Source organism: Phocoena phocoena, chromosome 10 (assembly GCF_963924675.1).
Source record: "Phocoena phocoena chromosome 10, mPhoPho1.1, whole genome shotgun sequence".
In the NCBI taxonomy this organism is placed as follows: Eukaryota; Metazoa; Chordata; class Mammalia; order Artiodactyla; family Phocoenidae; genus Phocoena; species Phocoena phocoena.
Window position 1 is genome coordinate 18,969,501 of NC_089228.1, and position 72,089 is coordinate 19,041,589.

A 72,089-nucleotide genomic window follows, 5' to 3' on the forward strand; every position below is an offset into this window, starting at 1 on the left:
TGAAATGTTTTCCACAGTGACTGTACCATTTTGCGTTCCCACCATCAATGCATGAGAGTTCCAGTTGCTCCATGTTCTTGCCAGCAGTTGGTACTGACAGTTTTTTCCCCATTCTAACAGGTGTGTAGTGATATCTCATTCTGGTTTTAATTTGCATTTCTCTAATTGCCAGTGATGTTGGGCATCTATTCATGGTCTTACTTTTGCCATCCAAACATCTTCTTTGTGAAGTATCTGTTCAAACTTTTTGCTCACTTTAAGATTGCATTTTAAAATTTAAAATTCGTGTTCCTTCTGTTGATTTTTCAGAGACGTTATATATTTTGTCTACTCGTCTTTCATTGGCTATATGGTTTCCAAATATTTTTTCCCAGGTAGTAGCTTTACTTTTCATGTATCTTGCGTAGCAGAAGTTTTAAATTTTGATCAAGGACGATTTCTCAATTTTTCTTATATGGCTTGGGTTTTTGGTGTCATAGCTAAGAATGCTACCTAACACAAGGCCTCAAAGATTCTCTCCTCTGTTTTTCTAAATTTATAATTTTACATTTAGACTCATGATCCACTTAGAATTAATTTTTGTATAAGGTGTGAGGTTTGAGTTTTTTTTTTCTTTTTCCACATACATACATCTGTTTCTTCCAACATCAGTTGTTGAAAAGACTATCTTTTCTCCAGTGAATTACCTTTGTACCTTTTCAAAAATGAATTGGAAAAACATGAACTGACTATGTCTATTTCTGGATTATATTCTCTTCTACTGATCAGTGTCTGTATCCCCCTGCCAATACAAAACTGTCTCAAATGTTGTAGTATTGTAATAAGTCTTGAAATTAGTAGTGAGTCTTCCAACTTTATTCTATTTTTCAAAATTGCTTTTGCTATTTAAGTCTTTTGCCTTTTTATATAAATTTTAGAATCACCTGTCTGTAAAAAAAAATCCTGCTGGGATTTTGATTGGAATTGTATTACATTTATAGATCAATTTGTGGAGAATTGACATATTGACAATATTTAGTATTCCAATTCATCAACATGGTATGTCTCTTTACTTACAGTTTCTATGATTTCTTTGATCAGAATTTTGGGGTTATCACATATATATGCTATACATGTTTTACTAGATTTACAACTGAGTATTTTTGAGTAATTGTAAAATGGGATTAAAATTTTTGGATTCCAATTGTTCATTAATAGTTTATAGAAATACAATTGATTTTTGTACATTGACCTTGAATCCTATGATCATACCAAACTCACTTATTCTAAGAGGGTTTTTGTTGTTAATTTCTTGGGATTTTCTTTGATCATATCATCTGTGAATATGCACAGCTTTATTTCTTACCTTCTGATCTGGAGGTCTTTTATTTCTACTTCTTGCTTTATTTCAGTATTTAGCACTTCTAGTATGGTGTTGAACAGGAGTGGTAAAACATCTTCACCTTGTTCCCATTCTTAGGGGGAAAATATTCAGTCTGTTACCAGACTAAATATATCCTTTATCAGGTTGATGAAGTTCCATTCTATTACTAATTTGTTGTCGTTGTTGTTTTATCATGAATAAATACTGAATTCTATCAAATATTCCTGCATCAATTATATAATCATGTAGGTTTCTTCTGTAGACCTTTGTTATGCTAAATTACATTGATTGTTGTTTGACTCTTAAACAGGCTTATATTCTTGGGATAAACCCATTTGGTTGCAATATAGAATTCTTATTATGCATTGCTGAATTTGATTTGTGAATATTTTGTTGAGAATTTTGCAGCTATATTCCTGAGAGATATTGGTCTGTAATTTTCTTATGTGTACTGTCTTTTTTTGGTTTTGGTATTAGAGTAATGATGGACTCATATAACCAGTTGGGAAGTATTTTTGGAAAAGATGCTCTTCTGTTTTTTGGAAAAGATTGTTTAGAATTAGTTTCATTTCATCTGTAAATGTTTGGTAGAATTTGTTATTGAAACAATCTGACTGGAAGAGATTTTTGTCTGTTTGCTTGTTTGTTTTTTTTCAGGGAAGAGAGATTTTTAATCATGAATTCAATTTCTAAAAGTAAATAAGATTACTCAGTTTATTTCTACCTTCTTGGGTAAATTTTGATAGTTTGTTGCTTTTAAGAAATTGGTCCACTACTTCTAAGTTTTTGAATTTATGTGCATACAGTCGTTCATAATTTTCCTTATTATCATTTAAATAGCTGTGGGGTCTGTAGTGACATCTCTTCCATTCTTGATGTTGGTAATTTGTGTCTTTTTTTCTGATTTTTTTTTTTTTTAAATCAGTCTGGCCAGTGGTTTATCAATTTTACTGATCTTTTCAAAGAACGTGCTTTTTGTTTCATCGATTTTTTTCTATTACTTTTGTTTTTATTAATTATTGCATTTATTTCTTCTGCTTGATTTGGGATTATTTGCTCTTATTTTTGTTGTTTCTTAAATTGGAGGCTTCAATTATTGATTTGAGGCCTTTCTTTCCAAAAAGCATTTCATGCTGTAAATTTCCATCTAAAGCACTGCTTTAGCTGTATCCTACACGTTGTGATGTGCTGCACTTTATTTTTATTCGATTCAAAATATTTTCTAATTGCCCTTGGGACACAGTTACAATAACTTTTAATGTCTTTGCCTGATGATCCCAACATTATCAGTTGTTGTATCAGTTCTGGGTTGGTTTTGATTGACTTTTCTCCTCATTATGGATCATATTTTCCTACTTCTTTACATACCTGGTAATTTCTGATAGGATACCAGACATTTTGAATTTTATTTTTTTGTTTTCTCGCGGTATGCGGGCCTCTCACTGTTGTGGCCTCTCCCGCTGCGGAGCCCAGGCTCCAGACACGCAGGCTCAGCGGCCATGGCTCACGGGCGCAGCCGCTCCGCGGCATGTGGGATCTTCCCGGACCGGGGCACGAACCGGTGTCCCCCGCATCGGCAGGCGGACTCTCAACCACTACGCCACCAGGGAAACCCGACATTTTGAATTTTACCTTGTTGGGTGCTGGATATTTTTGTATTCCTATAAACATTCTTGCACTTTGTTCTGAAACAGGTATAACTTAATTGGAAACAGTTTATCCTTTATGGGTCTTACGTTTAATCTTTGTTGGGTGGGAACAGATCAGCATTTAGTTAGGGCTACTTGTTCCCCCATTCTTGAGGAAAGACTCTTCTGAGTAGTCCACTTGATGCCCTGTGAATTATGAGGTTTTCCACTCTGGCTAACAGGAATCCCCCATTATTTCTGCTGGATTGTGAGCTCTAGGAATTGTTCCTTCTAATCCTTTTGAGTGGTTCTCTCCCCCAGGTTTTGGGTAATTTCTTCATATGCCTGTAAGATCAGTTCTCAGCTGAATAATCCTTCTCTAGAGTATGCTCTCCACGTAGCTCTCTCCTCTAGTACCTTAACTACCTTCACCTTCCTGGACTTCCACCTCTGTGCCCTCAACTCAGGGAGTCTGCCAGGCTCTGCCTCAGTTCCCCCTTCCTCCATCAGTGGCCTGGTATAGTTCTGCAGAGATTAAGCTGGGGTGATCATAGGGCTTATCATTATTCTCTGGGTGATGATAACATACAGGTTATTGCCCTGTAGGTGTTTGAAGAAGTGTTGGAAGAGGTCATTTGTGTACAGGAGAACAAGGATCTGCTAGGTTAGCTCACCAGTAGGGGATCTGCAGCTTCAGAGCATGATGACAGCACATGAGTGGATGAAAACTGTGCATCACATTCCAAGAACCTCAGTGAAACCGGGAGGGTAATATCATCATTGTCATCATCTTTACCACTACTACCTTATAGAGCTCTTTCTCTGAGATGCAGATGAGAGCTTCCTATGCGTTATTGCATTTAAGCCTGGTGGTGGCCATGAAGAAGCTTCTCTCAGATCCCCAGCCTAGGGAAGCGTAATTGAATAACCGTCTCACCTCCTGCCCTCTGGTCCACTGTACGTGCTGCGCTTCCCACAGACTTTTCCCAACCAGTGACCCAGTGCAGCAGGAACACTGATACAGGCCCGTTGCTATGAGACACAAATGACTTTGGCTCCAGGGCTTTTCATTGACATTGCTGAAACTTCCTTAGAACTGTACCATCATCTAAGACTTTCCCTACTCCAGGTCCCTTCTTTCCCTTTTGCCCCCCACAGTGTCAGTCAGACCTGCCTTCTAGTCTGACAGCTCTTTTGGTCTCCTTTAGCCCCTCAGTTTCCCTCACACGTCGTTTCCCCAGTCAGTCACTGGTACCATCTTGGCCTCTGCTTCTCAGGGGATCCGAACTAGCACATTCCTTAAATAACTCTAGGAGGCAAGGATACTCTTGGTTATAGACTAAATTGTGTGCCCCTAAAATTCCTATACTGAAGTCCTAATCCCCAATTTGACTGTATTTGAAGATATGGCCCTTTCAGGAGGTAATTAAGGTAAAATGAGGTCATAAGGGTGGGGCCCTAGTCTTATAGGGCTGGTGTCCTTATACGAAGAGGAAGAGAAAGCAGAGATCCTCCTCTCACCGCATGTAGAGGAAAGACCATGTGAGGATACAGTGGGAAGGTGGCCATCTGCAAGTCAGAAAGAGAGTGTCACCAGAAACCACCCCTGCTGGCACCTTGATCTTGGACTTCTGGCCTCCAAAACTGTGAGAAAACAAATGTCTTTTGTTTCAGCCACCCAGTATGTGGTATTACCCTAAGCAGCCTAATGTACTATCGTTGCATCCAGTCTACAGATGTGGAAACTAAAGATTGGGGAGGGAGGAAGTAACCTCCCTGAGGTCACACAAGTCATCATTGGCTGACCCAGTATTAGATCCCAGGGCAGTGTGACTATGAATGCAGCCTGTCATAACCAAGCTGTCCTGTCACTCCCTGGGCCTGGGAGGATGGGAGATGGCTTCCTTGTGGGTGGAGACTCCAAGCAAGGATGAATTATTGAGGAAGGCTTGGGAAGAGGTGGAAGGGAATTTGGAGACTTCTAACTCTGGCTGTGAAAGACATGGGACTTGAGGGAGGAGCAGCCTTTACTTACAAGTGAATCCATTTCTCTAGGTTAAGATGGGAGGAGCATTTGGAGGGAAAGGAAGGAGTATGGATACCCAGGTGATTTTTCTTCCTTAGCTCTTCCTCATGGGAGAGTCATAGTCTTTGAATGGAAAAAAAAAATATTTTGCAATTAAGAACATTTCCAGACCGGGAGGTTGAGGTTAGCAGATGTAAGCTATTATATACGGAATGGATAAACATCAAGGTCCTACTGTATAGCACAGAGAAGTATATTCAGTATCCTTTGATAAACCATAATGGAAAAGAATATTAAAAAAAATACGAATATGTATAACTGAATCACATTGCTGTATAGCAGAAATTAATGCAACACTGTAAATCAATTAGACTTCAATTTTAAAAAAAAGAAAAAAATGAACATTCCTAGAGATAAGAATTTGGTTCTTTCCACGTACACCATTAGCAGTCAACATGTGAGGCCAAGGACAGCCCGACGGAAGTCAGTTACCACGTGTGGCTGCGCACATCAAATTGTAGCAAGGAGCTCGCGAAGGACAGGGGAGTGTGAGCCCACAGAGGGAAGTGTGGGAAAAACCCTCGTAGGGAAATTCTACAACTGCTTAGTGAGAGAGCCGGTGTTGAGGAAATTCCAGCTGTTGGTGACTAGACATAATATCTGAGCAATTACTGACTTTGACTTTTCATCACAATGTTTTGGTGCTTGTAGACAAAGCTAAGATGTGGCGATTGTAAATAATGTAGTATATGTTGTCATTTCTTGCCGAGTTGCCTTAAGCTCAACGTTAGCAAAATTCACCTGAAGTAGAGTTTTCAGTACTTATTTGCTTTTGTGTTACAGAGATGGATTATTTTGCTTGTAAGATGATTTGATTTAAAAAATTAGCTTGTTTCATGGGAAAAAATTATGTGTTAGATATTGTTTTATGTCCATATGTCTCAGAATCTTTTAGGCAGATAGGAATGTGATCCTTCAGCATCAGTTTTCCACTCCTGTAATAAAAACTACACCAGTTCATCCATCAGTGATAGAGGTAGTTTAGGAAGAAATTACATTCCTTTGACTAAAGGAGTCCAAATGTTGTTTTATTTAAATATCTAACTTCCTGGAAAACTTGATGTGGGTGGTGTGCGTGTGTGTGCGCGCGCACGTATGTTGCTGTTGTTAGTAAACAGGAAGGCTTTGAAACAACACACTTCAAGGATTTAAATCCAGGTTTTCTTGTACTTTCTTTCTGAGTGGGTTTTATTTTGTTAATTTTTTCCCTCTTCTTTAAAGAGTCCTAAATTAATTACCCCACTGTTTTTTTTATAACGGTATTCTGAAGTGGTACCCCACAGAAATAATGTTATGACAATGGAATTTCAGTTTTTTGGTTGATCGCTTGGAGAGAGGTTTTATTTGGACAGTAATGCAGGACATTGGCTTTTTTTTTTTTTTTTTTAACACAGAGTATAGCTTTTCTTTCTTTCCTTTTTTTTTTTTTAAAGAAATTACTTGTGGGAAAATAGTTCAGAGTATCTTCTTAATGATTTAACTCTTGAATTTTTGTTTATTTCCCACCCCATCCTTCAACTCTTTGTAACTAAAAACGAGCTTCAATTCCTCATCTTGGTTACAGTGGTTTAGATGTTTGTTGGTATATGACTTTGTTTAGTAAAGTTTGTGTGATTCCTCTTCTTTATTTTTCCCCCAGTGATCTCAGTTTGCTAAACATTGCATACTTTTAAAAAAATGTAGTAGATTACTATTTGGCCTCTCTAAAGTGTGTAGTCATTGCTGTTTTTTACTTCAGTCCCTCAGAGTATTTTATGAAATCAGTCCAACCCCCAAAGTTGTTTATTCTTGGCTTTGACTCTGGGTGGAGGTGTGCTGTGATTCTCATGAACTTTGATGTTTTCTGTCTTATGTAGGCTAGGACCTGAGAGTTTTCAGCAGTTTCCCTGCAACCAGGGAAAACTGTGTATTCAATGAGGCCCTTGCCATAGGCTACTTAGTCCTCAGTTCTCTTTGATGTACACAGCTCTGCAAATGGGTCTTGGCCAAGAATTAAGGCTGTTCATGGCAAGGGAGGGGTAGAAAACATAGGAACATAGGTGACTGACTCTAGGGAAGATCTTAAATAATATCATCTAGTCCCAAGATATCAAATATGTGGCATGAATACCACTACTCTTCCCTCCCACTTCCATAACAGACATCAATAATCGATCATGGCTCTCTTTCTGTTGAGTCATCCATGGCCACGTGGTCTTTCAACATGGTATCCCAGGACTTCTGCTAAAATGCCAGTGGAGTTGGCATATGAGATGGAATCTCTATCAGCAGATCATAATATACCTTTATAAACACCTGGCAACACGGGGAAGTTCCAAGCAAGGCTGAAGAGCATTGGAGTTTAAGGACAAAGGCTCGAGAGTGAAATGATGTGAGCCAGAGCCCTTGCTGGCTGTGTGATTTGGGGCAAAGTTCTTCATCCTCATGAGCCTGTTGCCTTGCCAATAGTGTGGATGATAATAGAGGCTACATCATAGAGCTTTTGGTAAGGTTGAACCAAAATAGTTCCCATGAAGCATTTAGCACTGGGTTGGCAGCAGTGCTCAATAAATGTGAACTGTCATCACCATTACCATTCTTAGGGACTGTGACTTGTTTATGACTACAAAGCTAGTTAGGACTAGGCAGGGTTTCTCAACTTCAGCATTACTGATACTTAAATGGCCAGATACTTATTTGTTATAGCGGCTATCCTGTGCATTGCAGGATAATGTTCAGCATCCCTGACCTTTACCCACTAGATGCCAGTAACCCCGCCCCCCCAAATTGTGACAAATGTCTCTAGACATTGACAGATGTCCCTTGGGGGCAAAATTGTCCTGGTTAAGAACCACTGGACTAGACGTAAGTTCACCTGTAGACTTTGTGTGTGTGTGTGTATGTGTTTATATTTTGTCCAGCTTTATTGACATGATTGACATACAACATTGTGTAAGTTTAAGGTATACAATGTGGTTATTTTATGTATGCATGTATTGCAAAATGATTACCATATAAAGATTAGCTAACGCATTTATCACTTCACATAGTTACAATTTGTGTGTGTGTGTGGTGACATCTTTCAAAATCTACTCTCCTCGCTACTTTAAAATATACAATACTGTATTGTTAACTGTAGTCACCCTGCTGTGTATTACCTCCCTAGAACTTACTCATCTTATAACTGGAAGTTTGTATACTTTGACCACCTTCACCCATTTCTCCCACCCCTGGAAACCACCCATCTGTTCTCTGTTTCTATGAGTTTGGTTTTCTTTTCGATCCCACATATAAGTGAGATGATAGTGTTTATCTTTCTTTGTTTGACTTCGTTCACTTAGCATAATGCCCTCAAGATTCATCCATGTTGTCACTAATAGCAGGATTTCTTTCCTTTTTTAGGTTGAATAATATTCCACTGTGTGTGTCTGCCTGTGTGTCTGTGTGTGTGTATACTGTATTTTCTTTACTCATTCCTCTGTTGATGGACACTAAAGTTGTTTCTATGTCTTGGCTATTGTAAATAATGCTGCAATGAACATATGGGTGCAGATATCTCTCAGAGATAGTGATTCTGTTTCTTTTGGATGTATACCCAGAAGTGGAATTGCTAGATTTTATAGGAGTTCTTTTAATTTTTTGAGGAAACTCCATACTGTTTTCCATAGGGGCTATAGTTGTTGTTTTTTTTTTTTGATGTTAATATATTTGTGCCTGAATCCGTTGTCAGCGGTGCTAATTCTGTTGGTTTTGACACTAAGCTCGAGGGACTCTTTTTTTTTAATTTTTACCAGTGGCTTTGACATCTCTGGCTTTGTATCAGGCTACAACTTTTTCTATTTATCAACCTGGGCGCAGTTTTGAATAACAGATTAATTAGCTCCAAGTTTTAATTATGTTTTTTGCAATAGAATTTAAAGTAGTGTCAAGGAAAATGTTGACAAGATACTCTTCAGTGATAACAGCTATATTCTAAATTATATAATGATAATAGTATGGGTATAATTAATTTGAGTACCTACTACGTGTTAGATGCTAGGCTATGAACTTAATGTTCCTCCTGTCATTTGATTGTTACGATGCACAAGGCAAGCATTATTATTGCCATTTTACAGATGATGGAACAGAGGCACAGACTACCTTACTCAAGGTCCCAAAGCTCCTAGGTGGCAGAATACGTCACCCATGCTAGGCTTTTTGTCTACAGTACACACAAAGACACACATGCTAGAGAAAGATCTGGAAGGATATATACCCAGGTGTTTACCTTGATTATTTATAGATGATAGGATTATGGGTGTTTGTTACTTTATACTTCATGTTTTCCAAATTTTCTGCTTTGAGCATTCATTATTTCTTTTAATAAGAAGAAAACAAAGTTATAATTATGCAGTCCTGTGACTTCTATAAAACAAGCGATTATGTTTACAGCAGTTTAGCTCCTATTTATTTGATCCTGGTTATGACTGATTGAAGAGCAGCAGGAATTACATTTGAATTTTTCATGTTGGATACCAGAATAGCAACATACAGCCCCTTAATATAACACATAGCTGTTTAGAAATGGAGGCTTTACATATTTGTAAGCTGCTCTTCCCGTTTCAGGTTGTTCTGTAAGTAATCATATGGAATTTAAAATAAACATATTACATGTTATAGATCCAAAAGAATGTTGTCCTTCAAGATTTCCAACCCTAGGAAATTACATGCTGGTTCAAAGATGCTACCAGTGAAACCTCTTCGCTTGAATTTCACTTTTGATTATCGCCTTTAAAGCTACTTTCTGAACCAGACAAGAAAACCAGGCTTCATTATTTCAGCAAAAAGCCAGGAATTACCTGCTTGATTGCCCCCCAAGGCATGGTCTGAATTTCTGTTAGGTCATTTTCAAAAATCAAACACAGCCACATGGATAAAATTTACCGTAAGAGGCAATGTTTTAACCAATGTCTTGTTTTCTCATGGAAATTCCAAAAAGGGAAATCCAAATGGGGTTTGATGAACGGAATCATTGTTGGAATAAGTGCAGATCCTCACGGTGACTACTTTCACGTGCGCTGCATTCATCTGAAGCATAAATTCAGGTGTGTGTGTTCATTTGCATGATTTTATAGTTCTCCATCATGGGTTTCAGTCCTGAATAGGATACTTGCCTGGCTTTATTCGCGATGGCATACGTTTCCAATTTTAAATAACTTTGAAAGATTCCCGTGTGTCTGCTCTTACAATTGAGAGGTCTTGGTGATTCTGGGATCTGGGGGAAACTAAGTCTAAAAGAACACATGTAAACATGTATGTCGAGCTAGGAGACCTAAAGGTCACCAGAGGCCCTGGGTTTTACTTTGTCTGTTAGGTCTGACATGTAGGATTGGGCACTGGTGGAATCCCAGGTGGGTGGAGATCCCAAGGGTGGGTGGCTCCCCCTCAAGGGACTCCCTCCCAGCTCTCTCCGGGGCGTCTGTGAGCTCTGGGTCAGCACACCTACATTCTTGTCTTTGGAGTTCCTGTAAAGGGAAAATTCATTTCTATCTGAATCTCTCATTTCTGAGTTGGGTGTCATTATCTCTATTTTACAGTGGAGGAAGGAAAGGCCTAAAGAGCTGGGGTCTTCCGATGACAGGGTGATCTTGTCACTTGATCATTGATTCGTTTGGTCATTCATTCATTCAAATATTTAAGTGCCCACTCGATGCCACTGAGGAATTTGTAGTGCGCAAAACAGATCTCTGTCTTCATGGAGCTTATTTCTAAGGAGGGAGACAGATAGTACGTGAGTAAATAAATCAAGAAACAAGTCAGAATTGTACATAATAATTTTGGGAGAAGGGAGAGGGTTCTCTCTGGAAGAGGTCAGGGGAGGTTTCACTGAGGAGGTGACATTTCAACTGAGACCCAAAGGCTAGAAAGATCTAGCCGTGCAAAGAGCTTGAGGAAGGAGATCATGCCAGGCAGGTTGAAGGCTCCAGCTCCTACCGCATCATAAAAGGCGTGGAATAATTGACCCATCAATACATAAAATGGGCATAAAGTAATACTATCCTAAATAAAGCAATCCTGACATAGGTGAATTTCAGAGGACATGAGACAGGATGGAGATCTCAACTATATTTTCTTTCGTGATAAACCAGAGAAGTTAGTTTTAACATGGACACTTCCCTAAGAGCTGTTTTAATTTTTAAAAATATATCATTGTGCTCCTCATGAGATAGAACTGTGCGAGAAGCCAGGGTCTTCCACTTTAAGATTCTCTTTGCCCTAGAAAAATCTGGCTTTATTGGATACTGGAGCAGAGCATTTTTGAGAGAGTGTGTGTGTGTGTGTGTGTGTGTGTGTGTGTGTGTTTGCTCTGCTCACATGATTTCTTTTCCCCAGAAGGAGACCAAACTGTTTATAGGGAGCAGAGTAACAAACAAACAACTGGGTAATATACTTCCAAACATTCAGAGACACGTGACCTTTCAGCCAGCACAGAGATCCAGTGGGCACACAGGCCAGCCATGCTTGATTCTTACGGAGCACACACGTTTCTGCTTCCTTGGGGATGACAATATAAATTGTACAGACCATTATCATCTCTTCTCCAGAACTCTAACTTCTGAATACTGACCCAGAAAATGCACAGTGTGTTCCCCTGGAGCGTAAGATTCATGCTTCCCCGGCACCTGCTGGAGGGATGAAAGATCTCATTGGCCTCTTCTACCTTCTGCTGTTCTGTGTCCTAAGACAAGCATCCAGAGGAGGCTATTTTCTGTTGCCTGGAGGAGAGACTGGCTGTGCTGTGCCAATTGGAGTCTTGTAGGTACGCCAGAATCACAATCTTCCCTCCGCCATTTCTCCCCCGGGCCCCGAACTCTTTCCAGTGGAATGCTACAGCTTACTTGGAACTAACGGATGAGTTCTCACTCTCTCATTCTCTCTCTCTCTCTTTCTCTCTCTCCCCACCCCAAAACAAAAATGTTGGTGTCATTTGGTTTTTTGACTCTTTTTAGGACATGTATCCTTCTTCTAAGCTAAGCTGGGACCCCAGATACATATATAGAGTGGCCCGATCTTTCCACTGTTGGTAAATCAACCTTCAGGTTCCTTTGTGGTAGGTTCTTAATGACCATCTTACCATTATTATTCGTTGATTTCCTATTCTTACCCCCTGCTTCAAAACCTACAGTTTTATTTGGCGTTTTCTTATGGTTTAAATAATAACTCTAACAGAAGACATCCTCTTTGCTGACTTGGTCAGTTTATATTGGTAGCTACCACTTATAGTTTCTTCTAAAAAAATGTTCAATTGAAAAATTACACATCATTCATGGAGAAAGTCACTGGAATGTAAGCTCCACGAGGGCAAGGATTTTCAGCGTTTGTTTACTCCTCTTCCCCAGTGTCTCATGTAGTGCCTGGTACACAGTATAGCAAGCAGTGAATATCTGTTGTGTGACTGAATGAAATTGACATCAGGCTTATGTGTGTGAGGGAGGGGCCCTGGCAGATGCCCACTTCTGCTTCTCATTAGAAGGTTCCTCCAAAGTCAGAATGAATCCTTAGAGCCACGTTAGATGTAAAACTATCAGGATGCCAAGGTTAGCCAAAGTCTGGGAAATGAATACTTGTTTTTCCAAACTGTTCAATGAATCTAGTAATCATTCAGACATATTGACCATTAAAACCACAAGCTGGGCTACATGAGTTCAGGAGCCTTGGAGACAGTGGATGAATTAGTACTGGGAAGGAAGACTTAGTGACAGGCACTGGCCCCTCCACATAATAAAATGGTTCATTCCGTAGCTTCCTACACACGAGATGCAAATGCCCCTGGACTTCCCAGAAGGTGAATTTTAATTAGAACATCCAGATGAAGCTTCTGCCTAATTTAAATCCCATGCACCATCTTATGAGACGCGGTAACCTGGAGTTCTGATTCTATTTGTTGTCGCTTCCTTTACTACGTTTTGTTTATAGACTGAGAGCTAGGAGGCTGACCACACATCTGATATTGTTTATGGAGTCGTGGACTCTATTAATGAAAGTCCGCTTAATCACGATGGGACGAGGTTTGCTGCCAACAGCTTTGTCAGAAACTAGAAGGAGGTCGGTGGTGACTTAGCATGGCCGTGAAGCCTACCTGGAGCTCTCTTTGAGTTACAAACAGCCTCCTCTTGAGCCCCCTCTGTTTTGAAAAGAAAATGATTTGGTTACTCAGTTACCCAGAGAAAGAAGACTGATGTCTGCTTTTCCTTGTGGGGGAAGTTCTCAGATAAATAGCGGTGGCAAGGAGAGGAATGTTGGTGACCCAGAGGGAGTCCTGCCTTCTGCCCTGAGGGTACCTGGAGTAGCGATTCTCATCCCAGGGCGGGCAGTTTTGCCTCCCAGGGGACATTGGGCCAAGTCTGGGGACATTTTTGGCTGTCTTGACTGGGGAGTGATGGGTTCCACTGGCATCTAGTAGGCAGAGGCCCGGGATACTGCTAAACTTCCTACAATGCATAGGACAGTTCCCTGCCCCAAAAGTCAATCGCGCCCAGGTTGAGAAACCCCGCTCATTTTCATGAGAATGTCCCTGCCTGGGGAGGCGATTCTTCTGTAGTTGCTTTCCTGTTCTGACTTGAAAAAATGATCGCCATTTTTTAGTGAATTGAAGGCAGACCTGATTTCAGCCGTGGGTGGGTTAGGCAGCCTAAGCGGAATGATTTGAAAGACACTGAGAAAATCCGGACTTCAAATGTTCCTCCACGTGAGAGCTCCAAGACCTAGAATTCCTTCAGTTGAAACCTGGAAGGCCCCCCACAGGAAGTCAGGATTCCTGGGTCTTGAAGCGAGCTCTGCTTTTACTACACTGCGCTCAGCCCAGGGCTAAGTGCTGTGCACCTGTTCTTTTTTTTCTTTTACATCTTTATTGGAGTATAATTGCCTTACAACGTTGTGTTAGTTGCTGCTTTATAACAAAGTGAATCAGCTATACGTATACATATATCCCCATATCTCCTCCCTCTTGCGTCTCCCTCCCACCCTCCCTATCCCACCCCCCTAGGTGGACACAAAGCACCGAGCTGATCTCCCTGTGCTATGCGGCTGCTTCCCACTAGCCATCTGTTTTACATTTGATAGTGTATATAGGTCCATGCCACTCTCTCACTTCATCCCAGCTTACCCTTCCCCCTCCCCGTGTCCTCAAGTCCATTCTCTATGTCTGCGTCTTTATTCCTGTCCTGCCCCTAGGTCCTAGAGTCTGTCATACAAAGTGAAGCACGTGTTCTCTTGTTCCACCCTCAGCAACCCTTTAAGATGTGTGCCATTCCTACTGCTAAGGAGTGCATGTCGGTTACCCCGGAACCTGCGCAAAGTGACACGCTGGTAGGCGTGGTGCTGGGATTTTACAACCAGCTATGACTGATGCCCAGGTCTTTGCCAGGAAGCAAGACCTTACCTTCCTGAGCTCTGAGGCATCTCAGCTGACCATTCTATGACTGTTTTCACCTGTGGAAATTAAATTCCATGACTTTTAGGAATCTTTTTAAGGCTATATGTCCTAATTTGTTCCTTTGTTTTATATCTTGCCCTCTTTAAATATTCCCTTTTAAAATGGAAACAGTCACAGGATAGGTAACCATTGGAAATCCCCATGGAGGGAGTCGAAACCTCCCTGCATATCATTAATCAGGTGGTGAGCTTCTAAAAAAGCCAGTTTCCACAGTCCCTCAGCAACACTCTGCTTTAGCAGGTTTGAAGTGGGCTCCAGGAACCCTTGTATTAACCTCCCCCTCCCTCAATCCTTGTATTAATCACCCCCAGGTGATTCTGATGCATGAGGTCTAAAGATCACAGTGAAGAGGAGTATTTTAGCCCCTTTTGGGGAATTAGCTTAATCAGCTGGTTTCCTTTAAGATAAGGACGCTGGCCACAGTGGAAGTTCAGTGTTATAAGTGAAGTGTGGTCCCCGAATGCCTTAGGCTGGCAGGGCTGGCTGTGACTCCTGTCTTCAGACTCATGCCAGGTCAAGGGTTCCCAGACATAGCTGCTTAGAGTCACCTGGGAAGCTCTTAAAACTCCCCATGCCAAAATCGTACTCTAGGTCAATTAAATCCCAATGTCTGGGCCTGGGAACTGGCCTCAGTACTTTTTTTTCTCTTTTTTTCTTTTTTAAGCTCTCCAGATAATTTCCATGCACAGCAGTTTGAGAACCACTGTTGTGGGTGTTACAGATTCCACACCTTTGCTGCTGCTGAATTTTTACCTGTAAGGCAATTCCGCTCTCCCGGCTCCATATATAGAAATCTCAACTATCTAGTGAGACAGACACATGGGTAACTCACTCTTTTCTCTGTTGTCTTTCCAGATGCCCCCTGCTCACTCCTCTGCTTTTTAAGCTAGGTTTTTTTGTTTGTTTGTTTGTTTTTTGCGGTACGCGGGCCTCTCACTGTTGTGGCCTCTCCCGTTGCGGAGCACAGGTTCCGGACGCGCAGGCTCAGCGGCCATGGCTCACAGGCCCAGCCGCTCCGCGGCATGTGGGATCTTCCCGGACCGGGGCACGACCCTGTGTCCCCTGCATCGGCAGGCGGACTCTAAACCACTGTGCCGCCAGGGAAGCCCTAAGCTACTTTTACGGTATTTATCTTACCACCTTGTTTGTATTTACTACGTGTCTTCCACGAGCTAGATGGCATCTTCCTTAAGGGAAGAGGCTCTAATGTATGTGGCTCTGGGCTGATGGGAGCAGAAAGAGTAGGAGAGGGTGGGTGCAGAAGAGACAAGACACCCTCAGTTGAACTTTCTGCCCTGGCTTTCTTCATGACAGCAGAGGGAGAGTAATAACAATGGTTATAGGAGGTCACCGTGGCACTAGACTCCTTGAATAAAATATCCTAGTAAAACGTTTGAACTCAGTTTTCTGGGGAGGAACAAAGAATCCTTCTAAATATAGCACCTTCTAAATAATGACGTTTGACTATATGATATTTTGAATTGCGACTTTTGCTGACAAATGGAGGAACAATTCAGAATGCAAACCAGCTTTCCTCACCAGGTTTGGAGTGACTAGTTAATGCTTGGGAAGGAATTTAAGAATACGTAAAAGCACTCTCCAAGCTTCCCTTCGTCTCTGTTGGTTGTTTCCACCCTGCTCACTTAAGAAACAAACCCTGGACTTCCCTGCTGGCGCAGTGGTTAAGAATCCGTCTGCCACTGCCGGGGACACGGGTTCAAGCCCTGGTCCGGGAAGATCCCACATGCCGCGGAGCAACTAAGCCCACATGCCGCAACTAGTGAGCCTGTGCTCTAGAGCCCGTGAGCCATAACTACTGAGCCCACACACCACAACTACTGAAGCCTGCGTGCCTAGAGCCCATGCTCTGCAACAAGAGAAGCCACAGCAATGAGAAGTCCGCGCACCGCAACCAAGAGTAGCCCCTGCTCGCCACAACTAGTGAAAGCCCACACACAGCAATGAAAACCCAATGCAGCCAAAAATAAATAAATAAAATAAAATTTAAAAAGTACTTTCCTTTAAAAAAAGGAAAGAAACAAATCCTATCATCCTGAACCGACATGGTGGCTCAGTTTTCCCAAAGATGGGAGTCACATAGGAGCTGCCTGTGGCCTTGATGTTCCCTGAGGCTGTACTTTGATTGGCTCACCTAGAATTTTAAAACTGATGACTATTTGGGGAAAGATCTGGATTTTTTTTTGCCTCTCTTGAGAATTCAAAAGCTCTTTCTGTCCTGAGCTTGCTTTTTGGGGGACAGCAATCGGGCTCTGCCCCTTTCAGTTGAGACCTGTGTGCTCAAAGTGCCACGGTCCCCAAGCCTCCCTAATGACACATAACCCACTTGAATAATTTAAGTTGCCTGGTTGAGTTCTCTAGGTTGTGGTATTAGCATCACCTGTTAAAATGTAAAACACTAATTGCTGGGCCCCACCCATCTTCTGTAAGGAAGAGTTGTCACTTCCCCTTATATTTATATGTGTAGATGTATATATATCTACACACATATATATGTGAATATATATACACACACATGTATGTGTGTAAATGTGTGTATATATGTCAGTATGGACTCATGCATATTTATATACATGAGTTATAACCCAACACTATTGTTATTTCTTTGGGTTATAATCCAATACTATTGTTATTTCTTTTCTTGCTCACGATGTCTCAACTTTGGGCATTGGGGAGCTCTTTCAGACTGGCTCCTGTGCCTTTTCAATGAGTCTCTTTTCCCCCACCCCATCTGGGTTTTTTTAAGCACTTCTTATAGCATTTTCTGGCACAAGATGCTCCAGGTTTATCTTGTTTTTTCCCTCCCCACCCCTAGCATTAACTAGTTCTGCAAATATTTCTGATTTGTTTTATCGGAGAAAGGTATTTAGAAACCAAGATCTGAGTACCAGGTGTGCTCATTGCTACTGGGGTATCACTACTTCTAGCCTTTCTCAATGGACAGACCTGGGAAATATATGTATGTATACTAACTCAGGCATACAAACTTACGGATTTATTTCTGTATTTATCTGTAAATATATGTTTTTATTTTTATAATAATAAATTTATATTTTTATATAAATATATCCTCCATTATTATTACTCTCCCTCTGCTGTCATGAAGAAAACCAGGGCAGAAAGTTCAACTGGGGGGTGTCTTGTCTCTTCTGCACCCACCCTCTCCTACTCTTTCTGCTCCCATCAGCCCAGAGCCACATACATTAGAGCCCCTGTCCATATAGAAACCTTCAACTCCAATTCATTACCATAGGATTCATACTAACCTTGCAGATATCAGATTTTAAATCTTTTTAAGGCTTTTTAATTTTAACAGTGGCTCATGAACATCCTTGGTGGTGGGGGAAGAGTAAACTTCGCTTGATAGCTATTTTATAGATACTACTAACAAACAAACAAATCCCAAGTTTAGCATAACAGAAATGTCAGCATATCCCCCACGTTTAGTATCCTGCAGTCCCTTCAAAAAATCTTCTCTAATTTGGAACTCACAGCCACCCTGTTCCTGAAGGTGGGTAGACCTGCCTCATTTCCCTTCTCATACAAACACAGTTTGTCTCCAGCCCTACAGAACAATGCCTGTTGTAACACTGAGCTGGTACTTGTGGATTCTAAATATAAGCCAAGACACTTCTCAGAGATTATAATCAGAACTTTGCTTTACATGTGAAATCTTATTTTGAATTCAGGTACAATTACTCAGAGACTGAATTATACTGCCTTAGGATAGTATAAAAACAATAGTTTTAGTTATTTTGGGGGGAAGGGGGTTACAAAAGTAACGTTGTTTTCTTAGGAAGGTGAGGTGACTACAGTCTTTGAGAACGTCACAGATACAGATTAACCATCAGCTGTGAGGTTTGCCTATGGTTCCTTCATGTTTATTCATGAAGCAACCATACTTGGATGAGGTCTCCCTTCCTCTTATTATACTTGATGTAAATCTAGTGGTGTTTGGATGTATTTTTAAAAACTGTAGAGAACTGGAAAGAGAATCCAACCAGGATGGTTCACGGGCCATTCGGGGTGTGGCCCCCTCAGTGGTTTGGAAGACATTCTGGGTTTTGAACAGCAGCACTTATAAATAGGGAGGTGTCATCCTTTGCATAAAAAAAAGAAAACAAAACCAAGAAAGCAAAGCCCTTCTACTAACAAGGTTTAGTCACAGCATGTGTTCAGCCTTCCCAAAACCTGTCTTGGCATTTGTTTCTGGCCTGGTGGGGAATATGTTCCATCTTTCTCCGAGCACTCATAAAACAATACAAAGGTAAACAATTGGAGGGCAATTAACAGTCTCTTTGGGGTAACAGAAGAAGTCACCCTGCTATTCATGTCAAAGGAATTAATCATGGTTTACATAGGTGATTTAGTGGCTTAACTTTGCAAGTGGTTGAAACACAAGAACCCAACAAAGGTTATAAAAGACACCAGCTTGGAGAACCAGGTATGGAGGACAGCTTACAGGACTATCTGTCAGGTAGTTGAAGGCATTAAAGGTTATCGAGATGGTGCCTGTTGCATAAGAGGCCACGCGCACTTCAGATCTGTATATCTCAAATTTGAGTGTGTGTGAGACACAGCTTGGAAGTTTTGTTAAAATGCAGATGTTGGTTCAGTAGGTCTAGGGAGTGGGCTGTGATTCTGCCTGTTAAACACCCTGTCAGGGGTGGTGCCTATGCTTCAGGCCAGCACATCTCATGTTGCATAGCAAGGCTGTAGATCGTTCTCGTACCTGCGGCAGGTAGTATCGAGCTGTGCATACTCCCTTTAAGTACCTCCAAATTATGAACATGGTGCACTCTGAATGTTCAGGGGTTTAGGGACCAGAATAGCTTGTTGGAGTGGAGGTACTTGGCCAAATACTTTATGGTGCATTGTGCATATCAACAACCTCTTTCACAGGCACCAATTTAGAAAAACATAAAACCATGTGCAGGCCATGTTTATGTACATTTATAGAGCTGTGCCCTTAAAAGAAAACAGGACATGCAATCCCTGTAACTAAGGCCCCCCCTCCCCCGCCCCCCGTGGTTAAAACCTCAGAAAGTGCATTATTGTCTCTAGTTTTAATGCTGAGCCTCTGAACAAGTTTTGGCGTTGGGGAAAACCCTTTGAGAGCTGGGATCTTTTACCATTCCCTGACTAGCTTTTCAAGCCTCTCAGTTATCAAATGTGGTTCGTCTCAGAGTGCTTGATAATATTGTATACAGTTGTCCCTCAGTATACGAGGGGATTGGTTCCAGGACCTCCCTCGGATACCAAAATATGCGGATGCTCAAGTCCCTTAGAGTACATCCTGCGTATCTGCTGGTTCTGCATCTGCGGATTCAACCCACCAAATAGCCTAAAGAGTGGGTTGAATCCATGGATGCAGAACCAGTGGTTACCGAGCGCTGACCATACTTTACAACAGGGGAGCCTCTGTTGTTTTCTGGTGTGGGCATATCGTCACATCACAACACAGAGGACACACTTCTCTTGCCACTTACTGTGAAACACGTGATTTTCATTAGCCATTTTTCTCTTCTAGGAAGGAGACTTAGGAATAGCTTTCATTTAGAGAATTCTGACCACTTTTACTAACCTCTCCCTTCCCCCCACTCTCCTCTTCTCCTCCCCTTCTCTCCTGCTAACCCTTTCCTCCTTTCTTCACTGTCTTTATCCACACCTGGATGTCTGCCACACCTGGGGGAGAGGAGAGGGTGAGTAGGGGGTGGACCTTGATCTTTACCCTCTGTGGCCTCAGCCTCTCTCCTGTCTATAAAGGGATATGTGGGTTGGCTGTTTCTGAGAAACTAGGCAGGCCGAATAATTCCCGAGGAGGGGTGGCACATCACTTTGGTGAAGTGGAGAGTGTGAGATGGAAATACATAATGGTGCTGAGTCAGGACACCTGAATTCTAATCCTTGTCTAGCCACTAATTATTTGGCCTTGGAGGACAATTTAACATCCCTGGGCCTCAGCTTGCTAATCTGTAATTTGATATACATACTTGGTTTTGCCTGTTTCTCAGAGTGTAGGAGTCTTGCCACTGGGATGGCATTAGATAACATTGAATGACATATTGAGAACTAGACTCCCTTTGCAATCATTTTCTATCCTTCTGGTTGTTCAAACAACAACAACAAAAACAACACAGAGAAAACAATTTTCTGTTGACATACACGTCATTAACACTTTTCAGGACTTGCCCCTCTTTTTAAAAAAGTTTTTCATTTTAGTTTTTCAGCCACTCTTTCTTTCTAACAAAGAGAAATCAGTAACTTTGTTTTTACTGTGATTGTTTTTAATTTATGGAAGGTGATATGATTTCCCATTTAATGTAGTAACAGAGAAATAAAAGTGGGTGCTTTACAGGAAAATATTTAGTACAATTACCATAAAAACTGTACTGCAATGAGTGTAGTATATTAATTTTTCAAGAACTATTATGTTACGTAGATATGGTGAAAATTAGGAAGATGGTAACTGTAGTTAAAGAAACACTGAATTAAGCGATTTTAAAGTTTCTGTTTAAACTTATAAGAGATTCAGGTATCTCATTAAGTGGCAAATGTCCACTCCACTTTCTGTCCCCCCAAGATGTGCATATGTTCATTGACACAGTATTTGCAGAACAAAGTTGGTGTTACATATAATTAATAGTATGTGACAGGGCACTCAAATGTTCTGATACCTTTGGGGCAATTTTAGCTGCAGTTAACTATAGTTTGCTAATTTTGAATTTACAGTTTTTTCCTATTACTTAAACTATAACGAAATGGGGACAAGCACCTTTGCCTTGGTGTAATTAAAAATGAAATTATGTCAGGAGCATGTGTTTAAAAAAGGGACTTCTATTTGTTTTACCACCAAAAGGTGGCGTCCTACCCCCATGCCCTTTATTGAAAAACCCTTCTTGCTTTAATTTAACAAAAAGAAACTTCCAGTTGATTACTGATAAAGAAATGAAAATGTGCTCCCTATGAATGTAACATGACAGTGTTGAAAATGAACTATATGTTAAACTGTAGTTAAGTTTCCCTCTAATGTAAACCAAGTGGACATGGAATTCTTTAATAAGGCGGCACATTAGACAGTATTATATACAAAATTGGGTACAATATATCATGGGATTTACAACCAGGATTTCCTTTTGTCTGCAAAACTTGTTGCCAATCTGATTTTGGTCCCCCCCGCTTTCAAGTGAATATAGAATTTAAGGCAGTTAAAATGCAGAATAAGATCAGTGGCAATCTAAAGATCTTTTTAGTATGGCAATACTAATAATTTTTTTAAAACTCACTGTTCGATCTGAAGAGCCAGATCAAAGCATGAATTGTTCTTTACAGACCATGCATAAATTTGTCACGTTGAAATAAATTGCTATCCCCCTGAGTTATAATTCTGCAACCCGACATATACCATAACATGTTATATCTGGCTTAAACATTGTAGAAATGAAAAACAACAACCCCCTGGCACCCCATAGACTGGCTACTTTGTAGATTTCAATTTAATTCCATGTGAATTCAGCATGTGGAATTGCCAGCGATGTTAAAGGGTTGTTGGGAGTATTAACTGAGTTGCCATAAAGCTTCTACATCATTGTCTAGTTCATGGTAAGCATTCAATAAATATTAGATGTTATTACTGACAGCTGTAGCCAGTGAGCTTCTCAGGGGCAGGAATTTTCTTTCTTTCTGCATCCCTCAGTGCCTACTGTATGGTCTAGAACATAGTAGGTGTGTCATGTCTTAATTAACCTCTTGAATCAAAGACAACACAACCCTAGCCTCTAGGAAGCTAGGAGGTGCTACAGGAAGTAAAATGCATTTTCTTTATGTGGATCCTAGTCTCAATGATCTGATGGACGCTTTTGCCTGGATAGCCTGGAATCTTACACAGCGTGCATTTACATGAATTCTACTATGTTGTAATTACCTTAGCGCAGTCTCCCTGTCTCTGGCTTTATTCAGTAGCATGAGTGAATTTTTTTTTTTTTTACTTGCAAAACAGAATTTTAAAGTGGTCATCTTATGCTACTATTGAACTTGAGATTTAGAATTCTTCTGTAAATGAACGTTTAAAAATATTTGTATAAAGACATGATCCAGAAGAATTTATAATAACTTTTTCAGGATAATGATTATCTACAACTGCTCTGGTCTCAAGACCACGGGGACAGTACTAGTGTCCCCCTCCCATCGCCACCCCCTTCCGTTGTTGTCTCCTTCTCTCCAAGTACTTCGTAGGAATCCACAGGAGTGGCTTTCAATATATTCTCATAAAGAGTTGCCCTGGTACACCAACTAGACAGTAACTGGAAATGCTGGGAGGTTGAGGTGATGGGTCTGAAAAAAAATTATTTCTGTTAACAACTACAAGCCCTAGAGCCCTATATCTTTCTAAGTCACACCTTGGAAACAGAAAGCCTTCTTCCTCCTCTATTTGTGTTGATAATAGTGAAAGAAATGCGTGTGTCTCTTGTTTTATACATGTATATGTATATTCCAAAACATTTCATTCAGGCTCCTAATTCACTCCTTCAAATTTCTAAATTCCACCGAACTTCAAAGCAGCAAAAAGAAAAAAAAAAAGTCACCTTTTCAAAGAATTGCACAAAGCTTTTTGCATGTGACTGATCTCTGGGAGAGCAGGTAATTTGTGTTAAACAACTGATTGACATGCTAGCCCCCTGGGCGTTTTCCTAAGAGAAACCATGGCAAGAACACAGCTCCCGACGCAGCCACTTTCGCCTAAAGTGGATCTAACTACACATTCCTGCAGTGACTCTGACAAGGAAGTGGGGGGAAGCGTCCCACATTACACTCTCCTGATTCAGAAATACAGGGGGGAAAAAAAAACCCTCACTGGCGGGTTTCTATTTCTTGCAAACAGGGGTTTGTCCTTCTGTTGAACTTTCACCTCCCGAACTCGCCTTCTTTCATTGGACAAAGTGCAGAAAGAAAGAGGAGAGACCGAGGGAGGACGGGAGAGAAGGAGAAAGGGGGTTGAAAACACCACCCTACCTCCCCCTCCTTCAACTGTCACTGATGGCAAAACACTTTCACTTTTAACTGGAGGAAACTCACATGCTTGTCTTTCCTCTCCCCTTCCTTCTGTATTTTTAGCTCAGAAACCAAGCAAATAGCCATCGCATTCCCATCTTCGTCCTTAGTTGTTAACACTCTCCCTCTCCTTTCTTTCCGGTGTCTGAATGGGCGCCCCTTTCCCCATCTTCTGAGGAATCCCCCTCCCCCATGCCCCTCATTTTCCAGGTCTTTCTTGCCTGATCCCTCTTCTGCCAGGGACTGCTCTGGCGTTGCCTTCCTCTCTCTGGTCTGCGGGACTCTGCCTCCTTCTCCTCGTCCCCATCTAGCCTGGACACCCCTCACTCCCACCTCCCTGTTCCCCTTGCCCCCAATCCCCGCCCCACCCCCTTGGCAACTGCGATTTTTTTTTTTCTTTTTTTTTTTTTTTTTTTGCTGCGAGCCTTGTTGTTTACCCAGCAGGTGGATGTGACGTCAGGGACGCACAACAGCAAAAAATAACAACATCTCCCTCCGCGACGTGTTGGCCTCTCGCGCGCCTTATTTATTTATTTGTTCCGGGAGGCCGGGGGAGGGGGGTGGGTGCCAGCGCCCAAGTGGCTCGGGGAAGCGGGGCGAGCCGGTTCGCGCTCCGGGGGTGGCTTAGGGGTGCGTAAGATGGAGAAGGGGCCCCGGCCGCAGCCCAGGGGGCGGGCGGGGTAGCGCCCCCGGCCCGACGTCGTCCGCGCCTCTGCCGCCGCCGCCGCCGCTGGCGCTGGCTGGGCTCCGGAAAGCTAGTCCGGAGCGGAGGAATCTATTGTTATTTATTGTGTGGCGGTTGCATGCTGTACTCGCGGCGGCCCGGCCCTCGCCCGGGAGTGCGTGTGTGTGCGCGCGTGTGTGCGCGAGTGAGTGTGTGCGCGGGGGTGCGCGCGCGGGCGGGAGTGGGCGCGCGCGGGGAAAGGCCCGAAAACACCTTAGTTTGCACCGAGAGACCATTTGCAGCGGGTGAGTTTGTATTTTTCCATTTCTGCTCCACTTTTTCCCAAGCCGCCTCCTGCCTTGTTTCCGACCACTTTAAACAACAACAACACCAAAAAAAAAAAAAAAAAAGAAAAGAAAAAGAAAAAAAAAACTTCTTCCCATCTCCCGGCTCCACGTGCATCTCCCCCAGCCCTCCCCAGAGGCAGCCTCTCTCTCCCCCGGGTCGGGGCCCGGGCTCCCGGGGGGCTGCGGGCTGGCGCGGGGGGCGGTGGAGGGGACTCCGGCGGCGCCCGCACTCTTGGGTGCATTTCCATAAGTCAAATGGATGGGGGGGGGGGGCTACGGCGGCTGCAGCGGCGAGGAGGCGATCTCTCCTTCACCTCGGCCCCTTCACGCGTCGCTCTGCGCTCTCCACGGTTGCAGCGGGTTGAGGAATCGAGAATCCCAGGCCGCCTGGCGCAACTTTCGGTGTCCGGCGTCGGGGTGCCTGCCCAGAAGCCGGGCGGGCGCGGGGCCCGGGGTCGGGTCCGCGGCGGGAGGGGGCGCGCGCCGGGTTCCTCTGGAGCCCAAAGTTTGGACTTGGAGCAAACTTTTCCCTTTCGCTCTCCACGAGTGTTTTCCCCCTCGGTGCCCCGGAGCTGCTCCGCGGGCCTCAGCGGAATGACTGAGAACGTCTGCGTCCTAGGCCCCGCGGCTGGGGACGTCTCCGGTGCCACGCACGCCGTGCCCCGAACTCGGCGACGGGGGCACTCCTCTGCCGCACCCCGGAGCCCAGAAAACTCACACACACACCCGCGCACCTCCAGCTAGACACGTACCCCCTCGCGCGCTCGGCCCGGCGAACCCAGCCTCCCCGCGAGGGATCCGAGGCCGCCGTGGCCAGCTCGGCGGGTGGGAGCGGGAGCAGGGTGCGCTGCGGGGAGTCGCCGCGCCCGGATTCCTCTCCGCTGCACCACACGCACTTTCTGGGTGTACGTCCCTCTTAAGCCTGGGGAACAGGGGGGATTTCCCAAGTCCTGATATGTCCTGAGACGTGCGCGAGTCGCCGAGACCCTTCGGCCCTGTCCCGGCGGCCGACCGCCCTCCGTTCCTCTGCTGCGTGCCGCCTTCCTCCCGGGCTCCCCGCGCTCCATTCCTGCCCCGCAGGGAGGATTCAGCTGAGGCAGCCGGCGAGCCGGGCGGGTGTGCGCTTCGGGTGGGGACCGCGGTGGCGGCGCCGGGTGCCGGAGGAGTTTGCCAGTTGCCGCGGGGTCGCGGTCATTCGCTGCCTCCGCCTCCCCTCGCCTCCGCCTCCCGCCCGCCTCCTCCCCAGATACGGCCGCGCTCGGAAACTTTGATTCCTTCTTCTTTTTGGCCCTCGGCTAGTCCCCCTCCCCACCTGTTGTGAGCTCCGCCTTGGTCCCCGGAGACTGGCGGTGACACACGCGGGCGCCGGGGAGCTTCGCGCCCAGAAACAAAGTCTCAGGCCCCCCTCCCAAGTGTTTGCTTCGAAATCGCTGCCTGCAACCCGCCCCCCCCCCCCGCCCGCCCCCGATTGCGGCGCAGCTCCCGCCCCCTGTGAGAATAAGGACTAAATAAACAGTTGTAACTCCAAACCTTGCGCCTGCGATCGTATCCCTATTCTACCCCCTCCCCCTTTCCTCCCCCCCTCCTTTTTTGTTGTTGCAACTTTGTAAGATCCCGGGGAAGGTGCTGAGACTTAGGCTCGGGCCGATTTCCCGGTCTCGGGATCCTTGCAGGGAATCCCTGGGCCACATCCTCTGTTCCCTCCACGCGCGCTCGCGGGTCTTTCGAGCCCGCCGCCCTCTCGGTCTTGGCCCCCCAGGCTACTCATTTATCCCGCCCCACTCAGTTCCCCCAACCTGCACCGGGAAGATTTGCTGAGGGTCGCCCCGGTTTCTTGTCGACCGCAGAATCCGAAAGTTTGCAAGAAGAGGATAGCGCGCGGCGAGCAAGCGGGCCAAGGGGCAGCGGCTGCGGCGCCGGGGACCATGGTGCTGCCGGCGCCTCCTCCGCGGGCGTGAAGGCGGCATCCCACTCCCTCCCCGGACTCCGCGGGTAAGTCGAGGCGGCCGCGGGCGGGGGCGCGAGGGCTGGTGACACTCTAGAGCTTCGGGCTGTACCCGGGGGTCTCTGCGCCCAAAGCCCCAGCATGGGCGGCGCGAGCGCAGCGATCTGGCGCCGGAGCCAGGAAATGTGCCCATCCTTAAGCCGGTAGGTGCTTTGAAATACTGGACTTTCTCCTTTTTTCCTCTTTTCTTTCCGAAATCCGAAAATCTGGAGATCAAAGTTTAGCATGGAGTGTAAAGTGCTCTGATAAAATATGATGACATCCCTCGCTCCCCTTCTCACCCCACTCCCCCCCCCCCTTTTAACTGTTAATTATTTCCAAGTCATTGTGTCCAAATACCCTTGACGGGCTGATTACAAAGTGTATTGATTTAGTCTGGGCTCATCCTACACGTTCGTCTTAATTCCTTTTCCTTTTGCTAGACCAGAAAACCCGAAATGAAACTTATTTTCTTCCTCTGAGCCCCGCCCCCCTCCCCCCCCCAGCCCTCATCTGTGAGGCTTGGGCAGAATAATGGAATTAATATAAACATTTCATTTGGTTGCATTTGAGCTTTTCCAGCCCATTTATGAGGGGCTGGTGTTGCTCTCATGTCCGGTCACAGGTATTTTCCAAGTTCGGGTTTCCCTTTTTGTTACTGCTCGTTGGACAGGAATGTTGGAGGGCCATTCTGTATTCCCCCTGAAAGGAGTCTACACATTGAAACAGTCTGCACTTTACCTTTGGTTGTCCGTAGGCTTCAGGATTTAGGGCTGGCACAATAGCTGAGTTGAGAAAACCTGAGGGATAGTTAAGAGATTTTTTCTCCTGCTGAAAATACATTGAAGAATATTTCCAAATTTTTTACCTTTCACCTCCCTTCCCCTCGTTTTTTCCACAGTGAGAATCAATTTAGGGAGAGATGTCTTAACTAGAATTTGAAGAGAAATGGTAAGAGTTCAGGTGTTTTCTACCAAGGGTTATCCTGTATAATTGAGACACAGGAGTTCCTATTATTTTTGGTTCCAGAGAGAAATGTATTGAATCTTTTTGAGAATTCCACTAGAGTTTTGATCCTCAAAGTGAAAATACCCATCTCTTTAAGGCCAGGAAAAGAAAATTGGGCTCACAGTTTCAGAGATCAGGAATGAGTCTTTTCCATCTTGACTTCCCTGCTTGAAAGGTCTCATAATTAAAGAGTATTAAAAATATTAAAAGGAACTCAACTAGTTACCATTCAAACGCTGTTAGCTAGAATCTCACTGCAAAGGGGGGAAAAAAGGTTTAACATCTTGTCACTGGCTGCACCCCACTTCACCCCCCCTTAGTCTTTGGATTAGTCATTGTATGAGAGGGAGGAAAAAAAAATCAGTTTTTTTTTTTTTTTTTGGAAAAGTAAACAGCCTCCAACTGCTGAACCTTGACAACCCAAATTAAGGAAGCAGGAGAGATCAAACAGAACTGCTGCTGGGTTGTTGTCAGGAGCTCTACACGGAGAACCCTGGACTCTTCCATCAAGCAGCAAAGCTATATATTCACTAATGCAGAAATGGACCATTGCAAATGCTGATCTTTGTGGTGCAAGCAGAGGCTTGCTTGGAAGGAAATATTCAGCCCCTCTCCAGGCAGCATTTGAGTTCCTTATAGATGCTGAGTACCTAAACAAGTTATTTTTATAATGCAGACTTATTTATGAAGAGAATGTACCCAAAAGGGCGTTAAAAGGATAGTAAGTCTTCTAGAGGTTGTCTTGCTACCCAGAACTGTGCGGTGGAATTCTTTTTTACCAACATTAGACTCCTACACTAGAGTTAGATAACGTTTTCTCACATCAAGTTTAGAAGATCTGCCTTGTCAGGGAAGCCAAGGTTTTGTATGTGAGGGTTGAAATCTGATGTGAAGCTCAAAAAAAAAAAAAAAAAAAAAATCAAAAAAAAAAAAATTCCCTGGTGATGAAGTTTTGTGTCAGCCCACTCTTGGAATTTAAAAAGGCGAGAGGGAGCATTCTCCAGATTAGACATAACCTCTTTTTTTAGATTGACATTCAGCATGACCACGTTGCTACTTTTATTCAAGTTCTCTGTGACTTGTCCTTGCTTGTTGTCTAGGAAAATTTAACTGCTTTACATTTTTAAAGGGAGTAGTAACAGTAATTACTTTAGCATTTTGTTTTCACAGGTTTATCAAAGTATAATGAAAGAAACATCAGCTTTTCAAATTAACTGCCTCAAATTAAGGGGGTTGTCTCGCTGGAGACCTGTGAAAGATTTTGTGTTTATATTTAAATGCTGGAGTATAAACTGTGTAACACTTTTTTTTTAAGCTATAAACTATCCCCAAATGAAATGTCATTTCAAATTAAGTAGAACAAAGTAGGAAAAAGGACAGCTAAACACAGAGAAGAATAAAAATAATTGTCATTGAAGGATTGCATTTGTAACGAACAAATGTCAATCACATAGTAAGCACTTTGTGTTTTTTTCAGAGTTTCATAACCAGAGTGCCCAACATGTTTCAAAGTCTGTAGCTTTTATTGGATATACCTTTTATTGTATCATTAAACAATGTGAGTTAAACATACACATGGATGCTATTAGGCAATTTTCTGCAATATGTAATGTTTTTTAAAAAGCTGTAAATACTTTCTAGTTAAATCATTTGTACCAACACTAACAAAAGTTAACTGGGTTAATGTTGAGCCTGGGCATGGTTTTCTGTTACTAAGTTTTTCCTTGCTTCCTTGCTTCACTTAAGACTCTAGCCCCGGCCTTTGCATTCGGAGGCTCTACTGAAGGATAGGTCTGTTCTCAGCAGTTGTTTAAATTAACAGAAGAATTGTGATATTTCCTCAACAAATACATTTATACCCCCCACGTCCAATGCCAACATAAAGGAAGAGAAGCGAGTATAGAGCCGATGTGACAACTTATTTTGAACCCAGCTTCCTCTTTGCAGCCAGTCTTATTGTGCTGTTGATTTGGTTTTCAGGTTTTACTTAAGATGCAAACTCACTTTTAAAATGTTATCTTGTAAAGAGTCTGCATCCCGCAAACGTGTGTGTGTTCAATTTTGGTGTTATAAAGTACCGATTACTTTTCAGTGGGGATGCCAAGAATATTTACAGGGCATTGCAAGGATTCTGTCTTTTAAAAATAATCTTAGGTACCCGTTAATAAAATTTAAATAGATTGCAGGCTGTCAGAAAATAGTATAAATTTTGTTTATGATTCAGTTACTTTAAGGTACTTACATTAAAGAAACTCATTTAACCCCTGACTGAAGAGCATTAAGTGGGGAGGCAAGCCCTCCAAAGAGCTCCTACTGCCCTTTGCTCTCCCGATAATCTTAAATTACTACAATTTAATTGCAGCTTCAAGGCACCGAGCAGGAGCTGGTTCTCTGTGGCTGAAAAGGGGTTTCCAGAGCATAGCTAGATTTGCACAGGTGGTATTTTTGTTTCTCAAAGAAATTTTTTTGCTTAGGGCTTTTTCTTTTCCTTTCTTATCCTGTTGGGTGTCATACTCCTTTTATAGAATTCCGTCATAGTAAATGTCATTTTTGCTAAGCCAGCAGTGGTGTTCTTTTTTTTTTTAAGTATGTTTTTTGGACCTAGAGTATGTAAAGGTCTCCAGCAAGTAGGGGTTTGTCTTCTAAAGAAAATAACCTTAAGAGAGTCATCTGCTGAATAGACAGGTGAACTTTATACACCAGCCAACATGGACTTTTACTATTTGTAGGGGATTTTTTTTTTTTTTCTTTGATTGATGGTAGTAATCCCACCAGGTGATCAAACACTGAGTTTGTAAATCAAGCCAGCAAGCCAAGTAAGTTGGGCTGGTGTGATTGCTAAACGATCCTTCCTGTGCCTTGTTACACTGGTCTGTGAGTCACTTTGCCATACGTGTGCCATCCAAGGAACCATCTTAAACTGATTTTTAAAAATCTTTCTCTTCCTTGGTGCTTGGCTGAATTAAGGTTAGAGGTTCCGAAGCTAGAACGTCAGCGGGCCACAGGATGAGACAAATTCCTGAAACGGGGAAACCTGGCCAAATATGGGGTGTCTTATACATGACACTTGTTTCCCCCCCCCCGGGACCCACATAGTTTATTTTGATGTGCATGTGACGATGTGGTTAATGGAAATTAAGCAGATTTGGCTGTGCTGCCAACCTAAAAATAAATGTTGTGAGGAACGTTTGATTTCAAGAAGTGCTTTGGTTTTGCATCCCATAGATAATGTTCTTGCAATAATGGCTGCCAAGGCTGGTATTCTGGAAAGGGGAAGTACGGTGGGGTAAAGCGCATGGCAGTCAGGGAAGACAATTTGACAGTGTTCTTTGTTTCTTTAATATATTACTTTTATTAATTACAGTCAGTTGGGGCTAAGGCATTTTTCGGGCCTTATTTAGAAGTCAGCTCCCATTCACAAGAAGGTTGTGCCAGAAGCTGCATCCTTTTCCTCGTACTGTTTTACCCAGTCATGAAAATCTCTTGACCGAATTAGCTTGAGGATGTCTCTGCAAGACTTGTGTTTCTTTTTGAAATCCCCCGACACCAGTTTTTAATTCATGCCCTGCCTTGTGTACAACAGGTGTTTGGTAGTGATTTTATGGGATCGAAAGTGAGAAAAACATTTCCTCCCTAGCCAGCCACTGGGAGAACTGGCTGCCTGAAAGAAAGAATCTGGAACTTGAACATGCATATAGATGGGTTTTTCCGTATGACCCTCCCCAAGCTGTTTGCTTTTAAACAAGTGGGGGAGGGGCTCCATTTTGTGCCTTGATATTTACCGTTAAGTTGTAGTAATTTAAGACTACTGGAAGAGTGCAAAGGGCAGTGGAAGCTTTTTAGTGGTCTTGACGCTTGAAGCTGCTCACGTGTGGGGTTAAATTAGTTTCTTCAATCTGAGTACTTAAAGTAACTAAATCGTAAACAAAATTTATATTAGATCCTGACAACTAATAATCTATTTAAATTACATTAGAATATCTGGACAAAAATTTAATTAAAGACAGAAGTACTGTCAAGCCCTGTAAATATCTTGACAGGTCTATTCAATTGGAACTGATATCACGAAATATTTACATATGTCTGGTGTGTTCAGGAACATCTCGGCAGGGCCTGTGCAAAGCTAATTGCACTTTCTTTCCAAATCACATTTTCAATAAAATAGGTTCTTTTTTTTTTTTTTTTTAAATGAAGGAGCCTGAACACATGCAAAATTGTGTTCAAGTGTTCTGTTTACTATTTAGTTGTCTCTACTCAGGACCCCTCTCAGATGCGTTTATTTCCTCTAACTGCTGCTAATTCAGACACAAAGCTAAAATGGAGGAATCACTGATTAGAACGCTCCTGTCCTTCTGTTTTATTTCAACAGTTTGAAAATGTCTGGGGCTAGCATGTTAGAGGACAATTTGCTCAGGGGAGAAGAATGGACCTGAACCTGGCATTATTGGGTCCCTGTTTGTATTAAATAGAAGATACTCACTTAGGATGGGACAAAGATGTTTTCCTGAAATTTATTTTTGGATACAGACTTACTTAATAGTAGTAATTCACGTGGACGTTCACAGTTTGCCAGATTCTCTGGTTTTAGCTAATTCTGTGATCAGCTTTATTGGCTGGGACACTGAATAACAGTTCTAGCATCAACTCAAAGGCAGAATTTCCGAGGTTTCCTTTTCTCCCTCCTGGCTCTGCAGTTGAATCATAATGTGACTTTTCTTGCTTCTGGTTCCTTGTCTTCGAATTAGGGGGAGTGTTGAAGGTATGTTCTTCGAGCTTAAAGATCTAAGGGCACCGGGGCTGTGTAGTTACTCAGACTTTTAAAGACGTTCTTGGTGCTCTCAGGACAGTGACTGCAGCTCCTGGGGGGAGGGAGTGATGTGAGTTTGGCATGAGTTTCTCCTGTCCCAGAGCCTCTCCCCTGAGTTGGTGATGCCCCCCCATCAGAGGAGCTGGAGGCTTCCTCTCCCGGGGACAGGTAAGCACAGAGGTGGAGGCGGATACTCTTATGCGAAGTGGAAGGGGGTTGTTGTTGGTCCGAGTTCAACATGTTTCAAAGCGAGTTCCCAGGCTCACCTGCTTCCAGGTCATTGTGTGTCTGTGCGTGTGTACATGTTAGGGGGGATTTATTAAAACACAGATGGTTCGATCAGAACTTTTGCAGACAGACGTGCGAATGTGCATTGTTCACAAATCTCCCCTGGGGTAATTCTGATACACACTAAACAGAGACCCATGGGCCAAGGGATTTCTGCTCCTAAAGACTGTGGAACTGAAATATTGATCTTCACTTGGATTTTACCGACTCATTTTTTGTTTTATCTTGAGACCTGTGTTCTTTTTAATGTGTTTGGATTTCTATTAAGAATCAAAGCTGGTGGTTTTTAAGTATGCACGAGGATTGGAATCGCAGCTGAGCTGTCATTCCAAACACAGACATAGTCGCAGTGTGCCTGGGTGTGCCATATCAGGGTGGGGGGGGGGCAGCCTTTGCATTTCTGAATAGCTCTCCGTGTGATTCTGATGCCCACCGAAGTGGGAGAACTGGACTCCTCAAAGATCAGCATTGGAGGAATCTTATAACTCTTCTTAAGGGTTTAACTTTACTGTTTGGACTTCATGAAACCTAAGAAAGGAATATGGGTTCCCTTTCCAGAGGCAAGCACCAAAAGAAACATTAGATACTTAGAGAAATAGAGGCAGAACAAGGGCCTCACAGTTCAGGTGAGTGGTAGAAACAACGTGGCACATCGGTCGTTCTCACCACGTACCAGACATTTCTTTTCAAATTATGCCTCGCTTGCCTCCATGTTTCCAATGGGCGTTGTCACGTTGTAGCTACCAATTAGTGTCAGATGGCTTGCTGGAATTTTTTTTTTTCTCCAAGTATTTCATCTTAATTTAAAAATCTGAACTGTTTACCCATTAGATTAACCCTGCTGGCATAAGTACGTTGATTTTCCTAGGCATCTTGGGAAATTCTCTCTCGTTGTATGTGATGGGGCCTGCAGGAATATTGATGGAAGTAGCCTCGCCAAGGATGCCACACAAATAAAGCAAGCAGACTCCTAAGACAAATGCATCCTCCGAGATTATGAGAGATAAAATGCTAAGGAGGCTTGTTTAACTATTCAGGGCTTCAGCTAAAGATCTCTCCACTAAGGTCAAAAGAGTTATTTAAATAAAAGTTGTATAGATGTTTTTTGTCTGTATTAGTGACGTACCTTTTGAGTTACACAGCAATAAAGTGTTGGTCCAAAATGCCCTCACCTAAACTAAAACATAAAAAATTGCAACTTGACTTTGGGTGTGGCTTCATTTTAATAGATACCCAAAAAGTTGGCTTTGTTTCTGTCTCGAACTTCACAGTTGCTTGGGCTCTGGGTTTGGGTGGCATTTGGAATATCCCTGTAATACAAGGTTCTTTTGTTTCTGTTCAGACTCTGAAGGGCTTAAAAAATAATCTCTGACGGGCCAAGTTTTAAAACTAGAGTGTCTCTAACTTTGCATGGAGGGTTTCTATAAAAGATGAAAAACGGGACTGGTTGCAAAATTAGAAAGTGCATCGTCGAGGCTGCATGGTCTTCCTACAACTGTCAGCAGTGGATGAAATCTGCAGCGTGACGTTAAATCACTCTGCCTTGTTTGTTGAAAAGATGTTAATCATTTCATTAAGAAAGGTTAAGTAATTAACTGATTTATCATTAGGGTATCAATGACAGACCCTTTCTAGTGACATATTACAGAAATTTTCTAATGGAAAGTTTGCTGCATTTAATTATTTGGAAGAAAGTTAGTTGAACCTTGAGAAGGGGGGGTTGGGTGGGACCTCTTTAGAGAATATCGCTGTCCACATCCAACTGTCAATAATTTTGGAGAAGATAGTCTATTACAGTGGAAAATGGTTCAATCTCGGGTTTTCTCTTAGGGGCTTCGTCAGGCGTGTTGTTGCAGACCCGCTGTTTTGCATGCCTTCTCTGGGCTTAGGGAAGGGTTCAGTCACTTAAGTGTGTCCATCTTATTTTCTAAATAATGGCTTTTGTTGCAGTATGATGGCCTGTTGACAGTAAACGCGCTGTCCTAACTTGGGTAAGCTTACAACAAATTCTTATACTTGTAGGAGCAAGTTATCCTCACTGCTGACTGGGGATGCTTCTCCCTTTTGTCTTCCTGTCCTTAAGGCAACAGCAGCACAAGGTTTAAATATTGTGGGATGGGGATGTTGTTGTGGATAGGGTGTGTGTGTGGGGCGGGGAGGAATCAACTCCCCATCTGGCAAAGCATTTCCCTTAGACCCCTTTGTCCCCAGATCATACATAAGATGTGTTTCTAGCTTATTCTTCCTGTGCGTGTATTTGCGTCAACTCAGAATTAAAAAGATACTTAAAGAGAGATGTCGTTTCTGTGTTTGTTTTTGTTTATTTCAGTTAGGAAGCAGGACAGTAGCTTTTACTGGCTACAGAAATCATCTCTGTGTCAGAGACGACTTTTCCCTGGCAGAATACTGAGGTGGGAAACTTCTTCAGGGTAGTTGTGAGACTTTTGAAAATGGTGCAAATGGATTTTATACGGGGGTTTTGGTATTGTAACACGTGCCCCAATTGTTGAATAAAATGCGATGCCTTGGCCTCAAGCACTTCGATCTGTGAGTTGAGAGAGACTTTTGAGGAAAGAAACCTGGCAGATATTTACAAAGCAATTTCTCTTAAAACTATGGCTTACAGCTTTCGAATTTTGTTACGAAATGTGTAAGACCCCAAAAAAGTGTAATTCAGAGAATAATTCAATGGGCCCCCATGTACCTGCTGCTCAGCTTCAGAAAGAATGTATTTCTGATCCAGGTTGCAGAGGCTCCTGGCATATCTTAGCCCAGTCCTTCTACCCTGGAGGTGACCTCTGCTCTCGGCTGGCTCTTTTCCACCCCGTGGCTTTCATTATACTTTTAATACATATGATTGTATTCCCCCAAATATAGGGTCTTCTTTTGCATGTTCAAGATGTGTTTTGATGGTATCCCCCTATATGTGTTCTTTAGTAACTTGATTTTTTTTGTTCAGTACCGTTAGTAAAATCTGTTCATATGAATACATGTGGCTGTATATTCATTTTTCCGTGTGAACCTTTTAAAGTGCTGAATATTAATTCAAGACAGGCTCTTCACGCTTGAATTTAAAACCCAGCAGCCTTCTGCAGTCCTGTACGTTGAAAATGCAGGATGGATGTGAAACTGTCAGTCCTGGCCACGTCTTCATAATATGCTCGTTTACCCGTGTTTTTTTGTTTGTTTGTTTGTTTTGTTTTGTGGGGGGAGGGAAAAACTTTTAAAGTCAAACATTTACCAGGGAATTTGCTTTCAAAAAAATAATAAATCAAGTGGCTGATCTCTTACATTGAAGGAGGAAAAAAACAAAACAAAACAGACGAGGCATTCATTTGAAGGATCCTAGCCATTTTCTCATTCTAATTTTAAAGACTTGGTTTAGAACTTCACGGTTACATATGCAGGGTAGCAAGTTAAAAAGCGATGTTTAATTAACAGGCACTTTATACTTCCGTATTCTTGTTATGATATAAGCACCTTGTTCTTCAGAGTAGAAAGTGATTTCTGCGTATTTTCAAGGACTGGCATCTTCATGGTAAGAAAGCCACGTAAATAAAGATATGCTTAGATGAAAATCGGAACATGTTTTTAAAATAGTGTGTGTCTCCTTTCAGCTCTGTTATCAAACTTGCTGCCTAAGCCGGAGCTGGTGCTCTGTCATTATGCTAGTGACCAAAAGAATCGATGATGCGGAACTAGATGAAATCGGGGGTATAATCGGAGAGAGTTATCGGGGTTTCTTTGGTCATTAAATTTAGTGATAAATAGTACACTGTTCATTTTGAGCAGAGAGAACGTATTTAATTCTGATGTGTACAGAGTATCGATTTAGTTAGGCTTATGGCTGAGTAAAACGATCATCTTTTGTAATTTCAGAGGAAAGATGAAAGGCATTTGTGTCAGCCTGGCTGACTGACTCGGCCGTAGAATTGTTTACCTTGACCAGCCAGGGAAGGGTGGGAAAACTTTTTTTTTTTCCTCCTCCTAGGCAACTTGGATATTTGTACTGACATTTTATTAGGAATATCAGGTACTCAGTAAATAGCATAAATGACTGGGAGGTTAAACAAAATGAGTGTAAAGGTAGATAGTGTTTCCCTCAAGAATGGAGAAAAATATAACAAAGGGGAAATGTTTGGACAACGCTCTCTTTAAAAGACGGGTGTGTGTTAAACAGGGCCCATTAGAGTCAGTGTTGCCCATTAAACAATGGCTTTAATTTTAAACTTTTTTTGAGTTTCTCATAACAAATAAAGTTATACTTGGTAACGGTTTATTTAAGGAGAAGTCATCCTTGTAACTTAGCATCTTTTTTTCCAGGTTCCTGAAACCTTGGGGGAAAACACTGGCGCCGCCTCCTTTGTTGCAAAGGGGTTTCTGATGCACTTCTCCCTGAAAGACATGCTTCCCTGGGTAGAGTCAGCAGTCCTTTTACTACTGTACAGCAGTACCAAGTGATAAGAGAGAAAATAAAAGAGTAATTAGCTATGTTTTATAGGACGTAAAGAAAGGGTGATGGAAGTCTATAAAAGAAGAAAATCAGATCAAAGGCCGCTGTGATGTTATTTTTTGAAAACGCAGTGTAAAAACGGTTCTCTTAATAGCAGAGACCCCCATCGTGCCTTGGCCAGCTGTGTTCTGCCATTTTCCTTTCCACAGTCCTGTCCATCCTTGGTTGGGTCTTACCAGCCATACCATCTGCCATTCCAGCGGCGGCCTTTTCGGTGGGAAAGCCGGCCAATTGGGTCAACTTTTGTGACCTGGCGTGTGTCCACTGGGAGCTCAGATCAGGTCAGGCTCATTTTTAGGTGTGTCCAAAGCCGAGATTTCAACTTAGTGAAAGGCTGTGGAATTTATTTCCCAAAGTGCTGCCCAAACTCTGTTCTTTTTTTCTTCAGCTGCCTCCTTGGGCTGAGATGATTGCTTAATGCTCTTAATTATGCTGGATCCCTCTGTATTTTCAAACACCTGTGCATAATTCAGATCACGGGTGGTCACAGAGCCTGGCTCACTGGACAGCTTCGCCTTCGGAATGGGGAAATCCCAAGGAACCTGACCATGGACCGTGTGTTAGGGGGCTGAGTAGCGGCTTAAAAGGATGGAATATTTCCCTTGAACTTCCACTGTGCCACGTGAAAGATCCTTAGTCACTGGGTTGGGGCGAGTCTTAGAACGAATACCTCAGAAACGACGTTTTAAAAATCAACTCTCATTCATTGCTGGTGGGAATGCAAAATAGTAAGTCACTTCAGAAGACCGTTTGGTGGTTTCTTATAAAACCAAGCTTACTCTTCCCAGGAGATCCAGCAATCCTGGATCCTTAGTGTTTATTCAGAGCAGTTAAAATCTTAATGTCCACTCAGAAACCTGCACTTGAATATTTATACCAGCTTTGTTCGTAATTGCCAAAACTTGGAAGCAGCCAAGGTGTCCTTCAGTATGTGAATGGATAAATACTAACTATGGTACATCCAGACAATGGAATGTTATTCAGCACTAAAAAGAAATGAGCAGTTAAGCCGCAAAAAGACAGGGAGGGCCCTTAAATGCGTATTACTAAGTGAAATAAGCCAATCTGAAAGGGCTATATACTGTGTGATCCAAATTACATGATATTCCGGAAAAGGCAAAGCTGTGGAGATAATGCAGAGATCAGTGGTTGCAGGGTGGGGGGAGGGAGAGACGAATAGGCAGAGCTCAGAGGATTTTTAGGGCAGTGAAAATACTCTGTATGATACCATGATAGCGGATGCATGTCATCATACATTTGTCCAAACTCACAGAATGTGCAACATCACGAGTGCAGTGGCACCCTAGACTCCAGTCTAGTGTAGACGTCACTTTGATATGCACTGGGAAACTGAAAACTTTATGCGATTTGCTTTATCGTGATACTCGCTTTACTTTGGTGGTCTGGAACTGATCCTGAAGTGTCTCTGAGGTGTACCTGTACTTGGTCTTCCCGTGTATGCGTTTATATTTTCTTCCTCTGCGAAGAAACCCCATTTGAGGACAGCGCCATCAGGACCAACCTGTGTCTCTGATGTTTGTAACATATATGAGACCCAGGGGTACCTACAGGCCTCTGGAGCTGTAAGATTTTTCTCTGGATACACGTGTTATACCTGTGTGTGTATACACTTGCGTGTGTACGTGTTTGGGAGGTGTATATTGTGAACGGAATAAGATAAGGTTGAGGATCTGGAATTGAGTTTTAGTGAGTGGTTCAGATTTTCTCAATCCTTCAAGGTTAGAAGTGCACGGGTCCCATTATTTCTCCATGAAACCCACTAGTGACGTCTTTCCTTTTCCGTGGGCTCTGATGGTCGTCCTGAGTACATTTTGGTTTGCAGGTTGGAGCATGGATTAGGTGTGAGGTGAAGACACGCTTACTGTATGTATTAAATACCAACTTTTGAGAATCTGTGACAACCAAGCCGGGTTACCTAGAGTGTAAATAGCCTGTGAAACACGTTATCTGTAAAAAAGTAGAAGTAAAATCCAAGTCTCGTGAAACTTTTGAAAATTCAAACATCAAACTAAAAGTGAGAGTGGACCAGCTATGGGATCTGTGGGCCCGGTGCAAAATTAAAATGGGGGGGGGTTCCTTGTGAAATACTGTGAAATATTAAGAATTTCAAGATGGTGACAGCAAAACATTAAACCAAGTTGGGGCCCTTCAGAGCACGGGGCCCTGTGTGACTGCACAGGTCACACCCCCATGAAGCTGGTCCTGCTTGGGATTCATACACTGTCTTGAAGGGCTTTGCTTTTTTGTACCAAGGTTTCCTCTCCTGCAAGACAGGAGGACAGGGCTGGGACAGACGTGGCAGGCTGAGCCCCTCCTATGCTGCTTACTCAGCAATCTTGGCTTTCTCTCTATTACTGAATCCAGATTGGGTTGCAAATCCCTGTGAAAGCACATTCCTCTTCCTGGGTTGTAAGATCCATTGAGTGCAAAATATTGGTCATCCTGTGCGCGAGGTGTTCTCTGCAGGCATTTTGCAAGGTCCTGTGAGGGAAGCCAGTCCTGTTCATGCTGTCCTTTTCCTTCTTTGTCTTTTTCTTCTCTAGCCCTTCTCCCAGGGTCTTGATCCTTTGACTGTACCTTTGCTCCCTGTCACCTTCATTGCTTTTCGTTGTCACCTGCCCTTGACTTCATCCTGGGAGAGGTCTGCTGGATGTAAAATCTGAAGGCAGCCTCAGAAAAGAGTTTTTGCTCTTGTTAATTATTTTAAAAAATTTATTTATTTTTGGCTGCGTTGGGTCATTGTTGCTGTGCGCGGGCTTTCTCTAGTTACGGTGAGCGGGGTCTACTCTTCGTCGCGGTGCGCGGGCTTCTCATTGCGGTGGCTTCTCTATGTTGCGGAGCACGGGCTCTAGAGGCACAGGCTTCAATGGTTGTGGCACGTGGGCTCAGTAGTTGTGGCACGTGGGCTTCAGTAGTTGTGGCATGCGGGCTTCAGTAGTTGTAGCTCGTGGGCTCTAGAGTGCAGGCTCAGTAGTTGTGGCGCACGGGCTTAGTTGCTCCACGGCATGCGGGATCTTCCCGGACCAGGGCTCGAACCCGTGTGCCCTGCATTGGCAGGCAGATTCTTAACCACTGCGCCACCAGGGAAGCCCTAAAGTGTTAATTATTAAACAAGCAGATTCTGTCTGGAGGTGCATGGGTTGATCGCCTTCAGGAACCGCAGTGAACCAGGCCCTATGTCATGGAGATGTGATTGGCTCAAGCTGCACAAAATGCAAAATTCATTTTATGGCCTGTGGTACTTTTGCTTCGGACGGTCAGGACACCCTTACTGATGAAGATTAAATGCACTTCTCTTAAGGTGGTTCAACAGGGTTTGAAAAAAAAGAAGCGTTTTTTTTTTTTTTTTCCTGCCGTACCAAGTTGTAGAATTTAGCATAATGGGATGACTCTGGAATGTTTTACCTTGGGCCAAGTGGTTTTTGTTCTCTGCTGAAATTCGCAGGGATCCTCTGCCCCTCGGTAGCTTCCGTGTCCTGAGCGAGTGACTGAGTCTTTGGGACTCAGCGTATGTTAGTGTCAGTGACGGTGCTGGGGCTTGGACCAACAGGAGGCATAAATCAGCAGATGTATGCGGAGCACTTAACAGAGCTTTTGGCTTGTCATGAACACTTGGATTTTTGGTGATGGTTTATTATTAATAAGAGTGATTCCTGTTATCTAAATTGGTGGTTTTTTAGAACCTGGTCTTGGCAGTTCACTCCCTCCTTTAAAAGGTATGATAACAAAAGTTGGGAAGATTTAAAAACTTGCCCTCCCACGCTTTCTTGCTTCCCTCCAACATTCCCCACGTCTCTCTCCCCACCGGCCTCTGCTGTCCTTCCCTCTTCCGTCGGGCACAATAGCTCTTCCTGACACAACGGCACGCGACGGTTTGAGAAGGCTGTGAATGCTGGGAGGATGTTGTTTGAGCTGACACGGGGGCCGTTTCTGGGAGCCCAGGGAGAAGGCCTGCACGTGTTTTTCTGGGGAGGGGTATGATGAGTTTGTTAGGAGCCCCCAGGGGGCCAGGCTGGGGGAGGGACTCTCCATGTCTCTGTGGCCTTCTTAGGAAGCCAAAGGTTGCCGGAAGCAGGGTGGCACCAGTGTCTGTACGCCGCCTTCGAGAGGTTGCTCTTTGACTCTACTTATGTTTTGTAAATAAGTTCAATTGTACCCTTTTCTTTTTAGATTCCACATATAAGCGATATCATATGATATGTGTCTTTTCTGAGTCACAGATGTAGAAAACAAACCTACGGTTACCAGGGGATGAGGAGGGGAGGGATAAATAGGGAGATTGGGATTGACATATACACACTATTATATATAAAATAGGTAACTAATAAGGACCTGCTGTATAGCACAGGGGTCCTACTCAGTACTCTATAATGGCTTATATGGGAAAAGAATCTTAAAAAAAAAACTGGATATATGTATCTGTATAACTGATTCACTTTGCTGTATACCTGAAACATTATACACAACATTATAAATCAACTATACTCCAATAAAAATTAAAAAAAAGAAAAGGCTGCTCTTTTAGAAGCATTTGAGGGCCTAGGGCTTCCCCCCCCCCCCCCCCCCCCCCCCCCATAGAGAAGAACATCAGCTTCCCCCGCTGCAGGTCTGGTAGGGAAGGAGGAAAGGAAGGGAGAATAAGTTCCTGTGAGTGATTCCCTGTCTGGCTTCTGCCCCCCTGACAGTCCGAGGCTGTGGACATCAGAGCCTTCCTATCTGGCTGTTTCCCAGATCGCCTGTTGAATTTTCTCAGCAACCTTAATTTTCACACTAAAGGGACTGGAAACGATACATTAGTTGGGTCAAACGTTAGACTACACAAGGGTTTTATAGTCAGGTTTGGGATTTGAATGTGTTTACGTAGTCTGTCTGTTTTATTTTTCCCTGGCAAGGTGTCTGGTGTTTAGTTCCTAGGCGAACAGCAGAGCTGCTCAGGACAGCTCACCACGTGCACACCAGTTATTAACTTGTAATCCATGCACGCTTTTCGATGCCTCTATTTCTCCACCTCTGCCAGGGTGGCTGGAGCGTGAGCTAGCTGTGCGCTTAGCAGGTTGGGAAGGGGGCCCGCACATTTGCCAACTAATTCCCCACGGTGGTCGTGAACCATGTTAACAGAGCTATTTCCTGTTCGTTCAGCCACACCTGTATGCAGACGGGCTTGGTCAGAACTTTTAACTGCCTCCATTGTGGTGGATGAGGGACGTGCGTGTTTATTTCTTAGGGACTGTGTAACATACACTGGAAAAGTAAGTTATTTTACTGAACATCATGGAATTAACACATGGATTCCTCCACTTATTCACGCGTTCACTCGTTGATTTGCATATTCCTCACTTGTTGTTTTATTGACCCGACATTACTACTGGGCGAGAAAGCATCACTTCCTGATCCCCTGTCTCCCCAGCTTACTTGTGCACATTTTCAGTTGGATGTTCTAACACAGCATCCTTTAGACTCCCGAAGGTCATTATTCACAGAGGTCTTTGTCAACAAGCTTATGGGATTTATCTAGTTCCACCTTTTATTTACTAAATATATGGCCACCCAGAAGCCAATGAGTCATCTATACACAGTTACCATTCCCGTAACAAATAGGGCTTTTGGTCCCATTTTCACTGTGAACACTCCACTAGGTAGTATACCACGTATAAGCAGCCGCCTTTTCTTTCTAGCCTGAGCACTTAATTAAAACCTGACAGATTGATTTTTCCATTAGGCCAGAAGGCAGGTGTTGTCTTGAACAATTCTTGATTTGAATTTCTTATTGAGTCTGTTTAGCTTCTTGTGGGCACACAACTCCCCCTGCCCCGCCCAAATATATGTATTTGGTGGGGACTGTTTTACACAGTGAGTTTTACACAATGAGTTGGTAAGAAACAGAAGAAAATATCTTACTAGTAAGTTCCTGTTAAAAAGGTGCTGATAGGGAATTGCTTTAATGCCTGCTGTATTCTTGGCCTCTCCAGGGAATGCTGCCTGTGGAGTGATGTTGAATGGCAGTCTGAAGTCCAGGAAGCTGTCATTTCTTATCCTGTTTTTACCCCTAATGCTCCATCAGGGGCAGAGTGACAAAGACATTGATGTGTCCACAACCCCTAACATCTTGGTGGATGATTTGATTTCTTTCCTTGCCTGTTTTCAGCGTTCGTCCTCCCAAAATGGCACGGAACTAACTGTCCAAAAGGATTGTTGGTCTGTTCCCTGAAATATAAATCCCCGCTTATAAACGTGAAAAAACGAAACAGAAGAAAAACACCTCTGCAAAAGCCATTTAACTCTAGTGATAAAGAGTTTCATTAATTCTAAGGACACTGACAAGGCATGTGGCTCTAGTTAAGGGTATATCCAAATCCCAATCAATGCCGTATGGGTGTCGGTCATACTGTGGCTTAGTGGTTAAGGGCAGGGACTCTGGAGTTTAGCAGACTTGGGTTTAAAGAGGCTTTTTAACGGTTGTTGGGTGACTTAAAGCCTACCGACCTTTCTAAGTTGCCTTCATCTTTCATAAATATGTGTGTGTGTATAAGAGGGTGTAGCAATAGAAATCACCTCGTCCGTTTGTTCTGTGGATTAATGGGTAATCCACGTAGCATGTGACGTGTGGTGCCTGATGAGGATAGGAAGGAGCTGTGTGCACGCTAGCTCTTACGATTGCATTCTCCCTATCGGTTGAAAGTCACATTAAATAGCTAAGGTGGATACAAGACGCGGAACTTCGCAAAGGTCACAAAAACCCGAAGGAGGCGTACTTCACCCACATGGAGTGAGTCCGAACCTCAGGTTAATCACCTTGGTGGTGTGTTTTGGAGTTTGTGTTGATTGCCTTGGTTTGATCGCTTGGCTTTTGAATAAGCTCCTAAAATATGGTTTTGTCTGCTGTTTTTCTTTGCTTCCGAAATCGGTGCAGGTGCAGAAAACAGGAAGCGAAACCTTAAGCGGCCCAAGGGAGCCTCATTCAAATCGTGCCAGGCAGGTATAATATACAAGTGTTATCACCTTACTGATAATCTGGCATGCTGTGAGTATTCCACGTGCCATGGGGATTACGGAGAGTGAAGCCATACGGCAGTTTGGCACCAACTTGCCCGGCTCCTTAGGAAGGGTGAGAGAGAGGAAAGCCCTCATTCTCAGAGACGGTGTTCAACACAGCTTCACTCGTCCAGAGGCGCAGGCTTGCAGTAGCCATTTTGTCTGTTGGCACTTCACATTATCTTTGAGGCTGTACCTCTTGAGAGCAGGGGAGGTATCTTTCATAAATGAACTGGCACCATGTCTCTGTAGTTTAAAAGTCTGCTCTGAGTTTGAGACTACATGGCACATTGCTCCATGTCCTGACATGTGAGGAATGTGAAAGTTGAAGGCCCATGGCTAGAATACAAAGCTTTCCAAACGTTTAAGTATTTGGGTAGCCCAATGGTTATAGCTAAAGCAAGTGTTGCCTTTAAGGTTTAATTTGGTTCTTTGTCCTGGAGGGTTTAGGGAGAGACCATGGCTGCCTTGCCTGTGTGGCCAGGAAGGTCTCTCTCACTTTGTCTTTGGCCAAATGATCATCTTTGCATGTAGTGAGCCCTTGGACATGCATGGAATTGCATAAAATTTACCCAGCATGGCCCACTGTTCTGGAGGAGCTACTCCACATGTATTTCTTTGTTGAACTCAGAAGTGGGTCGCCAGGTACTGTGTGTCAGATGCCCATCCATTTCCTGCTTTTGGCAAGAGGGCATCTCAAATCATTTCTCTAGTTCCATGGAACAGCCGGAGCCTTTAGAGCTCTGCCCCCGTTCTCCACTTGGCCACAACTTTGTTTCTTCTCGTTTAGCTTGATTCTTCACAGCCACTCTTTGGCCACAGTCTCACACACACACACACACACACACACACACACACACACACACACACACACACTCCCTCCCTCCCTCTCTCCCTCTCTCCCTCTCTGGTCTGTTCCCACCTTTTCTCGCAAGGCCAGCCTGTCTGCTTCATTCACTTCCCCAGCGTCACTCTGCTCACATCCCATATTTTCCAGATAAAGGCATCTGCCAGAGCCACAGTTCTTCTCTTCCCTTTGCTTCTAAAGGAAGGGATGGGATTGGGGCTGGGGCAGGGGGACTACTTGGTTGGGAGGGAAGTACCAATAAAAGGAGAATTGAAGATAAAGGAGTGTGTTCTGGAGGGCCACATCACATATCTGTGGGGCCCCAAGTCATTGTTCAACTTCCTGTTTCAGGAAGACCCATCTCCACCAACAGAAAGACACAAATTATTCCCATACTGACGTGCATCGTCTCTGAACCAGGCAGAACCAGATCGAGTCTCAGTGTGGTCTCTCAGTGTTTGGTGATCTTGGGTAGGTTTCTTACCCTCAGTTTGCACTTCTGTAAAATGGTTCGATGGTGATTATATGAACCAATTAGGGATGCCATGATGATAATTCACATTACACCAATGTCTAGCACGTCCTAAACCTTCAACAAAAGAAAGATCATACGAGCCCCTATTATTCTAATGCCTGGAGACAGCAGTTTCATTGCGCCTAGTCGAGAATCTAATAACCCAGCATGTAATACAGTGAATACAGCAGATACTGTATCAGGCTGGTTCACATCCCCAGACTGGCACTTATCAGCCATGTGACCTTGGACAACTTATTAACATTTCTGTGGTTCAGTTTTTTTACCCACAAAATGGTATGATAGTACCTACCACATAAAGCTAGTGGTGAGACTTAGATAAGTTAATGCATGTAATTCGCTTGGAACAGGGCAGAGAGTCTAGAAGATGGTGAGCCCTCAGTAAATCATAGGAGCTACTGTGGTTGCCTTGATTATGCCCGTGTTGATTATTATTACTCCTTCCCTATCCAAGCAGAAAGAGCCATTGAGAGGACTCACGTAGAACTCTTTCAAATCCTTCCATCTCTTGACAGCCTGGGGGCAGACACCCAAAACTGAGACTTGGTTGGAGAGTCTTGGTTTTAAACCCAAACTCCTATCATCAGGCCTGAACATTTGGCCCTTTTTCCTTTTCGCCTCGGATGGAGACACATGGAAATAGTTTGTAGCAGTTGGGTATAGGGCATTGGCTTTGCAAGTGGAGGATGAGAAGAACTTGCTTGCTACTTGCCGTAATTTATTTGCATTTTCATTCTTTCTTTCTCCACCCTCCAGGAGAAAGAAAAAGTGAAACTGATGTGGGAATACATCTTTGTAATTTCCTAAGTTAGAGGGGTAGTGAATGAAAATACTTCACAAGGTACACACTGGTGTTTGATGATGATGACTTTCATGGAATAGAATTTGATTTGCCTTGAGTGTGTCTGGGACCACATGTAAGGGGCTAGTCAGCAAATGCCAGAGCATGCAAAATGCTTAGTGTGTGCAGGTACAGTTGTAATGCTTTTTTTTTTTTTTTTTTGCGGTACGCGGGCCTCTCACTGTTGTGGCCTCTCCCCTTGTGGAGCACAGGCTCCAGACGCGCAGGCTCAGCGGCCATGGCTCACGGGCCCAGCCGCTCCACGGCATGTGGGATCCTCCCGGACCCGGGCAGGAACCATGTCCCCTGCATCAGCAGGTGGACTCTCAACCACTGCGCCACCAGGGAAGCCCAGTAATGCTTTTATATGTAGTTCATTCTATCCTCACGACAACCTTACCAGGAGGGTATTTTATAGATAAGAAAATTGAGTTACAGAGAGATTGAGAGCTTACCCAGAGTCACATAGCTAGGTATTTCCTATTTTGCCTAAAATACTGTAGCAGGTCCTGGTGGCAAGGACCTTGGTTACCATCTGATTCAACTGACTCTTCTGTTTGGTAAAACGTTTGAGATATAATTCATAAATTCACCAATTTACAGTGTACTGACTTGTGGTTTTTAGTATATTCACACAGTTATATAACCATTACCACAATCGACTTTTCACCTCCTACAAAAGAAATCCCATACCCTTTAGTATTCATAACCCCTCCCCCCATTTCCTCCTCACCCCCTCAGCACGGGGCAACAACTAATCGATTTTTTATTTCTATAGGTTTAGATATTCTGGACATTTCGTGTAGATAGAATCATACAATATGTGACCTTTTGTGTCTGGCTTCTTTCACTTAGCACAGTGTTTCTTAAGGTTTATCTGTGTTGTAGCACAATCAGTAAGTCATTCTTTTTCATGTCAGAACAATATTCCACTGTGTAGCTATACCATTCATCCTTTTTTTTTAATCTTTATTGGAGTATAATTGCTTTACAATGGTGTGCTAGTTTGTGCTTTATAACACAGTGAATCAGTTATACATATACATATGTTCCCATATCTCTTCCCTCTTGCGTCTCCCTCCCTCCCACCCTCCCTATCCCACCCCTCCAGGCGGTCACAAAGCACCGAGCTGCTCTCCCTGTGCTATGCGGCTGCTTCCCACTAGCTATCTACCTTATGTTTGGTAGTGTATATATGTCCATGCCTCTCTCTCGCTTTGTCACAGCTTACCCTTCCTGCTCCCCATATCCTCAAGTGCATTCTGTAGTAGGTCTGTGTCTTTATTCCTGTCTTACGCCTGGGTTCTTCATGACTTTTTTTTCTTAAATTCCATATATATGTGTTAGCATATGGTATTTGTCTTTCTCTTTCTGACTTACTTCACTCTGTATGACAGACTCTGGGTCCATCCACCTCATGACAGATACCTCAATTTCGTTTCTTTTTATGACTGAGTAATATTCCATTGTATATATGTACCACATCTTTTTTATCCATTCATCCGATGATGGACACTTCGGTTGTTTGCATCTCTGGGCTATTGTAAATAGAGCTGAAGTGAACATTTTGGTACGTGACTCTTTTTTTTTTTTAATTTATTTTTTTTCATCTTTATTGGAGTATAATTGCTTTACAATGGTGTGCTAGTTTCTGCTTTATAACAAAGTGAATGAGTTATACATATACATATGTTCCCATATCTCTTCCCTCTTGCGTCTCCCTCCCCATCCCACCCCTCTAGGTGGTCACAAAGCACCGAGCTGATCTCCCTGTGCTACGCAGCAGCTTCCAACTAGTTATCTACCTTACGTTTGATAGTGTATGTATGTCCATGCCTCTCTCTCACTTTGTCACAGCACACCCTTCCCGCTCCCCAAGTCTGTTCTGTAGTAGGTCTGTGTCTTTATTCCTGTCTTACCCCTAGGTTCTTCATGACATTTTTTTTTTTCTTAAATTCCATGTATATGTGTCAGCATATGGTGTTTGTCTTTCTCTTTCTGACTTACTTCACTCTGTATGACAGACTCTAGGTCTATCCATCTCATTACAAATAACTCAATTTCGTTTCTTTTTATGGCTGAGTAATATTCCATTGTATATATGTGCCACATCTTTATCCATTCATCCAATGATGGGCACTTAGGTTGTTTCCATCTCCTGGCTATTGTAAATAGAGCTGCAATGAATATTTTGGTACATGACTCCTTTTGAATTATGGTTTTCTCAGGGTATATGCCCAGTAGTGGGATTGCTGAGTCATATGGTAGTTCTATTTGTAGTTTTTTTAAGGAAACTCCCTACTGTTCTCCATAGTGGCTGTACAAATTTACATTCCCACCAATAGTGCAGGAGGGTTCCCTTTTCTCCACACCCTCTCCAGCATGTATTGTTTCTAGATTTTTTGATGATGGCCATTCTGACTGGTGTGAGGTGATACCTCATTGTAGTTTTGATTTGCATTTCTCTAATGATTAGTTATGTTGAGCATCCTTTCATGTGTTTGTTGGCAGTCTGTATATCATCTTTGGAGAAATGTCTGTTTAGGTCTTCTGCCCATTTTTGGATTGTGTTGTTTGTTTTTTTGTTATTGAGCTGCATGAGCTGCTTATAAATTTTGGAGATTAATCCTTTGTCAGTTGCTTCATTTGCAAATATTTTCTCCCATTCTGAGGGTTCTCTTTACGTCTTGTTTATAGTTTCCTTTGCTGTGCAAAAGCTTTGAAGTTTCATTAGGTCCCATTTGTTTATTTTTGTTTTTATTTCCATTTCTCTAGGAAGTAGGTCAAAAAGGATCTTGGCTGTGATTTATGTCATAGAGTGTTCTGCCTGTGTTTTCCTCTAAGAGTTTGATAGTTTCTGGCCTTACATTTAGGTCTTTAATCCATTTTGAGCTTATTTTTGTGTATGGTGTTAGGGAGTGATCTAATCTCATACTTTTACATGTAGCTGTCCAGTTTTCCCAGCACCACTTATTGAAGAGGCTGTCCTTTCTCCACTGTGCATTCCTGCCTCCTTTGTCAAAGATAAGGTGACCATATGTGCGTGGGTTTATCTCTGGGGTTTCTATCCTGTTCCATTGATCTGTCTTTCTGTTTTTGTGCCAGTACCATACTGTCTTGATTACTGTAGCTTTGTAGTATAGTCTGAAGTCAGGGAGCCTGATTCCTCCAGCTCCGTTTTTCATTCTCAGGACTGCTTTGTCTATTCGGGGTCTTTTGTGTTTCCATACAAATTGTGAAATTTTTTGTTCTAGTTCTGTGAAAAATGCCAGTGGTAGTTTGATAGGGATTGCATTGAATCTGTAGATTGCTTTGGGTAGTAGAGTCATTTTCACAATGTTGATTCTTCCAATCCAAGAACATGGTATATCTCTCAATCTATTTATATCATCTTTAATTTCTTTGATCAGTGTCTTATAATTTTCTGCATACAGGTCTTTTGTCTCCTTAGGTAGGTTTATTCCTAGATATTTTATTCTTTCTATTGCAGTGATAAATGGGAGTGTTTTCTTGATTTCACTTTCAGATTTTTCATCATTAGTGTATAGGAATGCCAGAGATTTCTGTGCATTAATTTTGTATCCTGCTACTTTACCAAATTCATTGATTAGCTCTAGTAGTCTTCTGGTAGCATCTTTAGGATTCTCTATGTAGAGTATCATGTCATCTGCAAACAGTTGACAGCTTTACTTCTCCTTTTCCGATTTGGATTCCTTTTATTTCCTTTTCTTCTCTGATTGCTGTGGCTAAAACTTCCAAAACTATGTTGAATAAGAGTGGTGAGAGTGGGCAACCTTGTCTTGTTCCTGATCTTAGTGGAAATGCTTTCAGTTTTTCACCATTGAGGACAATGTAGGCTGTGGGTTTGTCATATATGGCCTTTATTATGTTGAGGAAAGTTCCCTCTATGCCTACTTTCTGGAGGGTTTTTATCATAAATGGGTGTTGAATTTCGTCAAAAGCTTTCTCTGCATCGATTGAGATGACCATATGGCTTTTCTCCTTCAATTTGTTAATATGGTGTATCACATTGATTGATTTGCGTATATTGAAGAATCCTTGCATTTCTGGAATAAACCCCACTTGATCATGTTGTATGATCCTTTTAATGTGCTGTTGGATTCTGTTTCCTAGTATTTTGTTGAGGATTTTTGCATCTATGTTCATCAGTGATATTGGCCTGTAGTTTTCTTTCTTTGTGACATCCTTGTCTGGTTTTGGTATCAAGGTGATGGTGGCCTCGTAGAATGAGTTTGGGAGTGTTCCTCCTTCTGCTGTATTTTGGAAGAGTTTGAGAAGGATAGGTGTTAGCTCTTCTCTAAATGTTTGATAGAATTCGCCTGTGAAGCCATCTGGTCCTGGGCTTTTGTTTGTTGGAAGATTTTTGTTTTTTGTTTCTTTTTTTGCGGTACGTGGGCCTCTCACTGCTGTGGCCTCTCCCGTTGCAGAGCACAGGCTCCGGACACGCAGGCTCAGCAGCCATGGCTCACGGGCCCAGCTGCGCTGCGTCATGTGGGATCTTCCCGGACCGGGGCAGGAACCCATGTCCCCTGCATCGGCAGGCGGACTCTCAACCACTGCGCCACCAGGGAAGCACCTGTTGGAAGATTTTTAATCACAGTTTCAATTTCAGTGCTTGTGATTGGTCTGTTCATGTTTTCTATTTCTTCCTGATTCAGTCTTGGCAGGTTGTGCCTTTCTAAGAATTTGTCCATTTCTTCCAGGTTGTCCATTTTATTGGCATAGAGTTGCTTGTAGTAATCTCTCATGATCCTTTGTATTTCTGCAGTGTCAGTTGTTACTTCTCCTTTTTCATTTCTAATTCTATTGATTTGAGTCTTCTCCCTTTTTTTCTTGATGAGTCTGGCTAATGGTTTATCAATTTTGTTTATCTTCTCAAAGAACCAGCTTTTAGTTTTATTGATCTTTGCTATCATTTCCTTCATTTCTTTTTCATTTATTTCTGATCTGATCTTTATGATTTCTTTCCTTCTCCTAACTTTGGATTTTTTTTGTTCTTCTTTCTCTGATTGCTTTAGGTGCAAGGTTAGGTTGTTTATTCGAGATGTTTCCTGCTTCTTAAGGTGGGCTTGTATTGCTATAAACTTCCCTCTTAGAACTGCTTTTGCTGCATCCCATAGGTTTTGGGTCATCGTGTCTCCATTGTCATTTGTTTCTAGGTATTTTTTGATTTCCTCTTTGATTTCTTCGGTGATCACTTTGTTATTAAGTAGTGTATTGTTTAGCCTCCATGTGTTTGTATTTTTTACTGATCTTTTCCTGTACATTCATCCCTTGATGAACACTTGTTTTCCTTTTGGCTTTTGTGATTATAAGAGTACTATGAACATTCATACACAAGTTTTTGTGTTGACACATGTTTTTTTTTTTTTTTTTTTTGACACATGTTTTTAATTCTCTTGGGGATATACTCTGGTGTGGAATTGTTGCATCCCATCGTACCTTTTTTGCTTAACCGTTTGAGGAGCTGCCAAACTGGCAATGTATGGGGCTTCCGATTTCTCCACATTCTCCCCAAAACTTGTTTTTTCTTATCTTTGTGATTAACCATCTTGTTTTTGAAAATAGGAAAATGAAGCTGGGTGGATTTTAACGATTTGCTTCAAGTACCATAGCCGGTGGTAAGAGCCAGGTTCTTCTCTAGGTATGGAAGATAAAGGATGAAAAGCATGATCTTTATTGCAGAAGCTCACTGTGTATGAGGGAGTCAGACTTACAGTCACAGTGCATGGTGACGGTGGCTCTTTGGTGACAAGGTATGGGAGGACTTGGAGCAGAAGATTATCTCAGACTTTAAGAAACAGAAGATTATTTAGTGGCCTGTGTAAGTGAAAGGTCTGGTAGTGATTAGCCTCAGGTACAGATGGATCCAGGTGCTAAAACAATGTTGTCAGAGAGCTGGCTGTCTCCATCTCTTGTCCTTGCTCTCCCATTGATTCCTTTATTCTTAGCCGTCTCATTTCTCTTTTGGGAAAGATGGCCACCAGCAGACCTAGGCTTATATTCTACCACGTAAGCATCTCCAACAGAACAGGAGTTTTTCTTTCCCCATGGTTGTAGCAGGAGGCTTACATAGGTCCCTCACTGGCCCAGTAGGTTAATGTAACCGCCTTCCAATCAGTTAGACCCAGTGTTCTGACTGGCCATATTTGCTTCACTGCCTAACCTGGACCTTAGAGTGGGGAGGGGTCAGTCCCACCTAGACCATGGGAACTGAGAGTGGGTGAGGCGTGATTCCCAAAGGGAAAACCAAGGTTCTGTTTATGGAAGAATAAGAAATGATGTGTGCTTGGAGAATTGTCCATTCTATAAGTTAGGAAGTGTGCATTCACACATGACAGAAATCCTTAGTCATTCTGGCTCAAACGGTAAGGGGAAGCATTAGCTCTTTTAACTGGAAGTTCAGAGGTGGGTAGCCTTTAGGCCTAGCTGAATCCAGTGATTTAGTTCTTAGTGATTCCCTGTCATTACCTTGGAGGCAAGATGGCCGTAGCAAGTCCTGATTGCCACAGTATCCGGAGGAAGAGAGAGGCTGTCTGGTCCAGGTACCATCTTTTGCGAGTGAGAAACTGCCTTCTAAGCAGCGTCCCAGCAGACTTCCTACGTGCTGTCTTAGGTGGAATTGCCCGTTCCCATGACCAGACAGACGTCATTCCTTTATTGCCTTTAGCCTAGGCTTCTAAACCGATCATGGTCATCATTCATGCCCCCCTCTGGGTAAGGGTGGGGCCAGCTTTCCTTGGGGCTCATGGGTCCTGTGGGAGAAGGGTGCATGTCTGAATCACGTGAAGATCGCCTGCAGGAGGAAGATGGGAATGGACAGTGAAAATCTAGTTGGCCGCCCCAAGACTGCTTTGCCTACAAGAATACAGGTGTCTAAGGAGATGCTGTGGGAATGGGAAACAGACATTTCAGGCTAAAGGGGTAGCATGGGCAAAGCCGTTCTTTCCTGATTTTTCCTATAAAACTGAAGGTATCTTGGTTATCTGCACCTTTTTTTGTGTGAATAAAGAACTTGAAGAGCAGAAAGTGAGAAGCAGGATTGGCACTAGAGCCTCTTCTCACTCTTCTGTGGAGGTGGGACGGGCAGTTGAACGTGAGTGGTCAGCCTCAGAGCTGCCTCCCTACTGTGTGTCTTACAGCAGAATAAGCCAAGCAGAAGGATTTCTTCTTTGTTTCCTTAGCTTTTGGTTCGCAGCTCTTTGCATAGCTTTAAGAACTGTAAGTGTGGGGTTGATCTGTTGGGCTGTGCACGATAATTTGGGGACATAATGGACTTTTTGCTTTTTTTTAAATAATCAGATGTTTTTCAGGGAAAGTTGTAAGTTGACTCTTTCAGAGGTGGAAGGTAATATGGAGACATGCCAGCATTTAGTTATTTTTTCCCCCAGACATACATCTTACGAATTCCAATTTTTCCTCTCCCATCCATGTGGTAATAAGCTAGTAATTCTCCAGTTACATGTTCAGAAAGGTATTCTTGTGATATGCCCAACTTGGAGAATTGTGATTTTATGAAACTTCCTGGTATAGCCCTCACCCATAAGAAAAGAGTTTAAATGGCCAAGACATAGAAACACCCTAGTGCCCATCGGTGGGTGAATGGATCAAGAAGATGTGGTATGTGTGTATATATATATGTGTATGAATACTACTCAGCTGTAAAAAAGATGAAATCTTGCCGTTTGCAGCAGCATGGGTGGACCTTGAGGGTATTAATGCTCCGTGAAATAAGTCAGATGGAAAAACACATACTGTATGATTTCACACATGTGTGGACTATAAAAAAAAAATGAAAAGACCAAAATAATGAATCAAATGAAACAAAAATGAACACTTCAATACAGAGAATAGAGTAGTTGTTACCAGAAGGCTAAGGAGGGGAGGGGGCAGGCAAGAGGGTAAAATGGATAAAGGGAATCAGCAGTATGGTGACAGATGGAAACTAAATTTTTGGTGGTGAGCTCACATTAGGGTATACCGAAATATAATTTTGTACACAGGAAACTTATATGATCATATAAATGAATGGTACCTCAATAAAAAATAAATCTTAAAAAATGCACAGGATATAAACAAATCAGTTGTATAAATATAAAAATACCATTTTAGATTGAGGTCCAGTGATACATGTTTCCAAAAAAAAAAGAAGAGTTTATATTAATATCTTTAGTATATTTAAACCTAATCTTTTTTCCATTTGTATGAACAAATACATGCAGGTGAGATTGAACACTTTCGTTTCCTGCTTATATATTAACATATCATGAACATTTTTTGGTATCATTAAATATTCTTTGTAAGCATGACTTTTTATGCTGTGCCATAATTTGTCTAACCTTTCTCTTTTTGTTGGATGTTTACATTGTTTCCAGGCTTTTGGTACTATAAATAATGCTGCAGTTAACATTCTAGTACATAAATTTATTTGCATCTCTCATGATTTCCTTTGGATAAATTCTGTAAGTGGATTTACTGGATCAAAGGATGGTGAACGTCGACATTCTCTTGGCTGTGTCACCAATTTGTTTGATATAAGAAGCTTTGGCAGTTTCTACTTCATAGCACCAGGACCAACGTTGAATAAACTAATCCTCCACCCTTTTTAGTATAGACAATTGGTTTTCTAGGCGAAAGATGGTATAGAATTCTGGCAATATGCTGTTCTTTCAAAACTGGCACTGGTTCGAATAAAATGGCACTTTCTACATCCTTTGGGTTTTGGCTGTTTGTAGCGCTTCTGTGATTTACCTATTTGTATTATATACTGAGTTAAAAAATATGATGTTTGTATTAATATTATTGACTTATAAGATACCTTTTTACATTATGGATTTTAATATTTTTTCCAAAATTTTCTTTTCCTTTTAAATATTCTATCTAAAGTATTTTCAGGATCATTAATCTCATCTTTGTTCTTCATTCTTTTATGTATGTTTTCTGACTTTCTGTAAAACTTAGATTTTTCCACCCAACACATTTTTTTCCTTATCATTGCTTTATGGTTTCTTCCAGTTCTTTCTTCCTTCCCTTTTTTCTTTTTCTCTCCTTTTTAAAAAAATTATTTAACTCTCAATCTGTCTTAATTTATTTCAGTGTATCGTGTGAGACAGGGGTTTGATTTGACTGTTAGAAAATTAACTTATGGTTCCAGAATTATTTATTGAATAATACTTACACATTATTGATTTAAAAAATGCTTTAGTGTATGCTAAGTTGTAATTTAAAATAAGGCTTGTTTCTATGCTTCCTGTTCTATTTTGCAGAGAAGTGGTATTATATAGTAGTTGCGTGTTATATAGTAGTTGCGTGTTTGGATTCCGGTTATTAGGTTCCACCAATATAAGGTTTATGGCCCTGGACAAGTTACTCTACAGCTCTAAACATGGTTTTCTTATCTGAAAATGGAAGGAGTAATGGAACTATCTAATGGGGATGCTCTAGGGGGTAAATAAGATAATGATATAAAGGGGTGACCGTTTATATCAGTTTGTTAGGGATACTTCTTATTTTATATCTACTGTTCAAGAATCCTATCTAGCTTAACATTTGTCTCAAATTTTTCATTTTTTAACAAAGATTTATTATAAGTAGACCTTTACTTCATGTGCTTTTTCTCCCTCTGTGTGGTCTTACCTTGTAATGTGGGAGATGCCTGTGTAGTGACCTCTGAAAGATGACCAGCGATAATCCCTTTTCTCTTCTCCTAACCCTTTCTGGGTGCACCATCATATTAACCACTGTGTTTCAAGGTATGTGTGCGCTGGGATGAGTGGCTAGGGACTTATAATTCCATCTGGTTTGGGTCAGGGGAAACATCAGAAATTTCAGGTTAGTTTACATGAAATATATGGGAAATAGAGTCTGAGAAATCATGTTGCAGAGTGTAAGGAAGTAGTCTGAGTGTTCTTATTTGCAGCAGTAGCTGTTTTGGGTTTTTCACTTATTAAATGGTATGAATCTACAATTATTTATTTTTAATAGCCGGTAAATTAAAAAAATATATTTTGTAAACAAACACTTTTGGCAACAAAGAGCTTTCAGAAGCCCGCACTTGGACTTCTTGGTGACCCAGTGGTTAAAACACCACACTTCCACCACAGAGGGCATGGGTTCGATCCCTGGTCGGGGAAGTTCCGTATGCCACGCGATGTGACCAAAAAAAAAAAAAAAAGAAACAGAACTTGTTTAATGAAATAGTCCCTGACTGATTTTCTATTTTCAAGAAAGTTGACCATGAGCATTTACTCCCATAAAACGTTTTTGACATTTATCATCTACTGGGTGTCACAGTAAAATCATTGAACTTAGAAAAATAAGGAGATATATTTTTTCAAGAAAATACTGCACATTTTTCAAAGTTAGTACTTATTTTAAGAAGACAGTGGCCTCACACAGCTGGAGAATGTGCATTTATATTTCACTCTGTGAAGCATGACTTTTCATTTAGATCAAATGACTATTTTTCTAAATTAATTTCATTCGTGTTTTCTTTAGCATGTACAAGAAGTGAATTGATAACTGTTAATATTGTTGTAGTGTGTACACAAATACTTTCTAAACAGTAAATGATAGTCTCATATCAGTATCATTGGCTGCTTGAAATAGGAAATCAGTTAGGGTAATTTTCATAGTAATTAGATTTTTTTTCTCAGCCAATTTAGGGAATCAAAGTAAGGCTCTTGAAATTTCTTTCTGTTGAAGGTAAAACCTCTAACATTATTTTGGATGATATTAGAATTTCTGTTAAAGAGTTTAACACTGAAGATAAAATTATTTGTTTTTGTGGGGATGATATAAATATCAGTTTTGGTGGAGAATATATGGTGGTAAAACTATTTTTACTAAATAAACCTGTGGAAGAGATATGTGCTTGGAAGTGATTGTGGTGAACCCACATTTCATAATCATGTTCAGTTTGAAATATATATCGCTTGAATAGAAGCTATAGATACCAACAGTCAGAAATATTTTTATATATATACAGTAACCAAATTACAAAAATTTTGAGTTGAGGCTAATATTGGATACAAACAAATACTTTAGATTTCAGTATTGTTTGAAACTTTGAGAAACTATTTTGTAAATCAGTGTAAGAGTTCCAAGATAGTATTAAACTTTTATAAATAAGTGCTCTAACTTTTGGTTACATTTTGTTTAAAATCAGTTGGATATACTAATAACTCAAAGGGTGGAGGGTACGCGCACACACACATACACACACACAGAACTTTTTGGGAAACTGTTAGCAAATTACAATTATTGGGAAAAAGTGTTGCAAATGGAACAGCATTATAATTCTTATCCCTACAAATGCAAGGGAATAACTTAACAAATTACATAATGAGAGCTCAAAAGTGAGTAAGTTTTAATTTTAAAATTCTGTAGCTTTGTCATATTTCACCAGCGGGAGATGAAACTTCTATTTTAAATCAGATAATGTGACTTCTATACAGAAATGAAATCGGTAAGGCTTGCGATTTTACAGTATCTATAGTTGGCCACACATTTCAAGGAATCATAAGCCAAATTTACTTATTTGTTTTGTAAAAACATTTGTCAAAGAAAGGTGCTCAGAATGGAACTAAAAAAATGTCCTTTGAAGATATTTGCGCTATAGTATTTACACATTGCAATACAAAATCATATTGAGAATATTCTCCATTTAATGGAATTTGCTGTAGCTAACAGGTACTTCAGTGCCTGTAGAGAGTATATTTTCTCAATATTATGGACCAGAGATACTGACATTTGAAGGTATCAGAAATTCATATTTATTGATCATAAAGTACAACTTTGAAGAAGAAGATTGCAGGCAGTATTATGAAATAAGGAAAAATATTAGGACCAACATTTTTCCTAATTTATTGGTGATGTGGTAAAAGAGTTAAAACCAAGAAGCTGATTAAAATAAGGAACATTTATTAAGAAAATTATTCTGCTTATGTTATTGTTAATGTTAATTATAAATGAATCTGAATTTGGATGATAAATTAGTTGTTAATTCTAAATATAAAACACTTGGCATATAGCTGTTATTATAACTATTATAACTATCATCAGTATTCTTATTATATTTTCATTGATTTTTCTGTCTACTTCTTTCCCAATCCCATGCTGTTTTAGTTACATGGCTTTATAATATGTTTAATGTTTCATAATCCTAAGTACACTTTAAAATTTTATTTTTGCTTTTTAAAAAAATTTTTCTAAACTCTTAAAATTTTTTTTTTTTTTTTTTTTTTTTTTTTGCCGTACGCGGGCCTCTCACTGTTGTGGCCTCTCCCGTTGCAGAGCACAGGCTCTGGACGTGCAGGCTCCGGACGTGCAGGCTCAGCGGCCATGGCTCATGGGCCCAGCCACTCCATGGCATGTGGGATCTTCCCGGACCGGGGCACGAACCTGTGTCCCCTGCATCGGCAGGCGGACTCTCAGCCACTGCGCCACCAGGGAAGCCCCTAAAATTTTTTAACAATAATTTTCTTATGTATTTTGATTGAAATTCAGAATAACTGAGTTGTCTCAAAAGAATTGATATCTTTTCTGTTCATGTAGGAAATAGTTTTTTAAATTTAATTATCTTTTTATTCAAATATTCCTTTTTGTTATGAAAATTTTGTAGTTACATATCTGTACCAGGAAAAGTAGTACATACTTCATATAAGTTTACTGATTATTTTTGGTATGTAAATAGCTCTGTATTTTATATTTGATTACCTCGTTGGACTCTCATTAGGGCTTATTTTTTTTATTGTTACATTTCAAAAAACAACATTTGACATCTCATAGATAAGAATGTTACCTCCTTTTTCGATACTTTTCCTGCTTTATTGCATTGGTTTTGCTTTACAGAAAAGTGATCAATAATAGCGGTGGTAATAATTCATACTTCATGTGATTCTCTTTTGGGCTAGACTTAACTCTCTCCAGGGCAGGACTTTGTCTTATTTCTCTCTGTATCTCTATGCCTTCTTCACACAGAGATAGACATTTAGTAAAGGATGAATACATGTTTTGTAGAATACTGTTGCAGAGTTAGAGTAAAATAAACGTACTAAATGCTGAGTACTTAAACACTTCTGAGATGGAATGGTTTAGAGGTGATAACATTTGATAGGATTAAGTAATATGGAAGAACTTCAGGGGATATGCCTTAACAGTATATCCTATCCTTTGAATTATTTCCACCTGAATTGTACTAGAAGCCTAGTCATTGATGGTAGAGATCAAAAGATTAAAGGTTTTATATCTGAGGCGGTTTCATTACATCACAGTTTATAATTGGCTGCTCATATGTAGCAATGATTCTTTATGTATTTTTGCATATTTCCCCCCAAAACAGTTATAATTGATTTTTGAATGGAAATGCAAAATTCCATTCAAACAAATAACTAAAGATAGAATATTTCTTTCTTAGGAATATATATATATGTATATATATGTATATAATCTAAACTTTAACTTGAGGATCCTGGAATATTACGCATGTGAATTGTGGCTGTAACCTTTGTCATCTTTCTGTGCAGGTCATTGCCACATTTATTACTTTGGTTTCTATTTAGTTTCTAAGATTTTCTTTTGACCAAGGAAACACCACTCACCAAAGAGGAAAATAGTTCTTTATGCCCTACCCTTGAATTTGAGTAATCCCAGTAGTATTTTTGGAGAAAGATAGTTATATGTCGTTGTGTTCAGAATCAACAAATAAAAATATACTGTAATTTATGTCATTTTGTTTTATAGCACACTTTACTCCTGTAACTGACTTGACATTTTATAGAATGTTGTTGTGGATAGAGCCTGATAGTTTTATGCTGTAGCAGTTGTTTCCGTTGGAAAACTTTATATTTACTCCTTTGAGAGTTTAAGCTGGAACACATGCGCCAAACAACACTGAAGCTGTCCATTTCAGCCGTTATTCTTCTCAGAATCTCACTCTGAAGTGCATAAATATTAGAGAAAACAACTTTTTCAATGTTTGTTGGTAATATTTTTGAAGTGAGCAGGAGTTTTTGTGTCTCTAGCTACATAATTTGTCTCTTGAGAAAAATCCAAGGATCTAAAAAGTCTGGGAGGAAACGCACCGACAATGACAGCTCATCTTGTTTATTGAGGAGCTGCAGAGTACGTTCTGTTTGAAGGGGGGTCTAGGGTCTGTAGTTGCATAGCAAGCCCCCTGCTTTTACCTCAACTGTGTGCTATAGAGTGGTAACAATATAGTGAGTACAGAAAGCTAGAAAAATGCACTTCTTTACCCTGTCTTCGAATGTATGAGCTGATCTGGGACTGCTCATTATAATTTGAACCAAAAATCCAAGATGGAGACTAAAAAAATGGACTCTGTATACCCGTAAGTGGGATACTTGTAGGTTTATAGAAGCAGAATCTGTTTTCCTCTCTTCCTAATAGTTTTCTTATTTTCATAAATTAAGTTGCCTGAACACTTTTAGGCACATGCTTCTATGGTGTTGCTTTTTATTCACCGGATATTAATTTATTTAAAAAATATACTTAGGGCTTCCCTGGTGGCGCAGTGGTTGGGAGTCTGCCTGCCGATTCAGGGGACGTGGGTTCGTGCCCCGGTCCGGGAGGATCCCACATGCCGCGGAGGGGCTGGGCCCGTGAGCCATGGCCGCTGAGCCTGCGCGTCCGGAGCCTGTGCTCCGCAACGGGAGAGGCCGCGGCAGTGAGAGGCCTGCATACCGCAAAAAAAAAAAAAAAAAAAAAATTTATATATATATATATATATATATATATATATATATATATATATATATACACACACACACACACACACACACACTTAAAAGACAGCAAACAGAGCTTGTGGGTCTGCCCTTATTCCAATTGCTTTATAAGTATTAGCTCAGGTAATTAACTTACCTGTCTATCATGACTCAATGAGGTAAGTACTGCTGTCATCCTTACTTTACACACGTGGAAACTGAGACCCGGAGAGGCTATGTAACTTACTCGTTCAAGGTCCAACAGCTAGTAAGTGGAGAGGATAGGATTCAAACCCAGTCTTGTTCAAGGGTTTGTGCTGTCGATCAGCTTCCTGTGTGATTTACAGTCATTTTACTTTGGTGGGTGTTGGGGGTGAGGGTAGGTAGTGGGATTCGGGAGAGCTCAGGTTATGCAGCCCCTCCCCCCCTTTGTGCCATCCCTGACACTAAGGATGTGGCCGCTGCTGAGAATAAACTGTGTTAAGGGCTGGGGGAGGAGGAACCCTCTTGCTTTTTTTTTTTTTTGCGGTACGCGGGCCTCTCACTGTTGTGGCCTCTCCCGTCGCGCAGCACAGGCTCCGGACGCGCAGGCTCAGCGGCCATGGCCCACGGGCCCAGCCGCTCCGCGGCACGTGGGATCTTCCCAGACCTGGGTACGAACCCGTGTCCCCCGCATCGGCAGGCGGACTCTCAACCACTGCACCACCAGGGAAGCCCAGCACTCTTCCTTTTGATTCATTTATGCTCTGTTTGAAACGCTTTCATACAATGAACTTACATTGGTAAGTATATTACATTGGTAGTATAGTTTTTAAAATAAAAGGTGTCTTTGAAAAAATGTTTTTTTGTTTTTGCAGTTACAGAGGTCCTGTGGACATGCAGACACTTTATTATTTATTTAACTATTTTTAAAAACTTATTTCATTGAAGTATAGTTGATTTACAGTGTTGGGTTAATATCTGCTGTACAGCAAAGCGATTCAGTTATATATGTATTTACATTCTTTTTCATATTCTTTTCCATTATGGTTTTTCACAGGATATGGAATATCGTTCCCTGTGCTGTACAGTAGGACCTTGTTATGTATCCATTCTTTATATAATAGTTTGCATCTGCTAATCCCAAACTCCCAGTCCATGCCACTCCCACCCCCTCCCCCCAAAATCTTTTTATATGCAATTAGCTTCCAGCTTTAGAAAGGTGTGTTCTAAATACAAAGAGGCGTAAAATGTTTAGAAGTTTACCAGGGAGCATTGGGTGGGGAGCAGTGTGCAACTTCGGAATTGGAGCATTCTGTAATATAATTTACCATTTCTTCCATCTTAAAGGGCTGTTAGTAAGGTTCAGTTCATCTGAAGGTTAAAAGTTAGAGTCCAACCTGAGAAGCGATTTCATTCCCATTATCGTATCTCATCTGTGAAAGAAAATATTCTGGATATAGATTATTAAAACACATTTGTTTTAGGATCTAGAAATATCCATTTTCAGTTAGTACAGAAGTTGGGGATGAGACAGAAGATGAGTGCTGAGGTGTTGCCGTGGAAGAAACACTAGCTGAGTGCTGAGGTGTTGCCGTGGAAGAAACACTAGCTGGGAGAGAAGAACACTTAATTTGTTATTCTTTCCCTTGTTAACTGTAAGTGGCGGAAGCTTGGTATGTTGCTAAGATTTGCGTCGTATCATGTATAAAGTCAGTGCATAAATCTCACAAAGTTAACATTAACCTTGGGAGTCCAATGTATAACTAACTTATGGACCCTTAGTAACTCAAAAGTCAAAAATTAACTTCTTCAGTTAATACATCTTTGAGGCAGTATGGTGCAGTGGTGTTAACTTGCTTGGGTTTGAATTCCGGCCCTGCCTCTTACTGACTTAGTGACCTTGGATAAGTTACTTAAACACTTTGCCTTAGTTTCTAAATCTGTAAAACGGGACGATTCATCTCATTATGATCTCGTACTAATGAAAAGCGTCAGTGTAATACAAATTAAACACACTAGTAATGGTATGAGTATTTTTACACAGCAAGTGCTGGTTAAATGTGAGCGATTATTGTTAGTACTCGCTTTGGCTTTTTGTTTTGACTTTTGTCTCATTTCTCGTGGACCAATAGAGGCCAAGTCTAGTTTGAGGGGAGTAGGGAATATAGAGTAAGGAGTAAGTAAAAAAGAGAGAATTGGAGGAGAGGGGCAAGCACCTATATTGCATTATTATAGCCTGTTACTTTCGTGATGCTCTTGGGGAGGAAAATAATTTCATATCTCAAAATGACAGCTTCTGGTGTGTGTGTGCACGTGTGTGTGTGCACGTGTGTGTGTGTGAGTTCTAAACTAGAGGTAGGATCTTGCCCTCACTGCTTATTTAGCCTGCACTCGCATGAGCCTTTAACTTAATAGGGCTAATTTTCTTTTTAAACGTTGACACTAGTGGTGGTGATCAGTGGTCTCATCTGCACATCAGTCACATTTTCCAGTGTGTGTTTACCCACGGGTGTGCCCTCTGTGCTGGAATTCAGATCTCTTCCAAACAAAGAAGGGAGCCACACTGAGAGGCCCCAGCAGACAGGGAACTGCGGGGTTGCCTCATCCTCTCTCCCTGTTCACTTTTCCAGGCCGCCCTTTGGCCTCGTACGAAATTGGCTGTTTTTCCTGGCCCCTCCCCTGGGACTGGATAAGTCCATTTGGTCGAAGAGGCCTTTTCTGATTTGAAGAGGAAACCTTAGATCTTTTCTTCCAGTTAATATAGATGAATACAACGGGGGGTCAAACGTGTGCTGCCAGAAGACCTTGTAAATATGGGAGGTGATGACGACCAGCCAAGGGTTGAAAAGTCCAGCAGCTGTCCGCTGTCTCTCTCTGGACCTTGCTGGAATGTGCTAGAATACTTCATATACTACTGATAAGCAGCCAGCCAGGTGTTTGGTTGAGGAGGGTGTTGGGTACTTGTGTCAGAAATAACAATCCTCCGCAAGAACTTCTTGTGTCTTTAATCTATATTCATCTCTATCTCGTGCCCTAAGAGCAGCAACTTGCCCAACTTGCCTTTTGATGTGGCAAAAGGAAGAAAATACATGTGTTGCTCCTTAATCGTGGCTGAGTGGCCCTTGCTGGGTAACTGGACTTCCTCGGTGGCTTTCAGAGCCATTTAAAGAAAAGGATGTTGACCTGGGTGCATAGGAACACAGGGGCCCACGGGGCTCGTCTGGGCCTCACCCTCGCCCCACCCCAGCCATGCACCTGGATAAGGCCTGAAATGTTTGTCTACCTGCCAGCCTCTTCTTTCCTCAAATAAAGAGCGTTTTCTCTGGGTTTCCACAAACCTGCTCTCCAGCCCTGCGCCTTGTGTGCTTTGAGCTGGTCGCTTGCGGCTGCTCTGGTTCCATTCTGGAATCCTCACAGTGTCAAAAATGCAGAGGGAAGCGGGTGAAAACCTAAACTGCTGGGGAGAGGAGCGTTGCCCGATCCAAATGGTTGTAGAAACCTGTAATTTTTAGTTTATGTAAAGCCCAGCTATATTCAATTCCCTTGAACCTTTTTGCCTTTGATAAGAGTTTTATTTCCTCAAGCTGACAGCAAAAACCAGTTGTATTGGAATCCAGCCACGAGTATTTATTTCTAGATTTCGCAATTTGTTTTGTCTTCATGGCGAGCAGTTTCCTTCCTCCCGCCTCGTCTCCTGTCTCTCCCCCACAGCAGCCTCTCCGTCCCTTTCTCTCTCCATCTTTCCATCTCTGTCTCTTCCTTGTTTTCTCCTTCCTCCCTCCCTCCCTCCCTCCCTCCCTCCCTCCCTTTCTTCCTTCTTTCCTTCCTTCCCTCCTTCCCTGAGCTCCTGATGAAAATGGATCCTGAAATTTTCTCTTTAGCTGAAAGCTAAGAGGACGAGCCCATGCTGGGCCCTGGTGGTACCTGGGTGGTGCTCGCAGGCTGAATTACCATCATTGCCGTCATCACCCAGGAGAGAGGGGGCCGCAGAGACTCGGCCGCTCCCTGACTGTTGCCCGTCCAGGAGCCTCTTGGGAAAGCGCGGAGGAGCCTCTCTGCCCTGCGGGAGCAGGGAGTGGCCTTGGCGCTGGTGCCGTTCATTCCACGAGGCATTGGGGGTGCACTTCGCTGTCTCAACAGCAGCGTGTGGGCATCAGGTAACGTACACCCACGCTGGAAGGATACCGTTCCTTTTTCTGGATGGACTCTTTTCAACCTTGCGGGCCTGTATGGTGGCAGTGGGGTGTGTGTGTGTGTGAGTGATATGGCAGAAGGATCACTGTCCAACATCAAAAGTCTCTTTTAAAGGGACCTTGTGAAGAACCACATGGAATTTGTAACTTGATCACAAAATTAGTACCGTTAAGGACCTGAAAATAGGTCTTCAGGTTTGTAGGTCACACCTTTGTAAGCTGAGTTAATGAGCAAATCTTTATTCTTTACAAGATTAGCCAGGTGTATTTGGCTAGTGTTAACTTTAGTCTTGGCGGCTCAGCCCTCTTGCTAATGAGGCCAAAGTGGGAATTCCTGCGTCTCATGGACCAGTTACTTTCACTCTCCTTCCTGGCCACTGACTGCTAACCCTTGCCGTCTGGCTTGTGAACGTCTGCGCTTGGACGTCGGAGGGGGAGAAGTTGTTCATGCAGGGCGCCGCGTGGGTTAGCGCCAATCTATACCCGCTCCTGGGGAAACCCGCGTACACTCGGCCCACTGTCCAAAGGTCAGTCGCGTTGTTTCCACTTCTGAAAGCCAATGGAGTTGGTTAGGGTTAACTGGAAAATGCTGATGTGGCCTGGAATTTTGGTCTTTTGCCAGGACATATGCACCCCTTAAAGCGTTTTAGGGAAAACCGTTTCGTGGTTCATTGGTGGAAGAATTTCGGAGGAGTACAACAGTGGAAATCAACAAGGAGAGAATGGTTACTTTGAAATAGGCTGCGTTGCCAGTAGATGTGACCTGCGCTTAAAAATACGTTTCCTGGGCTTCCCTGGTGGTGCAGTGGTTGAGAGTCCGCCTGTCGATGCAGGGGACGCGGGTTCGTGCCCCGGTCCGAGAGGATCCCACATGCCGCGGAGCGGCTGGGCCCGTGAGCCGTGGCCGCTGAGCCTGCGCGTCCGGAGCCTGTGCTCCGCGGCGGGAGAGGCCACAGCGGTGAGAGGCCCGCGTACCGCAAAAAAAAAAAAAAAAAAAAAAATACGTTTCCTGGGAATGCACTGTTTTCCAAAATCTTACGTTGGACCGAACCATGTTTGGGTTGTAGGTGCTTTAGACTTTTAACTCTTGATTCCTACCTGTTGCCAAAATGACGGGCTATGTAGGTTGACTTTGTATTATATTTATTTATTAAGGAATTGAGAATTAAATGGAAATCTTTCAGTTACTGGAAACTTTTTGGATTTTAAACAAATGCTGAGGAACATATAACGTTCTGGAAGATAAATATTTGTTTAAGGCAATTCGGTCCTTCAACATGTGTATTTTTAAAAACAAACAAAAACCCCAGCAATATTTACCCTAAGTGTAATTTGCAGAGTCAAATGAGAGTAATTTGGAAATCCTGTGGAACTTGGGTTCATTTATTTTCATAGGAAGGATTCACATTTTGTCATGATAAATAGGCATTGGAGAGCTGTTAGGAAAACGATTATTTTAGATTTGGGGGATTCTAACCCTGTCCTTGTTACACATCAGTCTTTTCCAAGAAAAGAAAATTAGGCCCAGAGAAATGGGGACTTGCCTGAGGTCACACAGCTAGAAAGTGGCAGAGCTCTGGTGAAAACCAGTTCTCTTGACACTCAGGTCAATGATACTTCCATGACCGCTTGCTGATTTTATTGCGGTGGTGGGAGGATGTGTACGTCCCTGTGTGCACTTGTGTGTGTGTGTGTGTGTGTGCGTGTGTGAGAATAACTATTTTGCTTTTTCTAGCAAACTGGTTGTGAGCTCAGCCACTTGGAAATATCATTTTCTTTATCATCCTTTCAAGGAGCACGTGCAGCCTATTGCTTTATAGTCCGAACATCTTCTGATATCTTTAGATACACAAGTGAGTTAGTCTTTGCTTTGTAAGCTGTTTATAGCAAGGTACGATTACAATCGTAGCTGAATCTGGGAGGAAAAAACTCTATTATCTTGCCCGTCTCTCGTCATTCCCTTGAAAATAACTACGACCCGAGTTTCATTTAAACATGTGGTGACTTACAAATGTTGTGGTTTATAAAATATGTAACAGTTTGGCCCTGCCTTCTTTTTTCTCTCCTCCGCCGTGGTGATCAGATTCTGCCTGCTTTAATGTACAAACAGCCAACAGTGTTATTTTCAGAGAGACCAATCCGTTTATAAAATCGAGTGGTCTTTAATTTGTTTGGGGCTTTGAACGATTGTTTAGCTTTTTCTTTTCAAATACAGAAGTAAGGAGAGCTTCGGGTTTGGTTTCGTAAACATGTATTTTTGCCATTAACATCAGGGCAGAGGACCTCCTTTTCCTTTTTTTATTTGATGGGACAAACTGTGTTCACTTGTAGTACTTCCATGTCTTTTCTTTGCTGCTTTTCCCTTTTTTTGATCCAGTTTTTCCTTTTGTTTCTTTCCATTTCCTTTCTTTTTCTGTGTCTTGCAGGAATATCAAGGCTGAAGTATGTGTAAGTGACCAATGCCGCAGCAGTTAATAAAGATGTAGGTAATTAAAAGATGGCAATTTTAAAATAAAGCTTTAAAAAAATTGCTCTAACGTTGGTCTCTTTGGTATATTTCAGTCCTGATTTTCCTAAAAGACATAAAAAGAAAAGTAATAAGTGTGTGTGTGTGTATATGTGTGTGTGTGAATACGCACACACATGCACACACAGTATATAGTAAATAAGGTTTGATATCTTTACAAATATATTGAAAAGAGAACCATTTAAGACACATGGACTTTTCCTAAAGATCGCATGTACCTTTATGTGGCGGTCGAAGGGTTCTGGCACTTCCTTTGTCAGATTGGAAGCAGTTGAGTAAACCAGAAAGAAACATGCTGCCTGACTGCTCTAGGTGTAGAATTAGGGGACCCAGGCAGGTAGCACTCAGTTTCCTATGAGTCTGCTCACCCACTTGGTTCTGAGGCACAGACTAGGGGATGTCAGCTCCTGACAAGACGTGCCTGGCCACATCTGCACCATGGCCAGCGGAGAGCCATGTAGATGTCACCTGTCTCACACGCCCTTGAGTCTGCGCATCTTGGGGGCACTACCGCATATCACAGCCTGGTGCTGTGGCTCAGCGTGGCTGGGTGGCTGACCAGGGCTTGGTGTTGACCGCATCTGGGGTGACGAGAACACTTGAAGGACACAGGGATACCATGCAGCCGGAGTCACCACTGTTCACAACCAGAGCTTGGTGCCCATTTCGCCCTGACCCTCCTCAATCCCTTTTCAAGTGGAAATTTTGCAACTCAACTCCTGCAAGCATGCGTAGTACGATTTGGCTGACGGCAGTTTCTGGCAAAAGAAATAACCAAATTATTATTCAGTCATGGGTTTTTAACAGCCACAAAGCAAGTGGATGTTAACTAAATGATGCAATTTATTCCCTTCTCTCTTATTGCCAGCTTGCCTATTACAGAACGACTGCCAGTTTTCAATAAGTGGTACCCAGATGGTATTCGCATGCCGCCCACTTGGTTACAGAGCCGAAGCGGGGAATAACTCGGCAGACACTACAAGCTGTGGGTCAATTGAGGGGGAATGCCTGTTGCTTCACAGTTTTGCATATGTAAATCTGTTAATGTTATGTCAGTATTGTGCGGGCTAAACACAAGCATTGCCTTTCTCTGGGGGCCCAGCTGAACTTGGACCGCAGCCCAGTCCTACCGAGGCTGAGAGAGCGAAGCTGCAGTTTGAGGATGCTGCACAGCCTGCTTCCCTCCACTCCCGCCCCGCCGCTCTCGCGGTATCCGCAGCCCGACTTGGATGCAGGAAGTGTCTGCCATAGGCTGACTCCATAATAGGACAGGCAGGCCCGGTTTTATGAGGTTGGATGCGGAGGGTGGAGGCGTGTGAGCGCGTGTCTATTTTTAGGCCAGCCTTCAAGACAGCTCCTCCGGCCCAGCCTGCGCCTGCCTGCCTCGCTGGCACTCCCCTCTGTGTGTCTGCCACACTTCTGCTCTCCATTTCATCAACTGCAGATGTGGCACACAGCCGTCTTAGAAGAGTCATGAACTGTGTCGTCTGTGCGGCTTAACAGCCAACATCTGTTGCAGCAGGCTGAAGGGAGAGGCAGGGAAATCATTTTCGGGAAGGCGTTCAAGTACCTCAACTTAGCCTCTTCTTTGGCCTGTGCAGACAATTACTTTACACTAATTGCATCAAGATAGCGGCTATAAAAACTCGGTTTGAAGCTCTCTCCTCCTCCACCCCTCGTGAAAGTTGAAGCTACAAAGGGTAGTCCTTTTCTTCCCCCTTTTTATTGTGGTTTGCGTCTTGTTCTCCAAAGCTTATTACGTTGGGTGCAAACAACAACAAAAATGCTGTAAAAAGGCAAGAATCGTAATATGCCTAAGAGCTTAAAAAGACCTATGGTGTTGGTGTAACCAGTGAAAATATTCCTGTAGGTACGGCAAAATTTACGCGCCATATGAAAAACATTAAGGGTGTTGTTTCTTCGTGGAGGAAAATGTTCATCGTTGAGCCGTTTTGTAAATTATTTTAATGCTGCGTTTCTGCTTAAACCTCATGATTTTGATATATAAACCAGTTTAATGTTTTCTGCACAGGCCCTGGCTTTTTAAAAATTTTATATATTGGAAAGCCCGTGTTTGTATTGGACATTTTGGTTTGTCTTATATTGAAAATCCGTCTTGCGTGGCCCCCTGCCATGTGGCTTAGGAATAGTTTGACACGAATCAAGCCTCAAGTGTTGACTTTTGAGTCCTAAAAGCTAGGCAAGACCGTATTGATAAATATAGAGAAGTTTGGTGGTGGTCTTTTTTTTTTTTAAAGGAGTCATTTGGCAACAGTAAGAATAGCATCTCCACAGGATGGATTTTCTGATACAGTGGTCTGTTCTCAACTTGCATCCACTTGTAATAGAGGCAACATTGTGTTTCGTACCCAGATCTTACTTTTTTTTTTTTTTTCCTCCAAGGCTCTCAGAGTAAATTTTGGTTAATTACGCATTCCAGCATCTCTGATTCTCTTGAAAGATTTGTTTCCGTGACATTTTGCCGTATATGCTGTGCAGCTAGAGTGGCATGCTTCTCTCCTCACATTTCAAGTCTCTAGACTTTGTTCTGAAGAGCCAGATGGAAGTATGCAGATTGTTTTTATCTTTGGTCCTTCACACTGTAACCTGATCCCCAGCATATCTAGACATCTAGCAGAAAATTTACTATGTGAAAGCAAGGAAATGATTTAGAATATGGACCAGGCAGGGGAGAAGGGGCTCAAGATGCACTTTATCAAAGTAAATCTCCCCACCCACCCAATCCCCACACCCATCTTTTCTTTTCTTGAGAAACGGTTTTCTGATCAAGGGCGCTTTTAAATGTGCCCTAATATGCTTCTTCCCACTTACCCTGGGCTGAACATTGTAATTGACCAGTGAGTTTGAAACGCTTGTAAATATGTGTACAAAAGTTGACTACTTAATGGTTGAAAGCTTAGAAGAAGAGTGAACTGGTAGAATCATAGACTTGGCAGTGGCCTTGTAGATTAGGGCAGGGCAATTTACTAAGGCGAGGGACATTTCCAAAGTTACATATCCGGTTTAAGACAGATCCAGAACTCAAACCCAGCATTCCCCCGAGGGCCGCAGGAAACAACATAATCTCAGGCTTCGTAATATGTGTGGTTTTAATGGCAAAACATTTGCGAGCTTTTTGTTACGTGTTTCATGGTCCCTTGCCGGCCTAAAAGAGAGTAAGGACAGTTGTCTCCTTCTAAGCTTTGATTTCTGTTGGAAGTCAAATTTGTAACTAATATGAGGATATTCAACTTAGTAACTGTATCAAGGTATCAGATATTAGCTACACTTTTGAGTAAGGGTGTACAGTATGTTTATCTGTTTGCATACCTTGTGTAATGTTCATAGTTTGGATTTATGCGACTTAGGTTGAAAAACTAGCTGTGGCCTTTGGGAGATGTGAAGCCTTGGGTAGGTTAACCTAGCATCTCTGGGTCTCTGTTCTGTCTGGTCTGTAACGGTGATAATAGTAGTACTTGCCTCAGAACCTTCCCAAGAAGTTAACACGATTACGTACAAGAGACACTTAGCATGGTGTCAGCACAGTAGACCATGTGAAAGTAGGCTTGTCCTTAGTGAAAGTTTATTATTTGAATTGAGTATCCACTATTATAGTAGGGATGAATACCATATTTAGCCTTGAGTTTCAGCTTTTCCTCCTACAGAGTAGATTGGTTCCTGCTTCTTGGCTTCCGTCTTTCTCCCCCCTCCTACCTCTCTCGCCCCTCTGGCACCCTCGGAAGCATTCTTTGTTTTAACTCTGGGTGTCGTTATACGTTGTTTACATCGTTGTCAAGAGGACCAGTGCTGTTGGCGAAATGCTCAGTGCTTCCTCCACTACTTACCCTGTTCTCATCCTTGTCTAGTGACATTTTCTTCAGCTTCTTAGCAGGAAAAACTAAAGGAGAGCTTGTTCAGTGGCGGGGACGGGGGTGGGGCTGGTTCTCACCTAACTTGTTCTCTTGCCTGTGAAAATGTTTTCTCATGATAGTCAGTAATATCTGTAATCCATAGCATTAGAACCGATCTCTGCCTTGAAAAAAACTAATTTGTGTTTTTTTTTTTGCGATACGCGGGCCTCTCACTGCTGTGGCCTCTCCCGTTGCGGAGCACAGGTTCCGGACGCACAGGCTCAGCGGCCATGGCTCACGGG